Genomic DNA, 64,363 nt, shown 5'->3' on the forward strand with positions numbered 1-64,363 from the left:
CCATGATAATGAGATTACTTTTCAAGTTAAATCTCTGAAGATTAGTTGTCTCTTGATTAGTTAGTCCCTCAAATCCACCATATCATGTATTTCATAAAGATAGTGTATAGGCAGGTGTGATGCAATGCTGTAAAGTATTTACAAAATGAATTGAAGAAAGTGAAGAGTGAAGAAAAATCTAAATCAAATCAATATTCGGCATGATTATCCTTTGGCTTCAAACCAGCATCAATTTTTACACTTGCACACTTTGTACACTTGCACAAATTCAGGGATTTTGTAGGATCAGAGTCAGGTGTATGATGAACCAATTATACCAAGCAGGTGCTAATGATCATCAATTTCACAGGTAATTTGAAACACAGTCATTAGCTGAAACAAACAGCTGTGTAGGAGGCTTTAAACTGGGTGAGGAACAGACAAACTCTGCTATTAAGGTGAGGTTGTGGAAGACAGCTTCATGTCACCGGTCATACACCATAGCAAAACTGAGTACAGCAACAAGACACAAAGTAGTTATACTGCATCAGCAAAGTCTCTCCCAGGCAAAGATTTTAAAGCAGTCTGAAGTTTTAAGATGTGCTGTTTTGAAGAAGCACGAAGAAATATGCAATGTTGAAGACCATAGATGCCATGGTTGGCCAAGGAAACTTAATGCAGAAGATGAAATTATCATGCTTACTTCCCTTTGACATTGGAAGATGTCCAGCAGTGCCATTAGCAAAGAACTGGTGCAAACCAGTGGGACCGAGGTACACCCATCTACTGTCTGAGGAAGTGGTCTTCATGGAGGAATTGCGGCCAAACAGCCATATCTCTGACGTGGAAACAAGGCTAAACCACTCAAATATGCTTGAAAAATTGGAACTGGGGTGTGGAACAAAACATTTCAGATATTTTGCTGTAGCAGGAGGCAGGTTGCCTGCTGAAGGGTGGGAGAGCGGTACAGTAATGGGTGCAGGCAACTGCAGGATACTGTGAAGCGTGGTGGAGGTTCATTACAAGTTTGGGGCTGCATTTCTGCAAATGGAGTTTGAGATTTCATCAGGATTAATGGTGTTCTCAATGCTGAGAAATACAAGTAGATACTTATCCATCATGCAATACCAACAGAGCGGTGTCTGATTTTCTGCAGCAGGTCCACGACTCCAAACATACCGCCAATGTCAATAAGAACTATTTTGAGCATAAAGAGCAACAAGGAGTGCTGGACACGATGTTTTAGCCCTCCCTGATCTCAACATTATCGTGTCTGTCTGGGATTACACCGATCAACCATAACATTATGACCACTGACAGGTGAAATGAATAATACTGATTATCACCTAATCATGGCACCTGTTAGTAGGTGGTATATATTAGGCATCAAGTGAACATTTTGTCCTCAAAGTCGATGTGTTAAAAGCAGGAAAAATGGCCAAGAGTAAGGATTAGAGAGAGTTTGACAAGGACCAAATTGTGATGGGTAGATGACTAGATCGGAGCATCTCCAAAACTGCAGCTCTTGTGGGGTGTTCTCGGTCTGCAGTGGTCAGTATCTAGCAGAAGTGGTCCAAGGAAGGAACAGTGGTGAACCAGTGACAGGGTCATGGACGGCCAAGGCTCATTGATGCACGTGGGGAGTGAAGGCTGGCCCGTGTGGTCCGATCTAACAGACGAGCTACTGTTGCTCAAATTGCTGAAGAAGTTAATGCTGGTTCTGATAGAAAGGTCTGAGAATACACAGTGCATCACAGTTTGTTGCATATGCGACTGCATAACTGCAGACCAGTCAGGGTGCCTGTGCTGACCCCTGTGCACCACCGAAAGTGGCAACAGTGGGCATGTGAGCATTAGAACTGGACCACGGAGCAATGGAAAAATGGAATCCTTGACTCCTGCCATCCACGTGGATGTTACTTTGACACGTACCACCTGCCTAAGCATTGTTGCAGACCATGTGCACCCTTTCATAGAAACAGTATTCCCTGATGGCTCTGGCCTCTTTCAGCAGGATAATGTGCCGTGCCACAAAGCAAAAATGGTTCAGAAATGGTTTGATGAGCACAACAATGAGTTTGAGGTGTTGACTTGGCCTCCAAATTCCCCAAATCGCAACCAATTGAGCATCTGTGGGATGTGCTGGACAAAGAAGTCCGATCCATGGAGGCCCCAACTCACAACTTACAGGACTTAAAAGATTTGCTGCTAACATCTTGGTGCCAGATACCACAGCACACCTTCAGGGATCTAGAGGAGTCCATGCTTTCGCAGGCTTTGGCAGCAAAAGGAGGACTAACACAATAGGTGGTCATAATGTTATGGTTGATCAGTGTATCGTTGTTTGTTTGTTGCCTTGGTGCATGAATTAAAATGCTGTGGCATGTATGTGTTTTTGATGTATCTACTACTTCAAAATGCAGATACCAAATGTATCAATGCGCCACGTACCAATGTACCATCAAAGGTACATCACATTTGTAAATTTTTTATTTGTACCTTTAATTATGCACCTTTAAATATACATACCAAATACTCAAAAGATGTACCCTTGATGTTATCACTGCAGCAACAAGGAAAAGTACATTTTGATTTGGTAGAGTTTGGGGGATAGTAGATGAGTAACACATTTCATGTCCTTTGTATTATAAGGCTCTGCCTCCAATTCATTTTTAACCCAGACAGAACTTTACAATACTATGGCCAAGATTTGGGATTTGATGGTACTACATTTGAGGCGCCATCTGCTGAGAATACGTAAAGCCTCAGTACTAAGGTTCTAATATTCTTTTAAAGACTTTAGGTATCCTTGGTGGTTTGCTGTTCTGCGTTTGTAATAAAGACCAAAAGTGTGAAGCAAATCTACTCAATACTACAGAAATCTCTAGAAGGGTTAAGACAAAAGTTTGTCAAGGTAAAAAAAATATAATATATCAAGCCCAAATATAATATATTAGTTTTTTTGGAAATAGTTTTTAATGCCTCTTGAGTTATTGCAGGAAACCCCACCCATGCTTCAGTGTATCCAGTGTAAATTATTTCCTTACTTTATCTATTGAGCATGTTTTTAAGGAGCCAGTCTTTGTTTTATGGAACATTACTGAGCCTATTTTTTTTAAATATATTTCACAACATCCTTATTCAGTTTTGGTAAAAAAAAAAAAAAAAAATATTGAGCAAAATCAAAACATTTTGCAGTTTGTACTCAACCTTTACAATGTTGTTGTTGATGTGTTCCATAGCAAAGAATGGCATTGAAACAGAAGTGCTTGCATACAGGCAATATTACATCTATACAGTAGCATAAATAGGTTTAATTAAGAGGCTGTAGGTTACTGTGCAAAATCAGTAAATCTCTGTAAAAAAAAAAAAAAGAAAGAAAAAGAAAAAAAAGTGGAATACATTAAACATTTCATGATTGTCAAGCCTTTATACGCTGAGCCTACACTGCCATCTATTGTCCCAGGGGCAAGCAGGACAAAATTCCTACTTGAGCTGCTGAAATATCATCCCCATTAAATCCTTGAATGCTGAGAAATGCTGGAAGACACATTAATAAATTAATAAATACAAATTGTACTTGTGAAAAAAAGTCCCAGAGTTGTATATGAAAGAAGTAGACTGCACATGAATTCATTTTCCATTTAAAATAAATCAATTTTAAGAAAATGGTTGAAAAGCAGATTTGGCATTAAACTGGGATTTATGTATCCAAAGTCAGCTATATAAAGGCTTCATTTTATGTACATCACAAATGAATTTGTCAGTCTAAAAAAAACAAAAAAAAAAACCAGCAGGGTACTGAGTCAATGAGTAATTATGAACTATACTGAGATGTTTCCACTTGGTCTCTCAAGAATGATTAAAACAATTCAGGTTTGTTAAAACAAGCAGATTATAGACTATATGATATTACATACCAGTTATATACAGAGCGCATAAACAAATTACAAATATTAGACATAGGAAGCAAAATGTCCTATCTTTATAATACTGGCAAATTTCATGTATGTGAAATAATACAACCATATGACTAACAACTATGCCCAAAATGCTCATAAGAAAAAAAAATGTCTAAAATGATTTTAAGCAGAACTGTACATCCAGACAGCAAGATATAATACCAGTTTCTGATTCAGGATGTAACAGAGGTGCAACTGGTTTTCTTAGGTCAGGTTCTCAGCAGATCACTGTTCATCATCTTCTGGTTTCTTAAAAAGCGTTGAGAGTTCATGTAACAGCAGCTCTTCTGAAGGACTACAGGATTTGCGCTCTAAAGAGACACGTCGTTCCTCATGCATCAGCATGTCCAGAGATCCCTCTCCCCCACTAGAACGGGTCAATTTTGGGACAACTGTGCGCTCCAGTGACCTGCTCTTGCCCTGGCCGAGGCTCTCGGTGCGTGGAGGCACCTCCAGACTCCTGGACTGGCCACTGCATAGAAAGCTGCTCTCCAGGGACTTCAGCACCTGCAGGCCAAAGTCACCAACTTCCTCATAGAGTGGCTCTGGGCTTTCATCCCGTTCTTCCAATGAGTCCTGCTGCACCTTCATGGGCTAAACAAAGAGGCCAAACAGTTGTATGTTACAGTTGTTAAAGACTTCAAACCTGGAAAACTAAATTTTTTAATTCATTAGTCATTTTTGGGCTTGTATGTCCATAAAAAATGTGTATTGTGACATATACCAACACATTTTCCTTTTTATTTAAATTATATAATTTTTGGTGAGTTTTGTGCCTGGTCTACTCTTGGTCTCAAAAATATTTGGGACATGATTTAGAGGTGTTGAATTTATTCTTTGGGCTCCCAGTCAACACGTGTCCATTTTCCAAAAACTTCGTATTTTAACAGTTTGCAAAATATTTTGCAGCTCTAGAAAATAAAACAAAAAAAAAGGTGTGAGATTGTAGTATGTGGATTCACAAATTATACTCCTAATGAGTATAACACCTACCACAGTATAATCTGAATAGGAAATGTACCTAAGACTACACCCTAGATTAACAACACACCTAGGTAAATTCTCAAAAGCAACTAAATGATTATCTTCAATTATCAGATTCTATTGGGGTTATTGTTACGTTTACAAAAAGTATTCAGCCTTCACTGGCATTCACAGTGCTTTCCATGAGACTTCCTTCATTGATTTTAACCATTGTTTTAGTATCACAGTGACAACCTCAGGATAATTGCTGAATACACTGAGGACAAAAGAAAAAAGCCAACAAACAATTTGCTTGCAAATGCTCTAGGCTCAGGAGTCACCAGAAGCTACACGATTCCCTCCTATCCCTCCACCCCATTCCCAAAACACAAGAGTTTTGGACAGAAGCCCTAGCCTGCCCTCAAGGCTACGGTCAAATAACAATGCAGTGGAACAATTCTTCCACCCTGCGCATCCTGTTATCTTCACTGAGTCAGCTCAACATCCTGATGGTGTTGTATCAGGAAACCTCAGGTCCCAACAGGAATGGGAGGGTCAAGGAAATCTGATGGAATTCCTCAATTAGGGAAACACTGTTTTGCGAAGGCAAAAGAGTCCGTGTGTAGCACAAAAGACATTTAATAGGCTTAGCTAATGTCCTAACAAGAAGTATACACAAACAAGTTTAAAAATTAAAAATAAAAATAAAAGGCTAAATGCCTTAGGAAAGTGATTTTAAGTAAGAAATTACATGTGTTCAAGAATAATTCAAGAAATGCTCAAATTGCATGCAAACAGCAGAAAAATAAAACCAAAAACATACTCACAAAATACATTGATAGTGTCCTCCTATCATGAAGCTTCCTCTGCAAACACACCAGAAAACAACCAGTGAGCATAAAATGTTAACAAGTCAATACATTTGACACTAGAGGGTGCAATAGCAGTTATACAGTGAAGTTACATATATGTACATTACCAGTGTCTGGTTAGCAGAAAGCATGGTGGAGTTGGTGTTGCTCTCTTCGCCACGGATTGGCACTAAGGGCATGGTGCCAAACTTCTGCTTGCAGATGTCAGATGAGGAGTGGCGTCTCAACACAGGAGGCCGCAAGTCGTCATTCTGAGAAACAGATCAAACTATATGAGCCAAGTACAGATAGCTTCAAGTTACCAGTGAGCAACTCCAAAATGATATGCAATGAACTCTACCTAGCATCTGATATACCCAAGGTAGTACCTAAGAAACAATACCCGTGTAAAGGGTGATACCTGTGCTTTCAGGAGACTGGTCATCCAGTCCCAAAGCTCAGTTTCACTGGAACAACAGAGATACCTGTCAAGGTAAAGAAACCAATTACTACTCAGTATGCAAGCATACCAACATGATCTGTACATTTATGCTCTATACAAGACTTATGCAATTAAAGAAATGACCATTGGACCTGTTTAATCAAAAGAAAATACTTACATCTGATGTTTGTCTATCATCACAGTGAAACCCCATCTGCAATTTCACACAAGTTAACAAGAATGTTATATTTGTAAACAAAAATGTCAAGAAACATGAGATGTAACAAGAAAATATCATCTTACTTCGTAGGCGCTTTCAACTTCTTTCTTATTCCAATATAAATCTTCATAGTTTTGAGTAGCCACTCCTTTTCCGGTTTGTTGGACTATAGTAGTTAGAATACAAAAACAAAATCCAATTCTTCCAGTTTGTTTTTACTTGTAATTTAACAGAATTTGAAAAAAAGCTATTGATGAGAAGTAGAGTTACTTTCTTGTCCTTCATTAAGAATAATCGGTGATCCTGGATTTGGAACAGACGCTCCTGAAATTTGGTTCCTTGCAGAAGTTTGGGTGTCTCCTCTCGGCACTTCAGAACTCCAAACTTCACAATTTCACTCTTGTAAGCTTTAAAAACAAAACGGCAGAAAAAAAAGAAAATATCATACAATTTAATGTAATTTTAAATATCTTTCACTGATTGTGGTTTAGCCTTTAACTGATTTTATTTGTTATACTGTACATTTAATGTTATGCAACTGTATAATGGCAGTTAATAATTATAATAAATCACCTGTAAAGATGTCTATCACCTCTCCTCTGGGCACCTTCTTTACCAACAAATATGCAGAACTAGGATCGGCCATGGTACACCACTGAAGTGCCTGTTCTAGAACTTTCTCTTTTGGGTGAAGTGGCCGTTCTATAAATAACAAAAAAATATATAATTATAAAGATAATGTCATGAAACACTACATAGATTGTGTTCATTTATTATTAACACAATTGTACTAAATACAACATAATATCAATTAACTTCCTCAAACATTTGCCGTTTTACTTGAGCAGTCTGGTGTGGATCTATTTACCAAGCTCCCCATCCTCAATGGCTTCAAAGGTCATCCACACATCCTTTTCACCTGCAGGGACATTCCTCATATACAGCACCTGGTTGGTCAGTTCCTCGGCACACATCGTGGGTGAAACCTACAGACAGGCAAGATGACAAAATAAACAAACAGACTAAAGCAGACCTTTGTCGGCTTGTGCAGTGACCTTGTGCCACCATGTGGTCATAAATTTAAACTGCATCTTTTACCAACGAAGCAAAAAAAATTGCACATTTTAAAGTACTTACTTTCAGAGTGATACAGCAGTCTGGCGTTTTTTCCTCCAGATAGACCTCAATAATCAGGTCTCCTGCCTGAGAGAGCTGGATCCCAAAAATACACAGCATATTAGTCATTCATACTGCTTCTGTTCATTTTTATTGTTTTATTTCAGAAGGTGTTAGTGGATGTCAGAAATATTATTGAACCTGTGTGTCCTTCCAGGTTGTGATGAGACTGATTTCCAGTTCAATCTGAGTTTTGTGTTCCTCGTCGATCTTTAAAAGAAATTTAAATAAGCATAAATAAATATAAAGCACTCTGTCAAATGAAACTACAAAGATATTACATGACTGCCATAATAATACCATCCTGGGGCAGAATAAAGTTAAGTAACACAGACATTGGAAGCAACATGTTGATTAAACATACTTTTTACCCAAGTATGGTCACTGTACCACTTTAGAGATGACTGTGTGCTTCTGTCTAAATGACGAAGTTCAAACTAATCAGTTAAACAAATTAAAATAAACACTATTGTTAGAGACTGTATTCTGTGTAATTGCTGTTATTGTTGGCTATTTTGTGGGATTCTCCCAGTCTTTTCTGACACCACTGTCACAAGTACTGACTGCTTCAGCACACTGCAAAGTGTTATTTCAGCTCAAGGGGGGAGTCCTACATTATTACAGACCACTGAATCATAATTTTTTCTACTCACATCAAAGACATAAAGATAGTTGTCAATGAGGTCTTCTACGATCTTCACTTCATGCTCTCCTTTTCCATCTGTTTGAAAGAGGCTTGGGGCAAACAGCAGAGACAGGTTCTTTGTGCACATTTGATTCAAGTCAGCACACTTTTGTACCCTGAGAGAGGGGGATATACAAAGAAAAATGTATCTTTATGACGAGAAAGAGATTTTTTTTTTTTTACAAACCACCAGTGATCAGCATGATTACAGCTTAAATCTAGAAGAGTACATTTTGGAATAGCTAACCTGTAGAGGTGACTGACGAGAGCAGCCAAAGTGGTGCGGTTGACTCGTGGCAAACCACGGATTAGATCTTTATATCTGTCCAATCTCTGCATCTTATTAGATATCTCTGCAAATTAAGACACATCAGTGAGGAGCTCCATATTGCAGTAAAATGGGATAACATCTAGGACTGTTTGTCTGTTTAAAATTGAATTGAATTGAATTGAATTAAAATGTATGTGCAGTGCAACATCACTTTAAAAGTAAATGAATAAATAAACCATGAGCATGATAAACTACTGACTGGCAGCCTCCTTCCAATACGGGTGCAGATCTGCCATGAATATGGGGTCATCAATCTCACGGAAGAACCTCTTCAGGACATCCGTCACATCCTCAATGAAATTGTCTCCAATGCGGAGTTTCACGTTGCGTGCATCTTTCCGAAATTCCTCCATCAGAAGCTTGATTCTGGACTTAGCTCCATTTTTCCTGTAGATCCCTTCATGGCCCAGACCTAGTAATATGAGACAATTATCAGAGGATCTTCAGAAATACAGCGAGATTATATTCTATATTGTGTGATAAGAAATTCCTCTGATAAGAAAACAAAAGTTTCACAAATGCACCAGTGAAATACTTTTCTGTGTGGTGTTCACATTGTATTTTTATCCGAAAATCTGTGCGTCAGTAATTACAACACCAAAATTCTATTTTGCCTCCTTAGACTCTAATGAAATTTGCCATTACTAGTTTAATGCTAATACTAGTTTATTACAGTTAAAACAGTTTAACACTACAGCAAGTTAAATCATTTCATTATACTTTTATCTGCCTTTAAATGTATAACGGTTTCTGTCATGTTTGTTTATGACCACCTTGTGTGAAGCTGGATATTTCAGAAAATTTTGCCTTGGGTAATTCCAGATTTTAAAATTTCCTGAATAGAATTACTTATATATAACTGGATTTGATGTAGAGTGCATCTGAAGAAAGAGTACATTCATATGTAGACTTTCTGTGTCCTCACCATACTGTGTAATAAAAGCAATGCAGCTGTCCACAATGATGGGGATGTCGTTCCTGCTCAGCTGTTGGTCCTTCAGCGTGTTGGCTTTGCCTCCTGCTGCCTTCTGGATGTCCGCATACCACAGAGAGAAGTCTGTACGCCCCATGCCTTGCAGGTGCAGAGTCCTACATACACAAACACACACCATTTTGATCAAGATGTTTCTGTGGATTTGTTTGGTTGCCTGGCGCCATAAATTTGTAAATCACCTAAAATTTCCAAAGTCAAAGCTCACCTTCCTTTTTCCACTAGAACCAAAATGTCTTTCTTTTCATGGTTGTCTGTCTCTGATGCTATACCTTTAACAGTCACAAAAAAAACAACAACCATAAATTAGCCACTAATAGAGGCACAAACCATAAAAGAGAAGCAGCAAAAACAGAAGTTGGCTTGAGAGACTCACTGAGCTCTTGCAGGCGTTTTAAGTTAATAATGTCCTCAGCAGCTCCATCATTTCCTGGACAAATGAAGAGGTTGGACTTTTGCAGAACAAAGAAGCCCTCTTTCCACTGCCGTGGGTCTAGCATGGCCTTATAGCGCAACATGCCCACACGCTCAAACTCCCTTGTCAGTAAGCAGTGGCAGCTCAGAGGCGTGGTAGCCTGAATAGACAAGAGCTCTTCAGAACCCCTCAGTTGACATGCTTAAGGTCATATGTAGGGTGTATACTTTTATGTTTTTTCATGCTTACCTTTCCAATAGCTTTTGCCCAACTGTGAAGTGCATCTGGAGTTTCTAAACCAAACTGGACAATCTTATCAGATGTCAGGTAGAGTTCGAAAGTGTATCGAAACCTAAAACAAAAAAGAAATGGAAAGAAAGCTACTTCAAAAATGTTAATTTTTCAACACAGAACAATAAGTTACAGTTCATTCACTGACATGAGAAAATGTATACCTGCCAGAGAGAATGAGAAAGGAAGTAGGATATACATACTGGCTAGTTCTCATTAAAATGTACTTTTTTAAAGGATATGTGGTTTTGGACTGAATCCTTTTGAGCCATGCAGCTAGCAAATAATGTATGAAAATGTTTTCTACAAGATGTTTACTAACATAATTAAAAATTGGAAAAATATGAGAAAATATCTTAAAATAAAGAACTACAAAAGGCTTCAGCCTGTTTGTTGGCAGGTCAGTGGTCTATAATGTAAGTAAACGTAAGTAGAAAGTGATGTGGAGACTTCAGAATGTTCACTTATTGTATGTGCATGCTATAAATGATTTGCCATATACCTGTCAATGAAGCCATTGTTGTTGGTGCATAATTCTGGCCTACTAACTCCTAAACAGATTATGTCTTTGACCTCTATCTTCATGTTGGGTTCATGGCACCTGTCAGACTCATAAAACAGAAGAGACTTCTCGACCGAGCACCAATACTTTTGGAAATCTAAATAAAAAAAAAAAGCAGAAAGATATGGTCATTGCTTGCTAAGTAACTCTAAAATAATATTAAAGTGCATACGTTATTATACAGTTAATAAAACAACGGTCAGCTCACACCACTGGACAGCAAGAAGTCTAAATGCATTTAAATAATATGCTTGTCAGTGAAGTGGGCCCTTGAAAGGCCTGTTTTCTTTCAACTTTGGAAGAAACACATTCTGCTCCTAAACATCTGCTAACTGCTTTGTTTGTCACATTGACGCCTACCTTCTCTGGTTCTGCGGGATAAAGTGCCTTTGTTCATGGAGCCTGACTTGTAGAGGTAGCCAGAATACAGGACTGGCTGCATGATCTCATCATACACACTGGCATCTGCAACACAACAGAAGTGAATATAGAAGTGCAGATTACATTACCACCACTGTGGGATGTACATGCTGATAATTCTGAAATAATGTTGAGAATGGTTAAGGTGGAGTGTAAATGGTTATGTGTCTACTGCAGTGTGTGTTTGAGTACAAGTAAATCCTGAGAACCTGCAGCCTGGGTGTAAGAGTAATGCAGAGACAGGTGCTTCTCATGTCCATTGGAGTTTAAAACTCGAACCGCTTCTGCTTCTGCAAATATCTGTGTGACTGTCTTCAAGAGGTTTTGTTCAGTCACAGCTGTGCACAGTGCCTGCAGGACCAAACACCAAAATACAGCAATAAAAAGCATGTTCAGTCACATGATATTCTACGTTCAGTTTTCTAATATTACTTCTGGCCATTTATTTATCGTTCAGAGAACACTGTCATCTTATTGTGCATAGACAGACTTACAGACTTATTGTGTATCTTATTGTTACGTATAGATAGCAATGTAATGATTCGACTGGAGCAATGGCTAAGCATAATGTAAGTCAGGCAAGGCATGACCACTGGCATTATACTAGTGACAGATTGGCTATTTTAACCAAAACATCCTCAGTGTCCCAATATGAAATGAGATCTTCAGAGGGATGAATATTAACTTAGGATAGCTCTGAGTAGAAACAAAATACTCTGTATTTTTGACCAAATCAGCCTCAGCATTACCACATACAATCATCTTCCTGTAGAGTGTGAGAAAAGAAAGGAAAGCCTTTTAACACAAAACATAAGGACAGTTACTACAGCAGTAAACAAATATTTATGAGAAATTCATATTATTGTTCAATGTAACATTAGTTCAGTCAAATTTATTAGTAAATTAAGCTCCAAAGCTCAAGATATATCAGTCAATGATAACATAAAACGTGTAAATACATAACTTACTTAATTTTGATTGCTTTAGTGTTGAATCACAGGATTAAGCTACACATAAATAGATTGTCTCTTTTGGTGATATAAGTATAATGGCTCTTAAAACTTCTGTTAGAAAGTAGCATATTGTGACTATTGAGTGAAGAAAAGCAACAACGTCCATTATGTGTGTGCTTCCTGTCAACAAGTGACACTTGTCAAAGTTGTTTGTGGTAATTACGCAAACAATGCAGATGTGGTGGTTTATATTCATTTGTACGGCACTTCTCTTTTTTTTCTTTTCATCAAAGCTAATGAAGCAATTTGAATAAGTTATGAAATAAGTTTTGTCCTGTCACCAAGACAACTAAAACACATTTAACAAGAAAGTAAGCTGCATCTTTCTTCAGTGAATTATATTCACTGCCTATTGCTCACCTTAAGTAACTCTTCCTGTGTGCTAAAGCTGGGGTGAGGGTGGCGGAAACGCCCTTCTCTGTATTTCTGGGTTATGAATTCCCTCCGCTGTTCTGGAGATGCATCACAGTCCATTTCATCAGCTGCTGGTAGCCTGGCAGCCCAAAACTCATTGGCTCTGTCATTACCCAGCATTATGAAGAGCTAAAACATACACATATGTGCAAACTTCATTGCAGGTTCCAAGGCTTATATGTAGAGAATTTATTTTCTATAAATTATAAGTATAATATTTAAATATTTAAGTATACCATATCAGCAAACAATAACAATAGATTAAAACATTATTTGAAACTGAATAAAAGCTAATATAATCTCCAGAAAGATTAGTGTTTACGTGAAAAGCAAGTATCAGTGTTTCCTGGTATCATTTAACAACACATTTTTCTGGGAACTGGGGAAATAGTTCTACAGAGGAAGCATGTAAAGAACTTCAAAAGCAAAAGCTAGTGTCATGACCCGTGTCCTCTGCCTGCAACCCCCACCTGAACGATCTCATTGCTCCAAACACTGGTGTCCAGTTTCAGACTCTGCACTTTGGACACCATTGTGCCCAGTCCTCTGTGCTGGCCTGCAGGCAGACACAACAAAAGAGTCACCACACCACTCGCCACGCTCCATTCACTCCGTTTGCCTGCAGTGGATTCCCAATATGTTGCCTCCAAGCCACCTCTTATCATTAGTGTTTGACACAAAGAACCCACTGGGAAAAACAATCTAGAGCTCTCAAAACCAATGTCACTTTTCCAAGCCACTACACTGGCTAACTACTGTTACATGATGTTACAACTTGATGCCATTTCACATTTGCACAAAATTAAAAAGACAGATTAGTTAAATAATAAGGCACTGACAGACAATCCATTAAGTTGATAAGACACCTGGGATTTGGAGGCATGCCATCAGCTTGACATACCTGCACAGTTCTTGCAAATGACCACACAGAGATTGATGGAGGCCCAATCAGGATTGATGGCTTTGCAGTCTGCACACACCCTGTTTGAGCGGTTAGACCAGATTTTCTCAGCCACCTCGTAATCAGAGAGCGTCTCTGCGATCGAATCCTGCAGAGCTTCCATCCACTCCCGTTTTTCCCGCTCTGATTCAGCCGTGAAGCTACAGGGACAAGAAGTTCAACTTTAACAAAACTAGTTACTTTTCATGTACTTAATGGCTGACTGCATGCTTCAGGCTGAAACACATGATGAAGGCTGGAACACAATTCCACCATTGAAATTCTGTTTATTTGGATATCCTTGATGTGACACTCAATATGGGTTTATCCTTGTTTCCCATTATTGTTGTATCATAAGATACTGTAAAACATTATAAGACAAAATCTGCAATGTGTCCTCACTTTCTCTCTCTCTCTTTTTTCATGTGACTATAATTGTCATGTCCTCATATAAGGGCCCCAAAGTAGGAACCTCTGAGCAAACCAATTGGTCTAATTTTCAGCTAAATGGTTTGGCATAAAACCAAAATTTTGAATTAAATGGAAACCCTGACTATTTAGCAGGTGAACTGAGATCATGCAGTTCTATTATAAACAAGATGTACATTTTTTAAAAATCTTTACAGCTGGAATTGTACTTTAAAAGGAACAGCCCTGAAAGACACTACTGAAAGGTGCATCAGTTAGAATTTACCTGAAGGCCTTGTAAGGAGTTATGAGGTCAAAGCTTTTATTCTTTCCATCTCGGATTGTAGCGCCTCTGGCCTCAATTACAGTAATCCCAATGCCATTCTTAAAACACTGAAAAAAGGACAATCACAAAGTTTGTATACTGAAGATTACATCCACCTTGGCACAGCAAGCCCTTTTACAACATTTAAGCAACCCTTAAGTAACTCAGGAAGGAAACAGATTAGAACAACAGTGCCTTTAATGGGCTCACAACTGTGCTGAAAATGTGATGAACTGTAAATCACCTGCTCATTCTTATACAGCCAAATCTGCTCAGTTATAATTGCAGCATAGATCTTTGACTTTATTCCTTTGAACTCTAAGAAGCCATGCTTCTGGCAGTGGCTGCCAGGGCCAAAACGTGGTCGGCCGAAGACCATCTGGTCCTTCACCCACTCCTGGAGCACACTGCACCACTTAGTCCTCTGCACTGTAGAAAGTGATGACAGAGCCCCATCCAAAGAATTTTGTGAACACAGCAGAAAGAAAGAAACATCATCAACATACATGTTTTTAAGCCTTGCTTCAAATAAGATTGCAGCGGTGATATAAAAGGTGTCACATGCCTCAACCAAAAACATGAAAAAGGGATTTCTCGTATTGTGTACACTGTGTATTAGAGGAAGAAGATGAAAGCCTTGTTGATGATTTGTTTACCTTCATTGTCTGCACGGAAAACAAATGCCCTGTGATTTGTCACAATTTCAAATTTGTTGTCTTTGGTTGCTCTGGCCATTTGTATAGCACCAAGAGGAATCACACCTTTTGGGTATGTGTCCTGAGAAAGACATAGAGGAAAGACATTTGTGTAGGGAATAACAACATTCAAACTTTCAAAAAAAAAAAAAAAAAAATCAGGGAACAAATGGTTTTTTTTTTTCCAGGGAATTAGGGACATCCCAGGTTATGTAAGTGTCAAATAATAGCATTTTATCATTTTGGAACACTGTCCAAACACAAAGGAAGCCTAATCCTTGAAAAGATTTCTGAAAGGTTTTGATTGAGCTGACAGCATTGTTACACTTATCTATCAAAACCTTTGTATGCAACATACCTTTTCACTGCCATAATACATCAGGTTTTTTCCATCAAACTTTACATAGCGCTTCTGGAACACATAATTCCTAAAACAGATAAAGAAAAATATAACCTGGGTCGAGTCAAAGAAAACAAACACTGAAACAACAGACTTAAGGAGAAAGAGGAAACAAAGGCTTCTGGAAAGGTTAATAAAGTCTAGACACACCGGCAGGAAAGGATGGACAGGAGATAGAGACAGCCCTCGAGAAGGGAGGAAATGCAGAGACAGGAGGATAGCAGGAGCCCCGACAGGGCATACCCTTGGGGGGAGAGTTTGTCCAACCAGCCACTGAGGATGAGTGCAGGCCTCTCAGATAGTGAGGTGAAACTAGCATACGGGGAGATGAACTGGTCCTCATCTAGTTCACTGGGGTAAAGACTGTGTGGAGACAGAGAGAAGGGGCGGGAGGCAGTGGAGGACTCGCCAACTGTGCTGTAGCCTGGGGAGTCACCAGGACTACCACGAGATTGCCGCTTGAGACTGGATTGGCTATGATGCCTGGAGAGAAAACAACAATAGGCAGTTATGTGTAAATCATCAATTTGTTGTTCAGAGAACAGCACATTTTATTCAGCTCTGTTTGTTTCCCAGGTTGTTTTTTTTTTTAACATTAGCTAGTCAGTTTTAATACAAATGCATTAGCCAGCTATATTAGCGACCATGGATCATAATATAGTTGGACTGAAGAAGTTCTACCTTAGAAAAGCACTAGCACTGGATATTGCTTTGAGTTGCTAGCCACTCTTTGTACTGAATTTAATGTTTAAAATATTTAATCATATTTTAAGAAAGATAGTGTTGTTCCTTCTCTGGCTATTTTCACAGAGAACTGTTTGAAATATATTTTAGCTTGATAGTGATAGGGAAGTATTTCATGACTGAAGATGGCAGTCACTTTATGTTGTGTGCTGGATTGCACACTAGGCTTCCATTTCATATCATGTATGTAATCATGACCTCGGATGTTGGTATCAGATGTGAACAAGTAAAATGAGCACCAATCAGACCAATGCCAGTATCTGTATTAATGATTCCCTATTCACATTAAGGAGATGAAATGAAGTATCTGTGTATGCTTTAAAATGAATCAGTAGAAAGTGTGTTATTCGGTCAGCTTATATAACAGCTTATAAATTGTCACTTCTATGCGATATACTCCTTTTTCCGCACTGCCTGAAAACTCACAAGAAAAACTTATTTACCTATGATCATCTCCTGGCTTATCATCTCTGGCTCCAGTCCTATCTCCATTTTTGGGAGACCTTTCCTCCTTATTTAAAAAAGAAAAAAGCATGTTGAAATAGTTTCAGCAGCAGTTTCATGTCCTACATTTTCTACTTGCTCTTTACACTCACCTCAAGATGCTGATTTTGCCATTTGCCATGGAAAACAGTTTCACAGTATGGACTAATCATTTCATCTCGTTCCTCAGCAGGAGCTATGTTAAACAAAACTGCTACTTATTAATGCACAATGAATAAGCAACATGGGCAGAGAGAGAGAACTATGCATTTATGACATTAACCAGTGTGGGAAATCTAATGAACCTACCAAATGAACGTTTAAACAGTTCTGATGAGGTGTGGTTTAAAGTGCTGTAGACATACAAATATGAAGGTTAGCACTTGACAGCTGAATAATAAAATGATTGCATTGGGTATATTCCAAAATAATGATTGTAATAGTGATCCTGATATGCCTACCTATTGCTCTCAGTAGATGTGCTAAGCTCTTGGCGTGGCGGGGGCATAGGTACAGAACGGCTCCAGATAGTAGGTGGTGTGCCAGGTAAAGTGCCACTATAGATTTCATTGGATACCATCTCTAAGTCAGAGCATGGAGGGCTGGGTGGAGAACCAGGTACACTGGTGAAAGGAGAACACTGATAATTGGAAGGAGAGTCAGGAAAAGGGGGCAATGGAGGGGTGTTTTGCGGGGCCTGGCTTGACATGCCTTTGGCTGTGGATGGAGGAACTCCACGGGTGATCCTTGGGGGTACTGGAGGTAGTGGTCCACTAATATCTGGGGATGAAATGCTTTTATTCAACTTCTCTTCACTGAAGCTTTGTTTTGAGCATATCAAGGCTAGCTCAGCAGAAGAACCTTCCAGAATAGGAGAAGAGGCAGAATCCTGGGAGGACCTTCTGGAGATCTGCACTTCCTGTTGTGCAGGAAGAGAAGGCTGCTTCAACCTCTGTTTGTTAAAGACAGTTCTAGGTTTTGGGACCGGCTTCACAATGGTAGTACTACACTCCGAGTTGGAGCGTTTTACAAAAGCAGACAAATTTGGCGCTGAGGTTTTGTGCATAGCTTCAAAATATATGTCTGTATTTCCTTGAGGTGAAGAATGCCTATCAGGAGTTGCTTCATGAATGGCTGACTCTGAGTTACAACGATCGAACACAGTGTCCTTCCTATGATCCTGGCAGATCAGCTGAATGTGCTCGACCAGTTTGAGGATCCGCTTCCTGTGCCCGGTGGCGGTCACTCCAAGTCTGTTAAGAGCAGCATTGTCCACATGACAGAAGTCCCGGGCCAGCAGAAAGCCTGCTTGTCTGAAGTGGTTCAGATATTTCTCAAGGTGAATGGAAGCCAACAGGTCTTGTGCATCTGAGGCTGCATCAATCGTTGCCATAGTGTACATGGGCTATGGGATTAGCCTGCATGCAAAGCAGCAGAAACATCGGCCAAGAGGCGATGAGGATGCCAGTTCCTCATCTAAGAATGGAAACAAAAAAAGTCCATTAGTGTTTGTGTGCTTTTACTATACACTACTATCCTTAATTTGTAGTAATGAGAGAACTGCTACACAGGCAATGTTCCTTCATTTGCTTGCAGTTTAAAAATGAACGAATGTCCATTAAATGCTTCTACTGCAAATAACTAGCAATATGTTTCACATGACTCAGAGACATTTTTCTTCACACTGAGATCATACATCACCATGGCATTTAGATGAGGTCCTTCTCGAAGACCTCCTAAAACCGCTACATAAGAATTAAGACTGATGTCATTTCTCAAACAAAGGAGCATCTTGTAAATGACTAGTCTGAGTGGCACATATAAGAATATTGCAAAAACCCAGATAAGTACTGAATAATTGTTAAACAACAAATGACATATGCTGTTTTGTCCTGTTTTAAGGGAAGTCCATGTACAGAAAAAGTGCTGTTATGACATTTAAAAACAAAAATTCATACTCAGGCTTATATGCTGTTGATCTTTTTACATTTTACAATGTTCAAATCATGATAATTTACTTTTCCAGACCCAGGCAGGGAAATACGAAAAAGAAGATATCATCAGCTGTGCAGTCAGGAACTGCTTGCTGGCAATCTTGAAAACTTACTGGATGGTAGATTAGGCGATTCTACAGAATTGCACAGTAAACTGTAAAGAAAAATCCAAAACAGTGGATTTTTTCTTTCTGGAAATTGTCCACATGGCAGACATTTTGACCATTCTCTTGCTGGATGTTCAGTTTCTCCAGTGCAGGAGAGATCATTAAAAACTGTATATTTAACACTTTTGAATAATTTTCACCATAAACATTATTTGTAAAGTGTTAATGTCCTTTTCTCTTTCTGACCATTTTCAGTGGCATTCCTGATATAGTTACGTAATATTGATCGTATAACATACTTGTCTAATGTATACGTCAAACATACATTGGTTGTACTTCATATTAATTAACTCAAACCTCCTCTGTTTACTTTGACAGAAAGTGAGCCCATCCTATGTGTCTAAGCCAAGGTCAGAGGAGATGAGTGGAATGGGGGAAGAGCTACCAGCCAGTGTCTGCTGACATCAGAGAGGTCGAAACACCCTCTCAAATCCCACGAGATTCACATACTGAGTCACTCAGCTGGCATATTTTGTGTGTTAAGTCATACTGGCATACTCAGATATTAAACTGCACCTAACCAAAATGTGTAGGTCTGGTAATGTAATACTATCGCAGTAAAGGTTTCTGGGCATACTGCAGTGTGATATAGTGCAAGGATTATTACAGTTTTTTTATCACATATGTCTAATTATGATACAACAGGCCGTTTGAAAGAAACATCTCAGGCTCAGGCTATTCAGGAAGTGGCTTTGCTATGGGTGGGAAAAGGCTATGTGATGAGGAGGGCATGACTCCAAAAGGTCCCCTGTGCAAACACTTCCTGCAAACAATATGAATGGGCTCAGGCGTTTGGAGAGATACTCTCCTGACTTCTGTATTCCAAAGATTGTTGCTGCTTGAGAACACAACCCTAAGGAGAATCCCAAGGTTGCATAGGTGGCACAATGCCAACCATGAGCAGAGAAAAAACAGAGCCAAGAGGTGGATCCTGGTTCCATCTCAGCCAAGAGGTGGAGTCTGTAACAGTGGTTGAGTTCTCACTAATCCAAGGGTGGAGGCTTTGAACCCCCCTCAGACTTGTCATACTACAAACAAAGGAGGTGCCTGAAGGAAACTAAAATGAGCGCTCAACTTCAATAAACCCACTTATAAGGAGTAAAAAAAAAAAAGGAGGTACAGTTTCTTTATTATAATTCTCTCAAGACAAAAGGTAAGTTACAAAGAACACATTTTATGGGATACATTTTTCTGTGTTACTGGACAGCTCTGGGTGAGTAAGAAAGCAGCAGGTAGGAGGCTGTTAAAAGGGGCCATGAGTCATATCCCTGGTTTCCTTTGTCTGCACTCTGGACGCTAACCTTTGGCTCTGGAATACTGATACACCGGATCCCACTCAGAGCAAGCAGGCCGGAAGCTCATGAAACAAGCAGATAAAGCCTGACCTGGGAAAAGCCACTGGCAGGGTGTTGTCTTACTTCTGTTCTACTAGCAATGCACAAGTTTCCCTTTTGCAAGTCTGTCATCACAGGCACATATCATTCATAAACATGGTGTCCTTTTCATGTTAACTACAAAACAAAACTCCAGAATTTAAGTGAAAATAGATACTTCTCAGTAAACAACTGTTAAAAGGAATTTATCCACATCAAAAGTGGTTAGGTGCAAAGTGACGTAGTTCCTGAAAAGGTCTGATGACTTTCAGCCACTAGAGCATGAACCAGACAGTCACGCAGTTTTCTGTTTTGTCCATTCACCAAACCTTTACCACATCATAAGGCTGAATCACTGCCCAAGCCTATTAGTCCTAGGCCACATGTTGTGTCCATTCGTCAACAGAAATATCTCCTTCTAATACCATGCGTACATGCCTAGTGAGCACTTGTATACAAAGGCAGTGGAAAATGTGTTAGAGGTGCAGACCACCAGTGTTTTGTAAGACGGAACAGCCTCACATCACTAAAAGCCAAAACCACAACTTCTGCCTGAATAGCACATTACTCAGCTATTCGTTTAAGTTCAAATGCTACATACAAGATACTCATCAGGTACTGTGCATAGTGTTATTTTATACACTGCAAATTAATGCTGTCTGTTGTTGCTGTACACAGTGTCAGTATATTTAACTGTTACAGAATATCTGTGAAGTTATTGGAAAGGTGTACCAACTCAGGCTTATGTGGAATCAATGATGTTGGCATCAATGTTGTTAAGGGTGCTAAAAGTGGTGGTTATTATCTGTATGCTTCTCATAGGACATGGGGGAGACACAGGACCTGAATATAAGAACAGATTTATAAATGCAAACATGAGTTTTGCAGGTCAGCAACATGTAAACACTTGAGTGTTAATGTTTTGTTTTTTTTAACAGTGCTACCCAAAAAGGCAGATATAGCAGTACAAATAGATAAAAATACACATTCTTACACAGATAGCACACAGGAAACGAAAGTGGAGGACTATCCAGTAAAGGCACGCTCTGACCTAATGGTGAAAAGATTTATTGGTAACAGATTTATTTGGGTTCGCATAACAAAAATCCAGACATATTGACCTTATTTCTGCCATTCTAACACACCATCTTCACACCACCCACCAAGACCTTTTCGTGTAATGGCCGTAAACACCAAATACCATTTGATATTTTGATTTACCACAGGACAAACACTCAGATTGGATCCTGATGAAGCCTTCTCCTCACGGCCCACCCATATTTATCTTAATAGGCAATCTGGCTTTTCTCAGCATTGCAGAAAACACAGGATACAGCTGTCCCTCAAAGAGACCAACCCCGTCCTCTCCTGCTTTAGAAAAAGAGAGATAACGCCCTGATGTGCAGCTACACTGGGAATAAACACACCCTAACACTATAAAGAGGGCATGACACTTAAAAATGTTCTATTACTCACTAACATGGAAGCAGACAATTTCTAGAAAAACTAATTAATGATTGCCTCATGTTAAAATCCATGACAAACAGAGAAATAACCTGTTTCCATCAGGAAGATTAAAAAGCTTTGTTCTATGTAAGACAGCTTCATAAATATACCATGGGATAAGGTTTCACGATGGTTTTTAAAGAGGTTATCAAATCAGATCCAGTATAATACTAAAACCATACGACTGAAGTGCTAAGAGAAACCACTGCATGCAATATTGAACTTTCACTTAACAGGTTGGGGTTTTTTTTAGGTTTAATCAGCTCTTTACATCAAGTGCAATGTCAGAAAAAGAATGAGTGACAAGAAATGTAGAAAGCCTCTTCCATCCTTTACCAACTAACAATCATTATTTTGCAAATTAAAGCCACTGCACCACATGTAATAAGAGTCTTTTAATGAAATACAGACACTTGCTCTGAGTTTGAGAAATAATTAAAGGCTTGGCTTTGTCTCCATGTCTCCATACATAGATTCTTCTCTTTTCTATGTGTCTGTTTATAAATAGCATCTTACACAGCAAAGCACAAGAACAGGAAAATCATTTGCCTATGAATGATAATGCTGTTCAGTTTAATTGCAGTGCTTCAAACTACAGGACTGATTACAAATCTAAAAATCTGGAAACTTTTTAAAACAGTTTATTACTTTGATTCGAAATGAGTGTTGGTATTATGTGGTCTCTAATTTATGCACAGTCAATGACAAAAACATACACTGTGCCATTGTGTATGTAATCATTTGCCTTATTACAAGAATGAATCTAACTTGTGCCAGCTACGTCAAAAGCTTATTACACGAGTGCAAAGTTTTAACCTTCTAGAAAATCCTTATAAATACTAACTGTTTGTTTTAGTCTTAGAAACAACCAGGAAATGAGATGCTAGAGATATACACGTGGGTGGAAGAAATAAAAAACAGCTGCGTTATGTTGTGTAGTACATTTAGCAAGCATGGTTTGCATCCACTTGTCCTCTTGGAGAGCTGCATCAGTGCAAATGAACACAAAAATCATTCATCTTTATCCTATAATGAAACATTTCGATCCAGATGGAAGTGGTCTCTTAAAAGATACCCGTTAACACCCCAAATCCTACTACGGCCTTCACAGTCACCAAATCTCAATCCATCAAAAACATCTAGTGGAACATGTCATCCCTCCAGTAAAGTTCCAGAGAATCTAAGCCAAGGTGCATTAAAACTGGTGGCTAATGGTGGCCCAACACCTTACTAAGACACTTTATATAGTTTTTTTCTTTACTTTGCGAACCATCTGTAATTTGTTCATCCTTAGTGAATAATCGGTCTTTGAAATACTGGTATCAGTAGTCCAGATCAGTATTTCTGTGCGGGTTGAAAAGAATCAGTGCATTCATGAAATCCAACAAATGGAAAATTTAGTCAAAATAAAGCTGGTCAATCTTTAACCATGACCCATCAAGGGTTTACCAAAGAGCTGTTAATATATTACAAGCCATTACACAAGTGTAACACATAGCAATTTAATAACAATGGTGCATTGTGTATATTTTTATTTACCATATTCTTATTTAATTCCATTTTAATTCCATTCATTTTCATCTAGTGTTTTATCAAATCAGAAAAACATAAACAACAGTACAGATAACATACTGATTCATTCATCCATTCAGTTAATGCCTTATCCTATCTTATCTTATCAGGACCATAGTGGAGCTACTGTGTTTGAAGGATAAGCTCTGGATTAGAAGGTTTAGAACGTTAGATTTCTTTTTTCTTTTTTTTAAGGTCAAGTCTAATAATAAATATCTTAACAATTATGAAGATTAGGGAAAGTGTCTTACAGTATTATATCTAATATTGGAAAAAATAAACATAGCCACAGAGCTATGGCAAGACTTTAAACGTATCATCTCAAAATGGATCGCTAATGTGTTTAATCAAAACGTTGCAATATGTCAACTGACACACACACACAATATTTTGCAGTCCTAGCTAGGGACACATAATCTGAGTGATGCTACTTCGCAGTTCACTTCACTAAACACTTGGTAAAGACATACTCTCCAGTATTCCAGTGACACACAGACGTGAAATAAATCACGGCCTTCCCTTCCTCTGTATTAACAATGAGTCAAGCTCACATGGCATACTCTATATAACCTGACACTGCTGCACTGTCAGTGCTCAAGTAACCAAAAGAAGAAAAACATCCATAAACATCTTCCTTTTGCACATCCTATTCAAACATTGCAGGGCTTCCAGTGGGAACAATTAGTGGAAGCTGTAGAGTCCAAAGCTGTTGCTGAAACGGAGGACTAAAGGAGGCATTTGGGATGCAGGGTGCTGGGGGGTGTGTATAAATAACAGTGAAGCACTATTGTGCAACACAATATGTCATTGTTCGTATCCGGCCAAAGCAGCGCTGCTGAGATGACAGAACACACTTGTGTGTGGTAATATGCTAGCCTTTTGCTCAGCCATGTCACTCTGATCGTTACACTCTTAGAGGAGATCCTGCCAATAAGATTCTGCCAGCAATCTGCTAAAAAGGAAGAAAATGTGCAAAGATTTCACAAAAAAATAAAAAATAAGCCTGATGTTCACACAAGGTCATACACCAAAAAGTTTCTACAAGGACTGTCACTGTTCAAATAATCACAGTTTGAAGAATGTATTCGTTCTTAATGATTCAATAAAAGTTCCTCAACAGAGAGACATGCATAAACATACACTGTAGGATGCAACCTAATTGTTCCTAATTGGGTTAAAGATTCAGAAAGTCATAAAACCAGGTGCAGAATAAGTGTTACAGGTTGCTACTGATAAGTAAATAATACGCTTACATGCATTCATTTCTCTTATTGGAAATTAGAGCAAGGTTTTTAACCTTTCTTTTTAGTCATTTTATTAATTGTATATTTACTGAATCTAAACTCTTTCCACGCACAGCCACATCCACACACACACAAGGGATTTGCACTAGGGAGGATGCCCCAATCAAAACATAATTATAAGCCAAGGGTAAAATCTCATGATTATATAATGTTGTTTAAACAGTACAATGTTGACAGGAAGTGAAAGAAAACAGTTGCTAAAAATAGAAGCTTGGGAAGCACATTTCTTTTTACATCACACGTCAAGCCAGGAGTGTCATGCCATCAGGGTTTGATGGATATGGGCGATCAGTAATGAGTTCAAGGCTTCATGAAGTTCATGAAATAAAATGCTTGTACATTCTTATGGGAACCCCCACTGTGTGTGGATCTGAATGCATAACACAAGAAAAACAATGCACTTTAAAAGCCTGACTCCTAAATATGGGTCAAATATTCACTGTATAAATAAATACATCTTAAAAGATGCCACTAAATGCCTTGAACCAGAATATCTTTGAAAAATGGATGCTCTTCTTGGTTAAGTATTAATTATGTAAACTTTGTGTAGCTTGACTGGCTCAGTATGTGACTATCTGACTATCCAACTAACTGCCGTTTCAATTTGGACAACAAAATAGAACCATTATCATATTTATCAGCTAACAAAAAGCTAGCACAGTAGCAAACAAGCATTACAGCAGTGTAACCAGAGCAGGCAAGGTCATTCAGCTTACATTTGACCACCATATTGTAGGTTGAACAACTTAAAATCTGTCATTAAAACAATTTTGCCAGATTAAATCCAAAGTAAAAAAAGTTTCATTACCTATTAAAAATCAGTGTTCTTTCAATTCTTTGAAACAACTTCCCCATGCCATTGCCTAAAACTCCTTCCTCTTAATTAGAATACAAAAACCTGTCAATGTACAATATAATTAGGCCACAGTTTTCCAAGAGGACTAAAATTATTGTGTTGTAAAGTATTGTGCACATCACAAATGCACTAAGTTTTGGGATGTCTGCCTTTACATGCACATGAACGTATTATGGAGTTGGCGCACCCTTTGCATCTATAACAGCTCCAACTCTTCTGGAAAGTTTATGGGAATTTTTGACCATTCCTCTAGAAGCACATTTGTAAGGTCAGGCACTGAAGTTGGACGGGAAGGCCTGGCTCGCAGTCTCTGCTCTAATTCACCCCAAAGGTGTTCTATAGGGTTGAGGTCAGGATTCTGTGAAGTTCCTCCACACCAAACTCGCTCATCCATGTCTTTATGGACCTTGCTTTGTGCACTGGTGTGCAGTCGTGTTGGAACAGGAAGGGGTCATCCCCAAACTGTTCCTACCAAGTTGGGAGCATGAAATTGTCTTGGTATGCTGAAGCATTAAGAGTTCTTTTCACTGGGGCCAAGCCTTAGTTGGAGGGGTGTCCCAAAACTTTTGACAATATCATGTATATCATTAGTCACTTTATCCTGGTCAGAGACTTCAGAGTCTTTGGAGCCAGAGCATACCTTGGAAACAATGCGCATGATGTGGGGATACACCCTGGAAGGGGCACTAGTCCACTGCAGTAAACCACGCATACAAATGCTCACACACTCATTCATACCTAAGGACAATACAGTATAGCCAATCAACCTACCGTCATATTTTTCTAGAAAACCTGGAGGAAACCCACACAGACACAAGGAGAACGTGCAAAACTCCACACAAACCCAAGCTTCAGGATTGATCTGGGAGCCTGCAGCTGTAATCAACCTTGCTTAATAATGTACAAATTCATATTATTTTAATGACAATACAATTCTGGCTTATATTATGTTATGCCCTCAGAGAGGCATGGCCTTGGGCTATAGCCCTGATAGGCGGTGGATTAATGTGTCCCTGCTTGTGTCTACCTGTGACAAATTCACGTTTAGTACATCAGCTGGTTAACTGCTTGGAAGACGTGGTTGAATTTCCAAACTGCATATTGATAAATCCTGTTGTTTTGACAGACTTCTAGGAAAAATATTTATTTTTGTTTCAATTAAGTTTTCTGTGCATTAACAAATAATAAAACCTTTATAGTACCTTTTTATTGACTTAAAATCGTTTGTTTGTGTTGTCTATATTGGTGCAATGAAATACATATAGCATCAGTCTACTTTTGTTTAATGTTACACCATCACACTTGTTTTTCTTCTAAACCCTAATAGAACGAGGGCTTTGCAACATATTTCTAAAGAACAGGTTCTCAAACAGGAATTTATTGAAACCACTAACATCTCGGTGCAAGACATTGCACACAGCTTGCCAAGACACTTTGGTTTAGGTATCTGACAAGAGGTCATGACAGACTACCAAACCCTTTAAAAGATAAGTGTGTAAAACGTAAACAATGACTTCTGATGCTCCCAAGTTTAGATGTTCTAAAATCCCGTAGATTTAACAGCATTTCAAAACATGATATTAAATAAAGAAAATGCTTCTACTAAGTACATTTAATGGCAAAAACAGCGCTTGCTACAGGAACACACCCTGACACAAACTCTTGTTGTGACATGTCACAAACAAAGTATTCAAGCACAAGTCAAGATGACAGAAAATGATAAGATTATGAAGTTTTAAAGCTTTCTCTCTCTCTCTCTCCCTACTGAGACCAAGAGGTCTGTTCATTCCATGCAGACCCTTATCACGGGGGAAAGGCTGCAGTGATCCATTGTGAGAGTCGTATCTCAGCAGGATCTGAAAACATTCCTCGTCCCTCAGTTCCTTACTCTGAGCTCTGGGAGATTCACACGCCAAACTGTACACTATAAACAGTGTTTACTCTGTGTGCTCCATGCTTTTTGAATATGCAATGCAGGCAATTTATTTATTACTCTCTAGACAGTGTTTATGATGAGCAGTGTCTTATAAAAAATTTAAAATAAACAAGTCTGTTGAAAGCAATGGTGCATTTTAATGACTTTTGAGTGGGGGGAAAAAAAAGAAAGAAAAAACACCAAAGACTGAAATGTTTATAAACTCTAAGGCCTGATTTATAATGAGCATGAACTCAATTCTTGTATACTACATTTTTAGTACATGGGCAGTAACTCCCAGCAAATAAATAAGTAAACTATGAGCTAAACCATTTCTATACATTTACATAATTAATACTAAAGATAAAAGTGCAAGAAGAGCTCCCAGATTGAATGTTACTAGCGTGAGAAAATCTCAGATTTCGGGTTAAAAAAGCAGGTCAGGAACAGTAGTTCTTTCTCAAACGCTCGCGCGCGCAACACTATCAACACACCCGCTTCTCTCAGCTCCAGTTATCTCAATTCGCCTGTAGTCATTTTAAATACGACTCCGAAAGAGTTGCATCTTCTTCCTTACCTTATTTTCTTTGCCCGGTTTACATTTTGAAGAGCTGAACTCTTGTAGAACGTGACAAAATCCAGTGAGTAAAGTCGCGCTACAGGAAGAAATTTCGGGGAGAGTCGGCTGCTGTTCCTCAAACCCTGACAGCAAAGGGGACAAGTCGCAGTTAGCTCGTGCGCTCTCCAGGGGGGGGAGTACGCATGCGCAGGTTGCCATCTCTGTATCCGCTACAACTAGTAGAATCATTAAGGTTATATTATGAAATTGCACAGAATGATCCAATTTATATATCATACAAAGTTCTCGCTACTGATTTAATGGATTTGTATATAACGGAAACAACTATTTGGGGTTTTTATTTTTTTCCCCCCCCACTCCAGTTTGCTGACCAGAGCTTAAAGGAATTAGAATGTCTTGGTTGATATATTTGTGATGTTCTTAGAGATTCCTGTGATAATTTGTTGATGTATTTTTCCCTTCCTGAAAAGTCAGTGGATGTCTGATGTCACTAGGTGATAATGTTAATGCAGTTACAGGTGTAACAGGGGTAAAATACTTCATCTCGAACAAGAGATAATGGTCATGGAGATAATGTCATGAAGACATCTCTTAAGTTAAGAGAAAAAGCAAGGGCTAAATCCCACTGGCATTACCATCAGCAGGTAGATTGTATGTAATTGTACATGAAGTAAGATAAGAAATATTTGAACCAATTGCTGCTTTTCCTTACAACCGAAATCTTTGGAATCAAGTAAATTTCCAACGATTCTGTTTAGATAAAAAGAAAATCACAAAATGAACAGATACCTTCAGTAAAAACAGACAGACTGCAATTACATTCTAACTGTATTGCATTAACAGGATTATCAGTATGAATGGTATTCTTCGTCTTCTTAATAATAATACTGGACTAGCTCAGCCACCTGGAACTGATGTCAATGTATCCCAAGCAAATGCCACCCGGATCCAATAAACAGTATTTTCGAAGAATTTCCACTTATCCACGATGTTAAGATACTGTTTCATATGACAGCATTATCTTTGAGCGATTAGCAAATGGTGTACTATATTCTATAAAGTAGACCTTCTATCAAGTTGTAGCCAGGTATCAAAATATTCTTGCTATACAGTTAAACAGTATCAGACAAAAAGACGCATTTAATTCCTCCTGTCAAAAAACCACCACAGTAAATGTGTTTAGAATTGAAAATTCAGGAGCAAACAAATGATATACAGTCTGTAGTATGGAAGTTATATTCTTTGGTAAAACTGACAATCACACAAAAACACATAGCTTAAATGTACCAAATAATTTGAAAATGTACTGTGTATAAATTTCGTATGAATCCGTCCACAAATGTCGCTAATTTGATCAGATGCCAACAATGAGAAACATTGCATTACATCACAGTCATAGGAAATACACGTTATTTAAGAAAATAGAACTTTTGCAAATAGGATGTGAAGAAACCCAGAAATCTTGCAAAAGTAACCAGTGTGTGCTGTTTGAAACCAGAGAGGCCTGACTTGAGCAGTTTCCTTCCCTGCAGAACAATCTGACTGATGCAGGCAGGAACTGCTCCAAATGGGAAGCAGGAAGTGTCGGAGACAATGGAGAGTTTGAGGAGTGGTGGCCAGCTGTAGGCTTTTGGATGGAAAAGAGTGGAGGCAGGCACAGACCTCTCTTTCTTGCCAAATGGAGGAGAAAAGAAAAGCAAATTCTCTTTGTGTTAACACTTCACACTCATTTCAAAGTACTAGACAGTGTCAAAAACATTCTTTGTCATGCTTTGTCATCAAATAGTAATTAAAAGTCGTTGTTTTTTTTTCCCCCAAGAGTCTAAAGAGTCTGGACCAGACTGCAACACTAGTTCCAAACAACACAACAACTTTTAAAAGGCTCAGCCAGAAAATGGATATAAATGGTACATGCAACATATTACATGTTAATGAAATAAATAAAGATTTTGTATATGCATGCTTGACTCTTGATGTCAGAGCCTTACAGAAAGCATGCATGCTTCAATCTAATATGAGAATAACACAGAACAAATACATGGATGCATAAAATCATTCCCAAATTACAAGATAAAGATATTTATTCATAAATGAATCGGTAAAAGTGACCAGAGAAGCACACAATGTATATCTGAGAAAGGTAGACAGCACTGTTTTGTTTTTTTAACAAATCCTGAGATCTTATTGATGCATAGGTAAATATTATGGAAGTGAAAATCCCTGTAACAAACCACAGAGTTCTGGAGAACTCTCACTTCCCACAGGTAGGGTGTCCCGGAAATGTGACTGTAAATGTGCAGACGAAACCTACACTGGAAACGTGACATTCGATTCACATTAATTTGAGCAGTATCAGAAAAGAAGACTGGAGTTTATGGAGCCATAAAACACACTACAAAACTAATGCTCACTCACAGAAGAGATGGCTGAAAAAATATCGCAACTGTAGCCCAAAGATTTAAAATTGACCCGCAGTAATGTGCCAATTGGTTTGTGTTCATGTATAAATGTCTAATAGACCTCATTTAGAATAAAATCCTCAAACTTGTATTAATGATATGTGCAATTCTAATAAACTGGGATTGGTAGTGCAAACAATCACAATCATTAATATGTCAAAACCTTGAAAGGAGCACCATTATAGTCATCAGCAATGCATAGCAAAGCATGCATAAGATGCAGCTGAAAACGAGTAAGTCATACTCTGCAGAACTACTGGGTGTAAATCAATGCTCACTGACTTTCTCACACACTCACACATACATGCACACTCATGAAAAAGCAGAGTCTGAAGGTTTAGGTTTCCTCATCTTCGCTGTGGTTCTGGATCTTATCTTCATTCAAGCCACTCTCATCGATGTTCTCCAGCGAATCTGCTCTCTGGACAGTGAGCTCTGAAACGCTCATGCATGGTAGTGTGTTCTGCTCTGGGTACATCCACGGCTTCAGGTTAGGATCATGTTTCCGTTTCCACTCAGGATACTTCAGGCACGCCTTGTAGATCTTCCTCATGGCCTGTGGAGCACCAAATATGTTTGTTAGTCAAAGGCATACTGACAAAATTTTATATTTTATAGTCTCAAAGGTCATCAAAGTCAAATAGTAAACAACTCTTCAAGACCAGTTTTTTGTATGGACTTCAATAAAAAAAAAAGTGAACAGGAAAAAAAATGCTTATGGCAAAGCCATATTTATGCATGCCTGCTTACCATCATACAGTAACACATAAGGTGATAGGAAATTATTTCTCACCAAATGTTTTATGAATATTTTATGAAGTATTAAATTCTCAATGTACATAGAACATTCAACATTGATGGTGTTTAAAAGAATTATTATTATTATTATTATTATTATTATTATTATTATTATTATTATGTGTAAAGGAAAACCTGGTGTGTCTAATTGTGTGCAATTGTGCTTAAGCAAAATTAATTCCTAAGCTTTCCTATATTAATTTCCCCCTTGTAATATTAAGTAAAACTTTTCAAATGTATTTTCTAACATTTATTTTATGGTATATAAATTACAAAAAAAAAAATCCTTCCCCTATTGTTTATGGCAGAACGGTTTCACAACAAACCATATTAAGTTTTTTTTATAATTTTAGTATTTTTACATTTAACAAATTCAGTGTATTGTTTCTCCAATCTATTTCAGTAGATTTATTTTACACAATTAATTATATTACAAAATTAACACAGACTTAACACAAATGCATTATTATTATTATTATTATTATTATTATTATTATATGCAAACCTTGCATATGACAAGCAATGAAAAAAATTTAGTTTGTTCAATATAAAATAAAAACTCATTTTTACAGGCTTGATTGTTGTTTTTAAATAATATATTAAAAGATGGTAGTGTCATGAGCATAGTCACATAATATTTAATGAGGATTCATAATGATGTTTCATTTAGTTTACGGTAGTTTACAAGACTTTGTATTTTTTGTTGTGTGTGTGTGTGTGTTTGTGTTTAGAGCCTTAATTATTCTGGTCATTTAAAATGTTTTGCCTATAAGCTTCATTTGCATTAAACTGGATTACAGGCTTTACATAAATCAGTGAAAAAGACAAAACTAATCAGCTACAGTGATGTGGTTGTGGTTTGTGACCACCAGATGACAGCAAAGGACCATTAAGACTGGTTCTAGAAAACTTACTGTTTGTTTATTCCTGAAGACTTTCAGTTCTTTCATAACAACGAACTATTGTTTAGTATCAGTCACAGAATGATGTTAATCAAAAACACAAGTCTTACCTTTGGTCCCACAAATTGAGAGACTCTATTCACTACCCATTTAGGTAAGGAACCTGGAAATGTAAACAAAAATAAACCTTTATATAGATATATATGGATGGAGGCAATACAACAATTTGAATTACGCTGTCTAGTTAGCCTGTATATGTCAGGCTATATATATAGACTAGTATATAGTTTTTTCCAAAAGTATTGGATTTCCTGTGAAGACTGGATATGACAACCGAGTGTTGTCTATGGGAGAAAAACAAGGCATTTTAAAGGTGAGAAAGAAGGAAAATCATCCAGAGCCATTGCAAAAGCAGTGACTAATACAACAATTTGTCCTGAAAAAGAGGAAAGAAACCATTGGTTTCAAACAGATATTGATCTTGTCATTCAATAAGAAAATACCAGCAGTTGATGAAAGAAATATTGTGAAATCTCTTAAGACACACCCACACGAAAAAAAAACAGACAGTGACATCAGCAACATCCTCCACAAGGAAGGGATGAAGGTTTCACAATCTACCGCCCAAAGAGGACTTTGAGAGCAGAATTATAAAGGCTATACCCCAAGATGCATGCCATTTATCAGTAGTAAGAACCTAAAGGCCAGGTCACATGTTTAAAAAAAAATACAGATGAGCCACAAAATTTCTGAAACCAATATAGAAGAAGAAGCAGAAAAGGAAGAAGAAGCGTGTAATTTTATCGTATTTTTGTCACATATGCATAACAGCACAGTGAAATTCTTTTTTCACATGTCCCAGCTCGAAGTTGGGGTCAGAATGCAGAGTCAGCCATGATGCAGTGCCCCTGGAGCAGAGAGGGTTAAGGGCCTTGCTCAGAGACCAAGCAGTGGCAGCTTGGTGGTGCTGAGGCTTGAATCTCAACCTTCCGATTAACAAACCAGAGCCTTAACCACTTGATATACCTCAACTAAACTGATGGACAGGGCAAAACCTGGAGGAAGAAAGGATCTGCTCATGATACAAAAGAGTTAGTTAATCAGACAAGCAGTGTGGAGGTGGAGGCTTGGCTTGGGCTTCAACTGAGATCTACTGTCCCATATACATCTTTTGATGCCTTTGGAATACAGCAAAAACAAAAGAATTGTCCTTGCTGTTCCACTACTTTTGGAGGGGACTGTATATGCCTTGGTCCAAGAAGCAATATTTAAACATTCTTTTTGTGTATTATGTAAACTGAACAAATCCTAATGTACAATAGAAGGTCAGAGTATGTAATGTATTTACAGTGTATACACAAAATGTCTGTCTGGAACTTTAAAATGGTCATGCACACCGTTAAACATGGAACAGAAAAATCTGCTACCAAGTTATGCTGTTTCAGGTACTAAATATTTCATTTCTGACTGTACTTCCCTGTATTGTTTCTGGAAATGCTTCACAGTTAATTTCAGTTTGAAATTATACCTGTAGAAACACATGAAAAAAAAAAACCTCACCTCTCGGATCTACTTGTGTTAAGTAGTAAAGAGTGCAGCAGTTTGCTCCATTAGACTGGATCAAATATCCGGTGAGTAAAGACACTGCTCTGACATAGTCTTTCTTTGGTGGGTATTGCTGAAATGAGAAAAATGTAAAATAAATTGTCTTTTTTCTCTCTTGGAATTTAATATAATGGAAAAGCATTCAAAAAATTCTGGAAAATAAATAAATAAATCAATCAAACTAAATAAAGGTCATCAATATCAAAATAACAATTACACCAACAAAGATTATGCACCACATGCTTAATTTAACCTGGGTACATAATTAATTAGTGAGACAATTTTGTCCAAGGTCAAAAACCACAAAGAAAATTTTCCCAGGACACAGGACGTGTAATTATTCATTAAGACACAGGGATCAGATCACCCGGCTATTTACTCAATAGCTCAGACTTTTCCCACTGGTCAGAGCTTCTTTTGTTTCAGTCTGCTCTAGGCTGAGACAGCTGTTCTACATGCCAGCTTACACAATACAAAGTACTGTAGCTTTGGATTTGCCAAAACCACTTATAAAGTAGAAACATCTGCACTGCTCCCAGACTAGACTGGAGGACATACAGACATACCGGGTGTTTGACTGAGTAGTTGATTATCAAGTAGTCATTGCCAAGAGGAAGCCATGAACGCATGGTGACAAAATCCCTGTTCTTCAGTGGACTCGGGCATTTCCCTTTGAATGGAAAAGACATGATTTAATGTTAGAAGTCAAGTAAGAACACGAGTGCCTGCAGAATTATATTGCTTTGAATGACACTAAAACCAACGTTATGTCTTAATTATACAAGACATATTCGTACATATTCAATTAAAAAAAAAAACACATCTCATGCTGTATGGTACATTTTTACTAATTACTCAAAAAATTTAATGTATATTATTTTTCCACAAAGCTTTGCTGAAATACTCCAACAATTTTATATTTATCGGTCTTTGGAAGGTGTACTGTTTATGCAATGGGAATCAGACAAAGCGCAATTGAGTTATAGCAAGCACTCCCTAGAAGACTTCAGCCATTAAACTGTCTGTTGATACTATTTACAAATGAATTATACAATTACGTGTTACTACAAACCCTGCAGTGTGTTCCAAGTGCACAATTTGTATTCCTTTCCTTTCCTTCAAGGCCGGGATAATATGTTAAACTAAGTTTTGAATGTTTTAGTGAGCCCCTGAGAAAGACAAATGCAAAATAGGAGTAAAATGATGAGTAAAGAGGAAAGCAAATACTGTGGTGACTCACAGGAATAATATCCTACATCTGCATTGACCGTCAGTCTTGCAATATCAAATGTGTCAATCATGTTGGTGTCCCATTTCTTCCGGTAGCTTGTGTCATGTAAGACATCATACAGCGTTTCTGCACAGACATCCTTGCACACAATATTCATCTAGAAAAAAGAAAAGAAGAAATATTTTCAGATATCCTAGACAGAGAGGTTTCTGTATTTGCTGTTTTTTTGCTCTCCCTCTGTTGCATTCAAGTATTGAATTTAAGCCACACATCTGTGATGGTTAACAATTCATGCCAATAAATTGTTGCACACTGACCTGTGTTATAATATGAATTAGTGACAACATGGGACATGATCTTGAATATGTTAGTACATAGTTGGTTTGAGTAGTCATATCCAATTTGAGCCAAGCGAATCCTATCTAAACTCGCCTCTATTGTTCATTAACTCAGTTTCTGAAGGTCTGTCAGTCATGTAAGACTTTAAGAGCGTTGAGTGCAATGTGATCAGATATTTTATGTGCCTGGAAGGCAAGTAACCATGTAACCCAATCGACTCTACCCCAACATCAGGTAAATAATTCATTCAACACCCCCTCTCGAACCCTAGTGTGAACAGGCCCTCCCCATTTCCACTGGCTTCCACAACAAGCTCTATTTGCTGTCTATGAATGAAATGTCGTCAAAGCCTTCAGTACCTCAATTATTCATGGTGAGGAGCACTTCAGTGCTCCGGAAAGTCGAATGAATTATTCAGAAGGATCTATCATCTTTTAATTTTTCCTTCTTTTTTTGGCTGTACTGTCACTCCTGTGACTCTCCCAGGGCTGACTGCCAGAGTCCGAGAGGTCAGCAGCCAAGCAAGTCCAAAAAAAAAAAGAAAAAAGGCTGACTTGGGTAAACCAGCAGGAGGGAATCAGGTTTCCTCATTCGAGCCTGCCGTTACCACGGTTTTCCACTCTTAATTTTTCAGCGTGTCTCATGGGTACAGCCTGGCTCTGTGAGATGAGCCTTTCATCTGTGATAATGTGGCACAAGCCAAATCAGTCAAGCCTGACCTGTTTGCAGATGTACACACTGAACTTTGTTTTTGCCATTGTTAATAGACCATGGGCATATTTGTGTTGGTTTGTCTATTTGTCTTTTGGGAAGAGAACCGTTTTGTATCACCGTTGAGAAAATATAAACTCCCAAAGCAGAAAGACAGGACATACAAAAAAAAAAAAGGCTAATGATACTGTGTCTGATAATCCCATTATCTCACCTGACAATCTCATTAACTTTCCATCTTATCATTCTGACACAGGATACAGTTCTTACCCTGGAGCAGCAAGCACAGCCTTTTTGTGCTTGCATCAGATGAATTGTAATGGCTTTCAACACAGAGAAAAGATTTTGATTTGGGGTTTACAATGCAATTAGGGTATGCATATCGTTCCAGTTCTTTTAAACTGTCATAATCAATTGTTTTGCAGTGGAAAATGAACACATGCCCAATTGCAGATTTAAGCTATTATCAATTAGATCACTGGTACGTCTTTGCATCTCAAGCAAAGCAGTTAAATGATTTGATGCTTATCCATGTTCTTATCAAGTTTCCTGCATATAAACACCCGTCACTGTCTTGCCACTGACTAATCATAGTGAATCAGAACAAAACCATCTAGTGTTTAATACATAGTCTCTAAGATGTGATGCATAGTCTGTCCATTAAGGAATCATCTCCTGCATGTCTTGATATATCCGACAGCCTCACACTCATTTAAAAGAATTATGTAAGGAACTCATTGGATCCCTATTCGCTTAGGAGGTGGCCAGAAAACGAGAGATGTGGGTTAACCATGACCTGGGAACTTAGTCTGTTCCCTTTTCTCAGTAGATGGCAAGCTGCTTGTTTAGAAAAATGGGGAAATTAGATGTAAATAGGCATGGTTAAACATAATCTGCATAAGTGCATTGAACTACAGTAGTTTGTGATGTGTACAGAATAGTCAAATGAACAGTTCACTGTTGTCACACAGCTGCAGAGAGAATTATATTTCACTATGGAAAAGGTAGAATTATTGTAAGATAGTGAGGCCACTACCAGTGCATGCTCACAAAACCCAAACAAGTCTTTTGCCCTATAGTTAAATTCATCTTGTGTCACATGACGGCATGACATACATGAAGTTTGTGTAGCAGAAAACACCATATGGTTTTACTTTCCTGGGTCCATCACTCTTTCTTTCAGTAAACGGAAATGCAAATAAATAAAGGTATAATCGAAAGATTTGGATATATTATGGATTTGGTGCATTGATGCACATCTCATGCAATTATAACTCACGCATAATCTAAGACGCAGTAAAGGTAAATACTAACAAAATAGCGGGTTCAAACAGCAGATATGATATGTTTAGAGCAGTGTTTTACGCAGTACAGTGTATAGGATATACGGTATCTCTAATATAGGTTTGGTGACTCCGCAATGCAGCGCATGTAGGTTACCCAGAAGCCCTTGCGCAGCACTTGCCTTAAGTTTTTGCACTGTTTTGGTCTCCTCGTCTCGGCACCACACCGTCACACCAGCCTTGTTGTAGCGCTGTATCCAGCCCTCATGGCTTTCACACTGCTCCTTGAAAGACGCGAAATCCGCGTCGTCCGGAATTTGCACAGGCATCGTTCCTACCTTAAACACTACCGCTTCCCCAGCCGAACGACGGAATAAACCGGAAACAGCACTTTCATAAAGCCCCTTCTGAGCACGCCTGCCGTGGGTAGGCTAATAAATAAGACCCTCGTTAATTCCTTGCTGCTTCCGCACGAGTTGAAAGGTATAAAAATGTTTCGAGCTGCTTCATTTAACGCTGAGGATGAGATGAGAGAGGGTCAGAGGAAGCCCCAGCAGGTGTGTTAACACGGAGCAGGTGCACTTCAGCATCCGCACTGGTGTCAGTCCAAGCGGGCGGCGTTTTAAAGGGGCGGCATCGCGTTACCCTGCAGCCCGCTCTTTTCACGTGGGACAGCCTTTATGGACTCATTTATTCAGACCTAGTATCAAATGTCACGACTGTCAATTCAAAGCCATTTCTCTTCCGTGAATGTTTCTTGTTTCGCTTCAGCGCCGATCTGTCCGTTTAAAAGACCGTGGTCTGTCTGTGCCAGATATTAACTAGGTGTGACGTCATTTCTGCCCACAATGCCTCTTTGCCTTTCCCTATAGATAATAAATGAACCAAAAAATCCTAATCCTGTAAAGTGTTTTTGCTTTTAACATTACTATGGAAATGCATTTTTGTTCCTTTTCTGCGATAAGGGCCTGGGTTAATTTTTTAACTTTTAGATTTTGATCCTGAGCTCATATCATTGTCTGTGTGAAGTTTGGCATGTTCTCCACTTGTCCCTGTGGTTTTCCTATAGCTTCTCTAGTTTGTTCCGTCCTCCCAAAAAACATGTTGGTAGACACTGTGATGGACACTTGACAATAACACCTACATTATATTGTCGAAAGTTTTTGGACACCCCTCCAAATCATTGAATTCAGGGAATACCCAGACATTTTGGACAATTTCATGCTCCCAACTTTGTGGGAACAGTTTGGGTATGACCCCTTTCTGTTCCAACATGACTGTGCACCAGTTTGGTTTGGAGGAACTTGACTGGCCCGCACAGAGTCCTGACCTCAACCCTACAGAACACCTTTGGGATGAATTAGAGCGGAGACTGCAAGCCAGGCCTTCTCATTCAACATCAGTCCCTGACCTTACAAATGCGCGTCTAGAGGAATGGTCAAAAATTCCCATAAGCACACTCCTAAACCTTGTGGAAAGCCTTCCCAAAAGAGTTGAAGCTGTTATAGCTGCAAAGGGTGGGCCAACTCCATATTACATTCATGTGCATGTAAAGGCAAATGTCCCAAAACTTTTGGCAACATAGTGTATATGAGCTTAAATCGGAAACCGATTGTACCTGGAGGAAACCCCTACAGCATGGGGAGGTATGATGTGAACATGCTAACCACTAAGCCACCATGTCCCCACTTAGTTCCAAAATCATATTATAAAGTTGTACCTGCACCTCCTCTTTTTGGATCTCCGAGTTGACGTTCCAACCCACACTAGTGAAGTTCACTGTGGTTAAGGTTAGGGCTCTGTGCATGCCACACACAACAACCTTGTCAAATCATGATTTTACAGTGCACACTTTTGCATAATGACAGTCATGCTGGAACAGGAAATTACCTTCCTCAAAATGTTGCCACATAGTTGGATGCATACACTTATCTAAAATGTCTTTGAATGCTGTAGCATTACCGTTACTCTTCAATGGAACTAAGGGGCCTAACCTCAAATCCTAAAAAACAGCCCTATACCATCCTTCTTCCACCAAACTGTTGGCATTGTGCATTTTGATAGGTAGCTTTTTCCTGACATTTGCCAAACCCAATTCATCCATCAGACTTCCAGACTGTGAAGTGTAATTCATCACTCCAAAGAATTTTGACTTTTCCAGAGTCCAGTGTCGGTGTGCTTTACAGCACTTCATCCAACGCTTGGCATTGTGCATAGTGATCTTATGTTTGTGTTCAGCTGCTCAGCCATGGAAACCCATTCATGAAGCTCTTGACACACAGGTCTTATGCTAATGTTGCTTCCAGAGACAGTTTGGAACTCTATAGTGAGTGATACAACAGAGAATAAGCGATTTTTGATCTCTGTGCATTTCAACACTCAACAGTCTTGCTTTATGAGTATGCCTGGTGTATCACTTCACGATTGAGCTGTTAGTGCTTCTAGATGCTTCAATTTCATAGAAATAGTGATTACTTACTTGCATACTTACCCTAACCCTGGCGTAACTGGTGTCCTATGACAGTGCCACGTTTACAAGTCACAAGTCACTGAGTTCTTTAGTATGAGATTGAATGGAGTGTATGAAGATTTGCATATAGAAATTTCATGGCTATACACTTGATTTTATGCATCTGTTTTCCAATGGGTGCGACTGAAACATGTCAGCATACTCTGGGCCATATAGTGTAGAATTGTTGCATGCTTATTGTGCCCTTTAATGTATCCTATCCAGAATATATTTCTGCCTTGAGCCCAATGGCATTCACCATAACATTGGCCATGATAGATTACTGATGCTAAATAAATAAATACATGAAGAAAAATACAGTAAGTAAACTCAAAATTTTTCAGTAAGAATAGTAGATGTTGTTCATGGAGAAAAACTCTATCAGCTGTGGAAGCACAGTGCCGCTGAGGCTGTAATAGGTGATAGCATTTCACAATTTATTGGTAAGGTAGTGGCTATAGATTCCTGTTACAATGACAAAAATAAATAAAATGCTGCACAATTACCCTTAGATATTGTGTTATTAATTTTAGTTAGTCTTCTAAGACATATTGGTTGTACAACTCTGTATTCAATTTAATCCTTCAATACTTGATTTGAATACATGAATATTCTGTATTTTTGTGTAAATGCCACTCGCATTTCCATGCCTAAATGTCACTACACTTACACTGACGGGCCATTTATATTCAGCAGTGGGGTCATGTGATGCATTGATGCACCTTGAAGCTGATTATTTAACAGCACACACTGAAGTGTTTTCTTCCTTTTATACCACAATAATGCTAACATTTTTGTTTTCATTTGTTTGATATAATTAGATTTAATGTTGTGAAACGTCCACGGAACAAGTTAGTTCCTGTTATTGTTTATGGTGAAACTGCTGTTCCCTCACCAGCATCTTTTTTCCTCTCTCTCTCTCTCTCTCTCTCTCTCTCTCTCTCTCTGGAGCTTTTTACAGAGAAACCAAAAATCCACCTGTCCTGAAGACTTTGTCATGTCAGAAAACTTGCTAAAAACAACATGCTAAATAAATGTCTCCACACAGAAAGCTACACCATATCTATATCAATAACTGCACACATTTATGTACTGTATAATGTGCCATATACTGTAGGTCCATGTGTTGTAACTCTAGCAGTGAGAGGAACACTGCTAGTTATTGCAATTTAATACCCTTCCAGTGTATATAGACACATCAAACTTACGATTACGTTTACTCACACATAATGTGTTTTGATTTCTGACCTAGAAATATGAACAAAAACGTATGTATTTATAAGAATAAACATAAAAATGCATTAAGAAACTGCAAATGAACAACATTAGTACTTTGTTACAAAGTCATTACTGGCAATTATAGCCTCGAGACAACTACTGTAAGACGTACTTAGCTGAAATATAAGAGTTGTGGCAATATTTTTGTTTTATCTTTTGTTTTAAAAGAGTTTTATGTCTACAGGCTCATGTACTGTTTTTTATTTGGATGTCTGTGTTTCTTTCCTAGTGGAGAGTTTTAGATGGGTGTAGGAATAGAGATGACTGTGCTGTTCATTGCTTATTATTACTCGTGTAATTGTTGTTCCTGCTGCTTTAAGGTCATCCTGGATCTATTTTAAATGACTGATTTTCTCCTACTGTTCTTAGCATTAGTCAGAGTGTATGTTATGAAATCTTTCATGGCCCACCTTCTAGAGCAAGGGTGTGCTCATTTTTTTCTGTGAGGGCCACATAATTTTTCCTTTCTTTAATGGGGGGGCCATGTCAGTCTGTACTAGAAAATTACATGGGCCAGAGTGACTGCTAGTATTTTTGTGGAGATTTTATTATGATTTTAAATGTATTTATTATGCCTCCTAATGCTAGAATAGTTTATTATTTTGTTATGCACCGAACAGACAAATGATCATTACTTTTCAAGAGATATATGGCCTATTAAAAGAGCATTATTGCTAACATAATGACATTTTTTCATATTCATTGCTACTGAAATCACCTGTTTGTTCACAATGGTACGTTATGTTGAATGTACCATTCTGTTGGTAGGTGACAAATAGTTAGGCTAGATTGATAACTAAGGAAAATTTTAGTTTGAAAGCCAACTTTTATTATCATTTACAGATATAAGTAAAACACATATTTAAAATTAAATTAATAAATATGTTTTTGGCATTGTTCGGAGGGCCGGTCCAAATGTGGGGGCGGGCCACACTGGGCCCGCAGGCTGTAGTTTGGGGACCGACTGTTCTAGAGACTGTTAGTTCTTCATGAACTTTCCACCTGTGTATTATCAAAACAGTTATAGCTCTATAGCAGTTGTTTAATATTGTTGCTTAATAATGAACTTTAGGAAGCTCTTTTCTATTTCTTTGCTATTTCTTATTCTGTAATCTTCCACTCTAATAGCAGCAATAAATGTGTTTGCAGCATTTATGTTTTTCTTTTATGTAATGTTTACATATATGTATAGATCTTGAATATAGTGACTGAATAATTTTTAATCTTTATTTATGTTTATGAATACTTTTTTTTTATTCAAAGTACAAGGTTAGACATTATGTATGTAAAAATTGAAGTAGATATGTACTGCAAGAAAACTGAGTAACAAAAATCAAAAGTGTCTGAATACTTTATAATAATTCCCGTCACTGTAACATATTAGAAGTTGCACATTAATATAAACTTCATTGCCAAACCTGCAGCCAGTGTCGTGCTGTTAAATAAAATTAATTTTATACAATCAAGAATTCAAAGCACTCTGTCAGAGAGATTATTCGCCAGCTCTGGAAAACAGAAAGAGGCTACATCAACCAGACAAAGGGACTGGATTCTTCAAATATTTTAATTGTAGCACATTACTAATAGACTGTTAAATGGGGCTAACAGATACTAGCATAGATTACTTCTACAGCTGTGACAGCCATAGGAAAATCTAAAGTAGACGTCACAATACTGTCATGATGTAAAAAATAAATAAATAAATAATCAAAAAAGTCAAATTAGTCCATACTGTATGCATTATTTTTCATCACAAAACAACCTAAATGAGCAATAATTTCTGAGATGTTGATGAACACAATACTGTATTTTTATGAATGAATTCAGATTGTGATAAATTGAAAAACATATTGTTTAATTTTTTTTTTTTATTATTTTAAGCATTGATTTTTTTTTTTTTATTTAATTGAATTAAGCAACTCATTTGAAACAGCTGTGGTGTACCACTGGCCCTCTCTCTCTCTCTCTCTCTCTTTCTCTCTCTCTCTCTTTCTAATTGGCTGTTCAGTCCAGCAAATCTGTTCCAGATTAGTGAAACGAAAGCAACCCCTTTAACACTCTATATGTGGTGGAAGGTAGCGATTTATTTGGACACTCTCTTTAGTACAGTACAGTTTGGGACATACAGGAGACCAGTTTTGAATACGGGGCTGAAACTGAGGCCTTCTGCAATATAGCCTACTGCCATCTCCTGGTGTTGTAAATCATATACTTTCATTCTGGCACAAAACGTACAGACATGCTGGCCTTCACATGTCATTTTTGAGGTCTGTTTAAAAAAAATGTGAGGCAATTCTCAGTGGTCCTTCATTAACACATTTTCCTCATTGTTGACTTGTCAGGGCCCTAAGGAAATATGAAAGGGCTTTTTAAACTTCTTATCTGGAATACCAATTAAAAGTCATATGTATATTCATTAATCGAGACTTTAAAAGCACTTCTGTAAGTCTGTCTGAATAAGGGCACCTGCCAAATGCCATAAATGTAAATGTAAATCATTTACTTAACTGCTCCGTAGAAAATAACAGGCCTCTGCATCCATGTCTTTTAGGTGACCTCTCCTAACTCAAGTCTAATTTATTTGTAACCTGGTCCCATGTCAGCCACAAAGCACACTATTTACACTTTTAGGAAACATTATTTATGCTGCTCCTTACACCTGTTTAAAGAAGACATACCGCAATGTCCAGTTGGTTGAGATTCAAACAACCGTATTTTGAAACTCACAGCCAAGCAACAACTGTCTTCCACACTCTGTCATCTGCAGTCATGAGCCACTGTTCCAAGTGATGAGCTCATGCAGGCAACAAAAAGCCATTGAGAGCCAATGTGGTGTACCACATCTAAAACTTGATCTTTTTACTCACCTAGAAAAGTGCCTGTGTATGCATTACGTCCGATAATGGATTGTATTAAAAGGTACATCTTGACTGCCAAATGTAAGGGTTCAGATAAACACAGGATATGTGAGGTGACGCCATCCTTGAAAAATGCTAGAGAAAAATAAAAAGAAGGTTTTTAACAGGCCATAGTGCAATAAAACTGTGCTCTTATGATGTGGGTTTAAAGAATTCATCTTATACTCATTCAAACTCATACCCTGCATTTGCAGAATACTGTAACAACATAATGTAACATTTAAGCATATGTGTTGTCATTAGTTTAACATTATACCTTATTTATACTGCACCTTGTTAATGTAAATCTTTTTCTGGCTCCAGTGAACCTATACGTTGATGCAGGAAGTAACAAAACACAATAAGGAAACCACTATTACTCACTAGTACAAGGACATTAGAAATATCTTCAAGGTAACCATTTTTCCCACCCCTATGGCTGTGGGAAAATTGAGTATGCAGCTCATATTTAAGGTGGAATTTATAGAAAATTAAATTATACTCATTTCAGTATGTTTCCTGAGAAAGTGACAGGGTAGGTACACAGTTCAATGGAAAAATGGTCATACTATTCCTGCACTTGGAGGATTTTAAGAAAAGGAATGTGGGCTTCTAAGGCTGGAGCTGAGTTCGACGTTAAACATAGGGCCCCATGGTAATGTCTGTCGGACATGGCCATAAAAACTAATAGGAGAAACAGACCTCAACTGGGTAACATCATATTTCATCTCTGACCTGGAAAAACAAATAAGAAATCTGTATGATTGTCAGTTTACTACTTTCATGAGTTTCATAAACAAATGTTCATCAGTTTTAATTTTCTGGATCTGAATGGTGTATTTAGTGAATTTAAATTAGAAATAGGCCTGGATTGTTTTTTTGGAGTCCATTTTGTGTTGATTTGTTTGCCTTTGAACAGGTAAATACAACCAGAGACATCAACACAGACAGAGCACACAAGGGAAGCATTTAAGGGTACTTTTACTAGGGATATTTTGGCTATAACAGAAGACATTGTGGTATCATTATTGCCTAGGAACACACGGGGTAGTTGTAACTCGTGAAGATGGTAATTCCTTATTCCTATCTGCTGAAGAGGAATGAGCTCAACTGCTGTTCTGTTTCAACAATATACAGTTGACGTGGCAGACATGTGTATCCCAGGAGTTTATCACCATGCAGCATCTTGGGATCTTGGCAGGATTTTTTTTCTTTCTGCACTCATTCAACAAGGGACTCAATTATTGCATTTTAATCAAGCAGATCTCATTTTCAGAGCAATGGAAAAGCCGATGAAATCGAGGAATATTTACCGGACATTTTGTGAATATCTGCTGGACGTTGGACAATTTTGCCGAAGTAGAGCCCCAGAAGAAAATGCCATACAGCTAATGGACCATTATGAAGGTACAGATGAAGAAAAAGAAGCCTTTTTTCACTACACTTGTTGATTTATAGGTTTAACCCTAACCTTGGCCTTGTAGAAATTTATGTGAAAGAAAAAAAAAAAGCAAATCACCCAGGCCTGTCATATATACATTTTCATGTTCAAGTTAAGTCCACCCCTTTTCAAGATATCTTCTAGTTTCTTTGGCAGGCACATGCTTTGTGGTTGACTGAATCAACATTCATTGAATTATTAGTGCAAGTTTCTTACCAACCCTCCTGAGTGTATGTATTGGGTTACAGCAGTGTATTTGTGGACTGTTTTGGGTCATGCACAATGTGAGGACATTAATGCTATACAGTGTGGCATTTTAAAAATGTTGGAATGCATGAAAGAAAAATCAAGGAAAGATTTTTGCTCTGTTTACTTTAATGTGATCCAATTGGGTATGAAATTAGCTGCAGTTCAGTGAAATGCCAACTGGATATGCAATTACAGTGATATTGTTTAAATATAAATGCATTTCATTTAAGCAATAGGTATATGACCATGTGCATGTGTGTGAGCTAGGGCATTAAATACAGATGACCAGAATGCTAAATGTGTTCATTGTTCATTTAATATACTATATCTTAGTCTATATCTTCACTACAATAATTAAATAATATAATGTTTGCATGAATTATATTTAAATGAGTACCCCAAACCTATATATATATATATATATATATATATATATATATATATATATATATATATATATATATATATATATCATCAAAAATATACAAATGCACTGAATGCAATTAGTAATCTTTAATAATAGTATTGTGAAGTGATATGGAGAATTATTTATTCATAAGTAATTTAAGTGGAATTTCAAAATGTGCTTTTCCTTTCAACTGACAAAGAGCTCTTTATACCGCCTCTGTGAAAAATGGAGGCGGATAGATTACAAGGTTTATGAATCTGCTTAAATAATCTAAAATCCCAGCTGGTGACATTTAAAAATAAAAAAAAGGCAATATGTGCTTTGCAGGTGGGAGTGGACATTTCTCAAATAGCCATTTCTAAAGGTATACACATATCTGCACCAAACCTGACACTAGATAACTATTTTATTAGAAAAGAAACTAAGGGTGTGGGTGTCTGTTTTCACATTAAGAAGGGATTTTTCTGTTTCTGATGGACATTTTTCCTGAGGGTATTAGGGAACTTCAGTGTTTTGAATGTCTGTCGGGGACCACAGCCAAGTCTGTGTACTGAAATGAACTGTTGAAAAATATGCTGATGCCTTCACAATTTCAACGCATAAACCAACATCTGTTTCCTGTTGTCCTATATTAACATGTTCAAGGGGATGTGATGAAATATTGCATTTGATTTGGAAAGTGATTAATTTTAACTCACAGAAGGAGAATAATATCACTGTATTGTAATATATATGTAATGAATTCTATTCTACCTATATGTTAGGTAATCAATATACTGCTGTGAATGTGGTACCACATATCAAAACTACTGAAAAGGATTTAGAATTAATAAACAAGGAAGCTACTAAGTACATAGGAATCTACACATCTAAAGCTACATTGTACTAGAATGAGCCATGCTGAATTCTACCGACATCACAAGTTACTAACTGAACTAAAGGGACATTACCATTAATAATAAGGAGCAACTCATTATATGATTAAGAAAATAGGGGACATTGGTCACTAAGGCACTTTGGTTGTTGGTGAAGCTGAAGAGAATATAAAATAGTATATTAAAATTATATATATTATACAGTTTTTTTATTTTTTATATTTTTAGTATATTTTATATTGATACTATATACTATATGTAAAAATAAGTGTAAATACAGTACTAAATTAAAAGATGTGTCTGTATATATATATATATATGTGTGTGTGTGTGTGTGTGTGTGTGTGTGTGTAGTGTAGTGTAGTGTAGTGTAGTGTTTTCCATTTTATTTTTAATGCAATACAAAATTTAATTTTGTATTCGTATATCTCTCTATGAAGCAAAAGTGGCACAGTGTTTGATATGTGATGGAAATTACAAGATACAGTGACTTCTTACTGATTTCTTTAGCCATTCACCACTTTGCTTGGTCACTTAATAACTCAATAGGGCAACCTTTAAAATAATGTCACTTGAAACTTAAAGTGTTCTGTTGGTGGAAGAGTTCAGAAATAAAAATTTCAATGCCTTTAATAAATAGAAAGAATATTCAGATAATATTTGAATAGTTGGGTTGTGGTTACAAAGGGGGTTCACTGAGGGGGTCCTTGGAATTTATTATAAAGTAGAAGGGGTCCTTTGTGCAATCACTGAAAGATTATTTAATTTACAACTTTGTTAAATAATAAAAGAAATAGTTACTAAATGACAACATGAGAGTGGTTAATTCGCTAAATGCTAAAATGACAACTTTAGCAACTGTCAACAGACATGTTGCTTTTTTGTGTCTGATTGTACAAAATTGTACAATTGAAAATTGTAATAATGAAACATTTTACAGACATCTAAGTCTACATACAGTTTACACCGATCAGGCATAACATTATGAGCACTGACAGGTGAAGTGAATAACACTGATAATCTCCTCATCATGGCACCTGTAGGTGGGTTCAGCAATTGAACATTTTGTTCTCAATGTTGATGTGTTAGAAACAGGAAAAATGGGCAAGCATAAGGATTTGAGCGAGTTTAACAAAGGGACAAATTGTGATCCCAATTGTGTGTCCAAAACTGCAGCTCTTGTGGGGGGTTCCCGGTCTGCAGTGGTCAGTATCTATCAAAAGTATCCTTTAAGTCCTGTAAGTCCTTTAAGTCTTGTAAGTATCCTTTAAGTAACTTAAAGGATCTGCTGCTAACATCTTGGTGCCAGATACCACAGCACACCTTCAGGGATCTAGTGGAGTCCATGCCTTGATGGGTCAGGGCTGTTTTGGCAGCAAAAGGGGGACCGAGACAATATTAATAATTATTGAATACTTGATTCAAATAATTCGAAAGTAAGGTGCGTAAAGGCAAACTCAAACGTCAAAGCATGTTGGTTATGCGACCTTTACGTGACCTAATTTCTATATGTACAGTATGTACAGTCTAAGAAAGAAGGGTACTACCTTGTATGTTTGTGGTTGAGGACGGGGCGTGGGTGGTACCTGTGGATATTTTGTACCTTAAAAAATGCACTGGTAAAGAAAAACATTCCATGCAACTTTCCTGATCAAATGTACTCATGAAAGGATTAACATGGAATGGTACAGATAAATATCCCAGAGCGTGTACAATGGAAAACTAAGACTATTTTGCAATGAAAAGTTTGTGAACCCTCTGCCCTATCATTTCATGCAGCCTTTATTTTTTAAGCCCCGCCCACACCCCGGGCGCTTTTCTCGGTATTTATGCGCGCGCGTGCTCTCGGCCGCAGTGTGGCGGAAATCGCGACAACATGAAGCGGTTGACTCTGTGTGCCCTCGCTGTCACTTTAATCGCTGCGGTGTTCGCCGCAAAATCCCCATATCAATCAGTTCTCCAGCACAGCCGGATAAGAGGAAGACAGCATGGGTAAGGATGTTAACATGCATTCTGCTGACTTTTGGAGCTCTTTGTTACACAGACTGCAGTGTTGCATTGCTTGCAGTTATCAGTTTCATTATTGCCATTGAAACAAAAGAAAAGTTTTATTGTTATTCCTGTTATTCAGGAAATTGTTGAGAATGCTGTATTTGAGACAGGATAGATGCTTGGAAATCACTAAAAGTGGTTTTAAAAACAAAAAAAAATCATTCATTGATGCAAAATATGTGAATCGGTTCAGTGAAGACTCGATTCAAGTGATTCTTTTGATATATATATGTGTTTTTTTTTCAGCCCAAACGTTTGTGCTATGCAGAAGATCCAAGGAACCGAGAAGAAGTACTTAACCAACTGCAAGCAGTGGTATCGCCGCAAAATATGCGGCAAACCAACGTAAGTCAACACAAATCAGTCTCAAACAATCCATATTGACTCTTTCTGTGATTGGATTCTTTACTTAGGGTTGATTATTCAAAAGGGATTCCATACCAAGTAACGTTTTTCCATGTCTGAAAGCAGTTTAATGGCATGTCCCTGATAAAGGAGAGATCATGCAATCCATTCATTCATTCATTCATTCATTCATTTATTCATTCATTCGTTTTTAGTGCTCCAAGTGCTTTATCTTGGTCAGGACTTAGTTATTTATCCTGTTGAGACTCTCAGTTGCTTTACAAAAAAATTTGATTCTGTGTGTCTGTGAGAAATCTACCCCTTATTTTAAGGCACTAAAAGATGCATTGTTGGTCATGAACTTAATAGCAATGATTTTGTGGCTCCTAACAGTGAGGTAGGAAGTTCAGGAATGGCATGAGTGTTTTTTTCCCCCTCAGTATTTGGTTAAATTCCTATGTGGTATTTGCCTTTCGATAGTTTCCTTATATTAGGTCTGGTTTCTGTTAGGAGAACTCATTATGGTCGTATCAGCATACCCAACAGTTAAGTCAATTACAAAAGATAAAAGATCATGAAATGAGTACTAATTATTCCATGGGCTCACTCAGGGGCAACACAACATGGGTTAGGTATTTAGGGATTGGATAAATATGAGATTGTATCTAGGGCTTTGTTATTTGCATTATATGCAAAGTAATAATGAGTAGAAATGATCATAGTACTTTGTTGGTTAAAACCATCAGTAGGTGACTTGTGTGCAGTGCTGCAGATTTGTGCACTACTTTTGCACTAAAAAAAAAGCAATTGCACTCTTCTTGTCATCATTAAGCATTTTAAATCAGTCTATATCAAAGTGTGGGACATTTTGAAATGATCTGCAACAATTTTAAACAGGGCAGTAATGTGTAGAGTGCAAGTCGATTTTCCAGAGTCACTGCTCAAAGAACAATAGTGATAAACGTTAGCAGACACCATAGCCTGAAGAGAAGAAAGTTCTTGTCCCTGCTTAAGTCTAAGGCTTATGTGTACCTGGAGCACTGCTAGCTTTTATGCGAATCATAAAACGTTTCTCTGGTGGAATATTTTAATGACTGCTTCTTGAAGAGTCTGCATGCTTTCCTCCAAACTATCTACATATACTTGTCATTGCAGACATCCATAACAGCATGTACAGCTTTGTCTGTGTATAGGAGATATCCACTGTGGAATTTAAGAAGAAGTTGTTATTTCTCACGTATATATTACAGTAAATTCTTTTTTCTAGCAGTGCTGCAGTTTGAACCCTCAACCTTCTAATTAGTAGACCAGAGCCTTAACCACTAAGCCACTGCTTCCATGTAATCATGCCTTGTTGTATTATTATTCCTTATTGGTGATGTATTTCATCGAATGCCAGGAATCAGACTACACAGTGGAAGGACTGACTTTTTAAAAGGAAACTCTTTAATATTGAAACGTTCAGAACATTTCAGGATTTGAATCCTTGGTATTTTGAAAAAAGAAAAAGTAAATGTAAATTAATAATCAGTCATGTTTGAATATTGCAGCAAGCTGACTCACACATACTAAAGCTTTGTTCTAAATGTAGAGGTTAGGAGGCTGGCAGGATTTTAGTAGGCTAACTCAACCCCAACTCCACTGTTCAGGCCAAACGTCACAACGAAGGGAAGTAACAAGTACATATGAGAATCCAAAGTAAATATTTAGCAATGGCAATGGAAGAGGCTTCTTGGGAAATCACACCTCTACAGCTCTTCTCATCATTGCTGTAGTGGAGATTATTTTACTAGTCACTATGCATTATACAGTACAAATCTGCCAAGAATTTTGTTAGATTGTGCTCCCAAGTAGAGCCTCTTCCGGCATTAGTAGAATGCAGAAGTGTCACCTTATACAAAATTATTTTGCACTTTATCCAGTATCAGTAGCTGGCATGTTTGAAACTATGCATTGTTTAGAATGTATTGCTTGAACCTATGGAAGCATTCTGCACTTACCATGTTTTTGTTTGTCTTTCCATTTCTTTATTACTTACCTTTTAAGGATATGTGGCTATCTACTGAATTTCTGATGGCAAGGTCAGCTTGAATGACTGATGCTAATAATGGTTTCCATGTGTCTCTTCCATGAACCATGCAGCCATGAGTCTTTGTGAGGCTGAATTGTTCACAATGTTGATTGCATTTCTGTGGTCTCCACTATGCCGTAGGGATTGAGTCAGGCTCAAAGCGTAGCTCCAGACTCCACAGAAGCTCTCTTTGATTGACGTCCATTTTAATGTTCCCACAGGGGGGGAAAGGTGTTATTGGTTACTGGCCTGAACATTCCACAGACATGTATATGAGGGTCAAAGAGAAACCACATGTGCAGATTGTTACATTCATATATATATATATATATATATTGTTACATTCATATATTCACAAATACTTTCATCAACTCAATGCATCACTCTTGCAGCCTAGCTGAGAGTGTGCAAATGAAGAGTAAAAGGACTGCGAGACAGAAGAAGACTGGTTTTATTCATCTTTTCCTTTCTTAACAGTGTCTCTTTCATAGCATATTCTCATGAACGCCAGAGAGGAAGTGAAAGCTGCTGTGGGTGCTCAGATGTCTTGAAGAAATGACTGCTTGCACTGAGTCCAGTCAAGGGCTCTAATATACCCCAAACACACACAAATCATTCACTAACCCCCATCCTAAGAGTGTGCATGAAGTCTGTAAAGTAAGGCTGTAAAAGGACACAAACTGATTTGTGAAAACAGAATTTAGACTATCAGCCTGAACTTCATTCAACTTTTTGGGAGTGTTGAAGTCTACAGTTGTCTGCATTTCGGAGGAACAACCTCTTTGTTTGGTTTGTAAAAGACATAAGAAAGCTAACACAGTTATTTCATATCTGGATATACCCAGAAAGTGGATTTGCTAAATCCAGGACTTACATTGCTATGCCACTTTTCCTCTGGCTTTGGGTCATTCAAACTTGCAGCTTTCAATGTGACATTTAACATTTAACAAATTCCACTGCCAGTGACTTTTGTTTAATTAATGTTTCAAATGCTTTCAATTGTTTATCACACTTGTCTATGACACTTTCTTGTAGTCTGCTGGTGAATTATTCATAGAAACACTTCTCACAGCATCACTGATATCTTTAATTTGGAATGTTGGCACGAATGGTCCTGGGAGGCATGTTGGTGGCAGTGGGAAGCGTTGCCACCTCACATCTCCAGCTTTGACCCTGAGTTTGTGTTACTGTATGTGCTTTTTATACATGTTCTCCTCCTGTCTGTTTGGAATTTACCTAGGTTCTTTGGTTTTCTCCCACCTCCCAAAACATGCTAGTAGATGGCCTGGATATGGCCTAATATACCCTTAGATGTGAACAAGTGTGTGAATCTATGTGCACATGGTTCCTCCTTTGATGGAATGACATCCCATCATCCTAGGGTGTATTTCACACTCAGTATTTCTGGCATAGGCTCTGGAACAGCTGTGACCCTTACCAGAATAAAGCTGTTACTGAGAGTGAATTAGGTATTAGGTACATTTTTGTCAGTCCTTTCTGGATTGTAATCTGGTACAGATCATTATATTATGAGTCCCTTTGCTGGAACCTCAGCAGGGCCCCCATACCCATTTGCCCATCTTGCATAGATCCCTGACCCCGCTGATCACCCTGCCCCACAATCCAACACATATAAAACAAAACACATACATCACTACAATGCACCACATTATGAGTCTTTGTGATGGTTATAAGGCAGTTTTATTTTATTTTTCATTTTGTATAATTCCAGCCCTACCTCAGTGGCCAGCGGTGACAGAATTTTGAAAGGGCAGTAAATAATTATAGAATGTTTCCAAGGGAATTGTGCTGTTTGTTTTGACATCCATGCTGTTATAGGAACTGAAATTTTTAGCAAGAACCAGACAATACGCTGACTCAGCTGGACTTGAATTTATAGTTGATGGTGATGTCCATTAGCCTCTTGCAACTTTCACATCCTTTCTTGTGGAAAACGTACCGTGGTATTTGGAAATTTAATATACACTGTGCTTGAAATATCCAGCCTTTGCTGTTTATTTATCTGAAGTCCATGACTACCAACATTGTTTATGCTGGTGGAGAACAAATAAGAGTTGAGTTAACATCTGTTATGATAATCGGTTCAGTGTGCTTTCTACTTTTACAAGTGTACCTTGTTCCTTAATCTCAGGTTTTTCCTCTTTGGTTGACTAAGGTCAGCCAAAGAAATTAGCATGTCGTTTAGGAGATAACATAAAATAACAGTACAAGTACAAGTGCCTGGAACCAAACAACAGCAATGAATACCATTTTTAAAAGAGATATTCTGCCAGTTGTTCTTTTCATGATAGATTTTCTTACACATTGTACCAAAATGTCCCATTGGTGTTTGATTTGGCCAAGATCTGGTGGATTCTAGTGAGCCCTCATGCTCATGTGGATGGGGGTATTCATCCCTTCAGGATAGAAATATTTCATCACAGGATAAATGTGGTCAGTCAGAATAAGTCTTTTGCAATTTTCTAACTTTCAGTGAAAGAGGACTTGAGCAAAATATATGATGGATTATGTAATAGTTTCCATATTGGTTATCTATACAAGTGGTTTCTATAAAGACAATTTCAATTACACACTTGCCAACATAGTTGCATCAAATGTGCAATTACATTAATTTACATTCATTTAATTACAAGAAATTAATTATTATTATTTATCATTTTATTTATAATATATTTATATTTAATTTATTATTTTTAAATTAACTGTATTTTATTCTGATAGATTTAAAACAGTCCAAATACATTACAGAGGGATAATCATATTTTTCTGACCACAAAAAACAATATCCAGTAGCCTTGTGTTTGCACCTTAGCTTAGCAGTCCGTAAGAAAGACTCTCTGTTGTTTGTACTGGCAGGAGTTATTACTTCAGTATGAGTCTCTAAACTCCTTCTCTGGAGGTTCCTCTGGCTGCTGATGTGTCATTGGTTTTTCCCTAAACAGATTTCATTTGATGGCCTTCCAGGGCCAACTAAAGCCTCAGAGGACATTTATTGGAAACACATCCTGATGGAAACAATGTGGAATAGTCCAGTCTGCCTAGTCTCTGTGTACACTGAAGTGTGAACAATTGAAGCTGCTATGGTTTTAGGAATAACACAAAAGGAAGAAAAACCAAGCTTTTCAGATAATATAATAATATGATTCTCTGAATAAGCAGAAACTTGTGGGGTTGGATTTGTTTTAATTCACTTCTTTACTGGGTTATACAGTTAAATAATATATGCAATATATGATATTTCAGGCTAAATAAATAAATAAATGATATTGTTGTTATAATTGTAACCAGTGTTTTAAGTATTGGCTTGCTGGGATCAGTTAGTATTGAAGACTACTACAAATATGTCATTTTTAACCACAGATACATTTGCAACAAAGGGCAATGGACAATAAATTAAGTTTTTTCAAAAGTTTATTAAAGTTTAGGTAAGGAAAAATGCTAGTAAATTCTATCCTGTGATTATGACTATTATGACGCATGCAGTGTAATATCACAAGTACTCTTTTGCTTTTGTCTTACAGTGTGATTACCTATGAATGTTGCCCTGGTTATGAAAGGGTGCTGGGAGAGAAGGGCTGTCCTGCAGGTTTGAATTTTATCATTTTAAAATTCAGTACATTTTGTTCAAATTTATTTAGTCCCCAAATGAATATATTATCTGAGATTAATCAGAGGAATATAATGAATATTGTTCTTGATCTCCTCCAGCTCTTCCTTTGGTGAATATCTACAACACCCTGGGGGTGGTTGGAGCCACAACTACTAAGGTGTACTCTGACAGAGCTAAACTGAGAGAGGAAATTGAGGGACCTGGCAGTTTCACATTCTTTTCCCCAAGTAATGATGCCTGGTCTGCTCTTCCCACTGTGAGTGAACATTTTTACTTTAAACAACCTTAAGTTCACTCCAACCGCATATTGCACATTACATGTTTCAGTAAATGCGCATAATGTCTCTTGGAAGAACCGAAAATGATTTAGCACTATTGTTTTAGGAAATTCTGGATGCTTTGGTGAGCAATGTCAACATTGAGCTCCTCAATGCATTGCACTACCACATGATAAACAAACGCTTGACTTCAGATGACCTCAAGCATGGGTCCTCCTTCTCCTCAATGTACCAGGATTTTGATGTTCATATCCAGCACTATTCCAATGGCGTAAGTGATTTCTAGTTTGACAGTTAAGACTAAACCAAAGAAACACCAGGATTGTTTATAATAGTGCCTCCAGCACTATGCTGTTTATATTTTATCTCCTCTTTGCCCAAGCTATTTAACATTGCACTGTGGAGTCGGTCATTGCCAAGCTGCTCAGCCTTAAACTATTTTCCACTGATATTTGAGCATGAACATACTGTATATATGTGAGAATACTGTGCACATTTGAGTATACAGTACAATTTCTATATAATTACTGGTTTTGGGTGAATAGCATCAGTACTAACTTCAGAAGGGATAAGTGAATATCATGTGTTAACACTATTAATATTGCAATGAAAATACTTTCTCTAGATTGTGACCGTAAACTGTGCAAGGCTGGTAAAGACAGACCAGCATGCAACTAATGGAATAGTACACGTTGTTGACAGGGTTATCACAGCCATCAACAACAATATCCAGTCTTTCCTTGAAACTGATGATGATCTGACAACTCTGCAAGTATGATGATATTTCCTTTCCTATTATTTTCTTAGCCAGAATTGTCTCAACATGTTTTAAAATGAAATTTGCATAAAGTGAAAAATGTCAGATATTTTGAGGTTCTTATTTTGGACCAAATCTATCATTTTTTTCAATATACAGAATTCATTTACCATCTTTTATTTTAGAAAGCAGTCGATGATGCTGGTCTTACCTCAGTGTTGGAGAATCAGGGCTCCTATACTGTATTTGCTCCAACCAATGAAGCATTTGAGAAGATTCCTCAAGAAATGTTGAACAGAATCATGAGCGATCCAGTTGCTCTTAAAGGTGAGTTCGATTATCAGAATGGACAGGATATGCTGTATATTTCTATACATAAATCATTTAAACATGTTATGAATATTAGTTGTATATAAAATGTTTTATTTAAAGAAAGAGAGGCTTGTGAGGGACTGGCTGTTTAAAGCTACTGTGATAGTGATAATGACTTTCACTAATGTTCCACTACATTAAATGGAACTATCCAAGTATGAATTGTCATTCTTTAATTTATGTTAAAAATAAATATTTTTGGCAAGTTGCTGTGGTATAAGTGGAATAAAACACTCTTGGAACAGGACAGAACCACAGAAAAAGTGGATTAGCAGAACAAATTATTATATAGCTTTTTTTTTTACTGAAATCAATGATCTGCTCACATTTAAGCCTAAAAGAATTCAATTTATCTTTAATGTTGTGTCCATCTATTTTTTATTTCCCAGATTTGCTGAATTACCACATCCTGAAGACCATGCACTGTGCCGAGGCTATTATGTCAGGGACTCCCCTAGAGACACTTCAGGGCACAGTGCTGGAGGTGGGCTGTGAAGACGACAAAATGACCCTCAACGGCAAAGCCATTGTCACAAGCAAAGACAAACTGGGCACCAATGGAGTTGTGCATTACATTGACGAGCTTCTCATCCCTGACTCTGGTACCATCACAAGCGCTCATATTATTATTATTATTATTATTATTATTATTATTATTATTATTATTATTATTATTATTATTATTATTGTTATTGTTATCATCATCTTCTCAGTGTCTCAGTGTTATATTAAAAGCTTTTTGTTTTTTGTATTTTAGTTAAGACCTTGAAGGAACTTGCTGAAGGTGTTCCCCAAGTTTCCACAGCTACTAAGCATTTCACAGAAGCTGGACTAAATCCTCAGCTTTCAGGCTCAGAAGAATTGACATTGATAGCACCTCAAAATGATGCTTTCAAAGGTTGGGATACAGGCATTTCCGTTATTAACTACATCAAAAAAATATTCTCAGTTTAATTGTATTTCATCTTTATTATACATGTGAACAGGTACATTTTATATGACACCTGAGAAACGGAAACTCATGAGGAACCATGTTCTGAAGGGGAAACTCTCCTCCAAGAGTTTGTACCATGGACAGGAGCTGGAAACAATTGATGGAACTAAACTTAGAGTGTTTGTGTATAGAAATGTAAGTTATCTTCATACCGTCATTCTAACAAGATATTAACGATATCAGCATGATGTATGAAATTGTGAATGTAAGGCTTATTTTTGTTAACCCATTTTATGAACCGTTAGAATAGATTTGGGAAAATCCATTTGTTGTTTTCTTTCCCACACAAATTTGAAGTCAGTCTTGTCATCCAGCTTTCACTATGGCACATTACATAAGCATTACATAATATGGAATTTATGAGACGTTGTTTGGTCTCTGTGGCTTTTTGCAGATTCATTATGTGAAATCATTTATTATGATTATGAGTGGGCTACAATATTTCCTCCAAGTCTGAGAATAAGATGAAATGTCAGACAACCTAATAATTATCACATTGGTTTCAAGCCTTTAATTTCCACTTATGTTCTTAGTCCTGGTGGTGTAGCTCAAGCTTCAAAAGCCTCACATGTCTTTTGCGTAATGGAGTTTGCAGATCACCGGAAACCTCTCCTCTGGATCACCCTAACGTTTTCCACAGCTGACTTGCACACCATCAGTCATCCAAGAAACACAAAATTAGCATCCCTCATGGTTAAGGCAAACCACCATGATCTTACAGCTGCTCTGTCCTTTACAGAACCTCTGCATCGAGAACGCCTGTATTGCTGCCCATGACAAAAATGGCCGTCACGGCACAATGTTCATCGTGGATAAGATTCTGGCTCACCCCATGGGAACTGTTATGGATGTTCTGAAGGCAGGCAATCGTTTCAGGTAAGCATCTGACCATAACAAGATCATGACTCATGCCTGACTATGACTGAAGACATAAAGACAAGAAATAATCGCAGACACAAAGCCCATTATCTCACAGGTGCTGCCTGGATATGTGGGGCTATTTTGTGTTTTCAGCAGTCCTCTTTCAAGCTTAAAACCTCCATAAATTCCCAAGCAGGAAAAATCCCTTGGAAAGGGGTGTAATGGATTTAGCAGAGTTGTAGGTTTGAAATAGTGTATATACAGCTGTTTCCCCTCCCACATACAGTACAGTACATCCAAAGAAGTCAGTGTTATTACTCAACACTTTGTGACTTTAATATTAGAAATATCTGTCCAAATTTTATATGCACATTTTGACATTCCATTTAGAAAAAAAAAAGTTCTACATTTATAGATCAACAAGGCCTCAAATGTACATTACTGAAATGCATAACAGCAGCTGAAAACCTTATTATTTTGTGAGATACTGTTTGATTTTTATATAACTTTCTATCTATTCTAATAAGGCAATCTCTTAAGCTCATTAAATAACTAATTTTAAAAAAAAACACTCAGCAAAGAAAGACATTTTGAACATATTAATAATGATCATAATAACTTTCTTTCATAATGTTTTATTTTACTATGAATGTGATCCAAAATACCTGAAATTATTTCAAACAATTTCACTTTGAAATGTCATTGAATAAATGCAATAGAATATGCAACATGTGTTTCTACGAACGATAAAATACTTACAAGTGTGCTTACAGTCACATTTTAACTCAGCACAGAGCATCTGTAGACCATTTACAGCCAAAAAGTTACTTACTCCTCCAACTTGCCATATGGAGGCTTTCAAATCTGTTTGTTGTTGTTATCTGAATGTAACTAGAACATGGTTATTGTTTGGTCTGTGCTGTCTATGGGGTGTTCATCCTGGATCATATTGCCAAAAGGATGTGACCATCACATGTGTATATGTGCTATTTGAACATTGGTTTCTTGATTTAGCCCTACATTTGATGTTATAATTATTACCATTCTTTTGGATCCTGGCTATGGAGATTTGGTCATTCAGAGAGCATTTGTGAGGTCAGGCATTGATGATGAAAGAGAAGGTCTGGGGTGCACTTGGTGTTGCAGTTGGGCTGTAAAGGGCTCTGTAAAGGACATGTGAATTTTTCCACTCAAACCTTGGCAAACTATGTCTTCATGGAGATTGCTTTGTGCCCAAGGGCATTGTCATGCTGAGACAGGTTTGGGATGAGTCCCTGGATAAGACAATTTTAATGTTACAGCACACATCCTAGACAATTGTATGCTTCCAACTTTGTGGCAACAGTTTGGGGAAGAACCAGATATGGGTGTGATAGTCAAGTGTCCTTTGGCCATGCATTGTGTAATGTTTAGGTTTTTTTCAAATATTACACCAAAATAAATTTCTAAAATAAACAATTCTGAATAATGTGATGACATTTTCTGCAAAAATTCCAGACAGAACCATTGTTTCAAGATGATCACTAGTAATTTTCACAAATGTAATGGCTTGGGTTGGGTGTAGGTTGGATTGTTAATGATTATTACCCAATTTACTATCTCACAGCACCTTGGTTGGCAACATACAAAGGGCAGGCATGACTGAGCTTCTAAACAAGAAAGGGACTTACACCATCTTTGCCCCCACCAATGATGCTTTCCGTGCCATGCCTTCGGCTGATCTCAACAAAATTACAAGTACTGTGCTTTCTACTGCCTTGTGTACTTAAAACACATGAATTTATCTCCTTAAAGTTCTTCCATGTGCCTGTTCGTTACTCATAGCTGTGTTTAATGGTCTATCTAGGAGATCCCAGAGAGCTTGCCAACCTTCTGAAGTACCACATAGGTGAGGAGTTTCTTATTAGTGGTGGAGTGACCTCTCACACCAGAGTGAAGCCCATGTCAGGAGAAAGGCTTGAGCTAGGCTTGGTGAGAACACAACAGCAAAAACGAACTCTAAAATTTGTTTCTGCAAGCTTATATGTAACTAGGTATAAATGTTTAAGTGCTTGTTTTGCCAACTCATTCATACTATTTTTAAAAGCAATGTTTTTTTTAAATTATGTATTTCCAGAGGAACTCCACTCTATACGTCAACAGGGTGCAGGTCGTTGATGCTGACATGATGGCTACTAATGGAGTCGTACATGCCATTAATTCAATCATAAAGCCACTGCGTAAGATCTTGCTCTTTTAAATGACAAACTCATTTATAGTTCATGCACAGTTCATTCATTTGTTACCATTTATTGTATTTCATTTTAGCTCCTAAAGTTGTGAGTGACCAAGCAGAGGACTCTTCAGCAAGACAGGTAAGTTATATTCCACTAAATGTTTAGGAAAAGAATTAGTCTACAAAATAAATTTTCTATTTGCAAACTGTAGCTGAATTTTTTTTTTCCCATACAGGCTGGCAGACAAGCTATAAAAAATGGTAAATATTCTTTTACAATTTACTAAGAAATTCAATGAAATGTTTGATAGATTTCATTTCTAATGGTGAAAGTAAAGGCAATTTGTAAATGGCTCCCCATATTATCGTATTTCAGATGATCTTTTCCAAAAGGTTGTGAACAGTCCCTCCAGCAAAACAATGACCCAAGTCCAGTAAACTCAGTGGTTTTATGAAAAACTGAAGTTAATCCCAATCGCCACTGCTCTTGGAAGACTAACATGCACAGTGAGTTATCGTTCTGTAAGCAGTGAATTGGTAATTAACTGATTTACAGCAAAACCAACTACAACAAACCAGGGGAAATGGTTGCATTAAAAGTGGAAGCATTTTTTGACAATGTGCGTGACCGTGTTGATGGTAATTAGTTAAATATTTGTTTTATTGACTTGTATCTCAATGTAAATCTGATTTAGAGCTCTAGAGCCAATTTTGAGAACCGCTTCATTTGTTTTCTACTTTGTCTTTTTATTTTTAATTTTTTATATTCATGTAGCATGTTTGCATGGTTTAATTTGGAACAAAAATTGCTATTCAGGAACAAGCAGTGCAGGCCAGGTTTACCTTTCTTTATGGTGCAGAAGCTGTTCCTGTGCAAAACACACACAGTTCATTTAGAATTTACTGTACACAAAAGTGTCATTTCTGTGTACCCACTCAGCAGACTCCTCAGCCAAGATCCTACAGACAAAATGCCTCCATAACTTCAATCCAGCTAAAGTGAAAAGAACTAAATATATTAGTATTTTTTTAGTATTCCTCATGTCATTTCTTTAAAAATAATTTTTAGTTTGCACATGTTGAGAAATACAGACATTTCCAAGATTCTGGGAAAAGCAACCCTACAGCTCAGTGATGTCACTGTGGTGGCCATTTTGTCTGCTTAATCTTGGTAGAGTCGGATGTGTGGATGAACAAAGTCTTTCTGGTTAAGACATCTGAAATTGAATAGGAATAGATACTGTTCACTGTACTGTAAAAAAATATTGTGTGGAACCTTAGAACAATATTTACACATTTCACAATAAAATTACTATTTTTAACCAGAGCTATGCCTTAGATGACTGCTTACTTAATTCCAATGCTTGTAATTGCTTCGCATTGATCTATAAAATCATCATTCTTATCCCATAATGCAGATGGATTGAGAAGAAGTACTCAAATATCAGACTTCCAAGAAAAGCATTGTTCATAACAGACACTCTGTAATGGAAAAATGGTGGGTCCAAGTTGCTTGAACAAAGGGTAATTAAAGTAGGTTAACAGGATGCAGACACCCAACCTTCAAAGTTACATTAAGGAACATTCATGGCATTTTGAACTAGTTTTATATCTTTTTTTCTCCATCATTCTGGAATTTAGTGTCCCAGAGTAGCCCAAGGGATGGTATGCCTAATGGAATCAGGGAGGAAAACATGTGTGCACGGTAGCACTCTCTCAGCTGGCAGTCTTTCTATGGCTCTGAATGAAGCATTTCAGCAGGCTTTTAGTCTCAGTGCCAGACAACGACCGGCTGTTTTAAGCTTTAGGAGAGCAGTGGCCTATCGAGAGCCAGCCAGACACACTTACTGAAAGGTCACTGTTAAGAGAGGAGCATGAGGATAGACCATCCCATGTGGTCTGCACGCTTTCATCCTAAGGACTGCTCTTATAGAGTTCTGTTCATACTCTATTTAAAGGCATATTAAAGAATTTGTTTTGATAAAATCCATGTTTCCAGTGAAGTTTTCCTCCATACACTGCAGTGCCAGGGTCTTGTGGACACTGTGAACTCAATTGTACAGCATATATTTAAAAAATACAATTTACTTTAAATTACATTTTCAACTAAAACCTTAGTCATCAAGTGTAGGAAAATAAGCAGCTGCTCACTCACACTAGTCTATGTATAGCATATATGTGCATGTTTTGCATTGACCCTTGTTGAAATATGAAGAATTATGGAAACTAGCTAAATAGGTGAAGTTATCTATAATATAAAACATATGTGGAGTTGTTAACACTCACTGTATGGATTTGCCATATGTTAAAGTCAACAGTGCTGTTGCAGGAGGATATAGGAGCAGAAGTCCACAGGAAGCATTTGTTAAACTGTGAAAAAAGGTCACAGCAGTAATCACAGAAATCTATTCTTAATAAAAACACAATAAAGGCAAAGCTCAGAATTCCACAGAACAATTTATTGCAAGTCATAGGTTTCCTTAGAAAATGCCTTTTTTCCAGAATTGTTGAGCTGTTCTTCTTAGCAAGGCTTTGATTGTCTGGAGAATAAAGTCATTTACACTAAACATGACTGGGCTGTGTTTAGTTTTCTTGTAAGTAAACTGTGACAAAATGAAGGTGATAAACGGATACTGTCGAGCAGGCCTCTTTTCAGTGCTTACAGTCCAGCCGGCCCAGTTACAGACAGAGACAGATGTTTTGGTATAGGGCCGAGAACTTCTCTAGCATGCATGACCTATACTACATCTGTTGCCCTCTGCCCTGGCCCTTTTCCTTTTTCTTTTTTTTTTCACTCACAATAGCTCCTTTATATTACAGACAGGACACCCAGTGAGAATACACTCTTGAACCAGATCACCCTGACACTTTCTGATTATTACCACACTCTGCTTGAGTGAAAAACAAGCATGTTATGACATACATATATACACACACACAAACACACACACACACACATATATATATATATATATATATATATATATATATATATATATATATATATATATATATATATATACACATACATACATACATACATACATACATACATACATATATACGAACAGATAAAGGTATTGTGTGTGGCCTGAGCAGGTAAACGTTGCCCCCTGCTGGTAACATTTGGGAACTCATAACATAACTACTCCATCTTTGAGTGGCCAACTACATTCTAGGGGAAAGGGTTTGTTTGTGTTGTAGTTTGGCTTGTTTTTTTATGTAGAACCTTAAAACATAGGTTTTCTTTTTCATACACGTGTTTTAAATATAAGCAATGTTAGAGTCATTAAACATTCAGGGCACCTTTGAGGAAACCTTCCCAATGTATCATAAGGTGACAAATTGTGACTAATAAAATGTATTCTTGCACAGGTCTGGAAAGTGTGTAAAAATATGGAATTTAAAACACTCATTTATAAATGTTTTGGAAAAAATGATGGATTTTCTAGGTAAGACTGAGAATCCGCTTCTCCTTTCTGCACTCAGCCTCCCTACAGTGCATCACATCTCATGCTTTCCTTTTTCATGATATAGCTAATGAGCTTTAGACATGTTAAAAGAAAATTCACATAGGAGGTCTATAAAGTTTAAAAAAGCAAACTATACAAAGTTTTTATATATGAAAAGAACTAGAACTTTGATAAAATATGTACACCCAACATTATGATTACTCGAAGGTGAAATGAATAAGAATAAGAATGATTATCATCATGGCACCTGTTAGTGGGTGGGATATATTAGGCAGCAAGGGAACATTTTGTCCTCAAAGTTGATGTGTTAGAAGCAGGAAAAATGGGCAAGCATAAGGATTTGAGCAAGTT

General features: G+C 37.6%; 3 protein-coding genes across 3 annotated transcripts; 1 reads left to right on the plus strand and 2 right to left on the minus strand.

Annotated features, from left to right (window-relative positions):
* Window positions 1–3,273: 3,273 nt before the first annotated feature.
* Window positions 3,274–28,133, minus strand: arap3 (ArfGAP with RhoGAP domain, ankyrin repeat and PH domain 3). The gene is made up of 34 exons (XM_058397441.1): window positions 27,975–28,133; window positions 17,172–18,186; window positions 17,020–17,063; window positions 16,824–16,906; window positions 16,671–16,738; window positions 15,727–15,966; window positions 15,442–15,511; window positions 15,045–15,165; window positions 14,633–14,817; window positions 14,350–14,456; window positions 13,617–13,816; window positions 13,186–13,271; window positions 12,662–12,844; window positions 11,498–11,639; window positions 11,229–11,333; window positions 10,809–10,965; window positions 10,265–10,367; window positions 9,977–10,175; window positions 9,809–9,872; window positions 9,535–9,698; window positions 8,809–9,021; window positions 8,526–8,631; window positions 8,247–8,394; window positions 7,735–7,803; window positions 7,555–7,629; window positions 7,286–7,403; window positions 6,991–7,119; window positions 6,688–6,824; window positions 6,501–6,583; window positions 6,376–6,411; window positions 6,177–6,240; window positions 5,884–6,027; window positions 5,732–5,770; window positions 3,274–4,535 (listed from the first exon to the last, which is right to left on the minus strand). Exons 2-34 carry the CDS (start codon window positions 18,110–18,112, stop codon window positions 4,167–4,169), a joined length of 4,992 nt encoding a protein of 1,663 aa, XP_058253424.1. The 5' UTR covers window positions 18,113–18,186; window positions 27,975–28,133; the 3' UTR covers window positions 3,274–4,166.
* Window positions 28,134–29,190: 1,057 nt separating this feature from the next.
* stard15 (StAR-related lipid transfer (START) domain containing 15) lies at window positions 29,191–38,092 on the minus strand. Its single transcript, XM_058396272.1, has 6 exons — window positions 37,488–38,092; window positions 34,982–35,129; window positions 34,308–34,411; window positions 33,697–33,814; window positions 32,247–32,299; window positions 29,191–30,992 (listed from the first exon to the last, which is right to left on the minus strand). Exons 1-6 carry the CDS (start codon window positions 37,632–37,634, stop codon window positions 30,774–30,776), a joined length of 789 nt encoding a protein of 262 aa, XP_058252255.1. The 5' UTR covers window positions 37,635–38,092; the 3' UTR covers window positions 29,191–30,773.
* A 10,703-nt stretch (window positions 38,093–48,795) lies between these two features.
* tgfbi (transforming growth factor, beta-induced) lies at window positions 48,796–61,866 on the plus strand. Its single transcript, XM_058397660.1, has 17 exons — window positions 48,796–48,955; window positions 49,262–49,360; window positions 54,974–55,038; window positions 55,161–55,318; window positions 55,447–55,611; window positions 55,966–56,112; window positions 56,283–56,424; window positions 56,859–57,071; window positions 57,227–57,367; window positions 57,456–57,598; window positions 58,203–58,339; window positions 59,931–60,061; window positions 60,171–60,295; window positions 60,441–60,543; window positions 60,632–60,678; window positions 60,776–60,800; window positions 60,916–61,866. The coding sequence occupies exons 1-17, from the start codon at window positions 48,840–48,842 to the stop codon at window positions 60,975–60,977; spliced, it is 2,019 nt and encodes a 672-aa protein (XP_058253643.1). The 5' UTR covers window positions 48,796–48,839; the 3' UTR covers window positions 60,978–61,866.
* Window positions 61,867–64,363: the final 2,497 nt, after the last annotated feature.

The sequence above is a fragment of the Hemibagrus wyckioides genome, linkage group LG08, assembly GCF_019097595.1.
Source record: "Hemibagrus wyckioides isolate EC202008001 linkage group LG08, SWU_Hwy_1.0, whole genome shotgun sequence".
NCBI lineage: Eukaryota > Metazoa > Chordata > Actinopteri > Siluriformes > Bagridae > Hemibagrus > Hemibagrus wyckioides.

Bases quoted from the DNA above. Each gene is read 5' to 3' on its own strand.
- stard15 (XM_058396272.1), bottom strand. From the start codon at position 37,634: ATGCCTGTGCAAATTCCGGACGACGCGGATTTCGCGTCTTTCAAGGAG. The intron at 32,300-33,696 runs GTGAGGTTTTTT...TTACATTTCCAG, and splicing joins AACACAAGTAGATCCGAGAG to GTTCCTTACCTAAATGGGTA. The intron at 30,993-32,246 runs GTAAGACTTGTG...GGTGCTCCACAG, and splicing joins CTCAATTTGTGGGACCAAAG to GCCATGAGGAAGATCTACAA.
- tgfbi (XM_058397660.1), top strand. From the start codon at position 48,840: ATGAAGCGGTTGACTCTGTGTGCCCTCGCTGTCACTTTAATCGCTGCG. The intron at 55,319-55,446 runs GTGAGTGAACAT...CTATTGTTTTAG, and splicing joins CCTGGTCTGCTCTTCCCACT to GAAATTCTGGATGCTTTGGT. The intron at 57,368-57,455 runs GTTGGGATACAG...ACATGTGAACAG, and splicing joins TCAAAATGATGCTTTCAAAG to GTACATTTTATATGACACCT.
- arap3 (XM_058397441.1), bottom strand. From the start codon at position 18,112: ATGTACACTATGGCAACGATTGATGCAGCCTCAGATGCACAAGACCTG. The intron at 15,967-16,670 runs GTAAATAAGTTT...TTTTCTCTCCAG, and splicing joins AAGCCAGGAGATGATCATAG to GCATCATAGCCAATCCAGTC. The intron at 5,771-5,883 runs GTAATGTACATA...GTGTGTTTGCAG, and splicing joins TTTCTGCTAACCAGACACTG to AGGAAGCTTCATGATAGGAG.